Raw genomic sequence first — 71,780 nt, forward strand, 5'->3', positions numbered from 1 at the left:
AAGACCCCTTTGGCATCTGACTAAATTTCCTGCACCCTTTTCACTTTTTATACATAAGTTTCATGTTGTTGTTATTCTGTTAGGTTAGCTTAATTTTTAAAAAATTATAATTAAAATAAGACTCACAAAGGAACCAAAAGTAAATAGTCTGCAATTATTACAAGTTATTTATTTATTGCAACCATTAAACTGTGTATCAAAGTCTAGGTAGGTATTATCATTAGAACACTATGGAAAATGCAGTCATAAATCATACTATTACAACTAAGAAATCAGAGGAATTAGTATAAAATATGAAAAAGTAAAACTATGGTTAAAACTTATTTAAATTGAAAACAAACTTTAAAAAAGTACTGTGTTACTCAATGTGATGGGTGGACTTGCTTTTGTGAACAAAGTTTTGACACATTTGGTGCAATAGTTGAAAATTCCAGCTAAGATCTTGCTCTACATCCATTTTGTGTCTATATTTTGATTTTAGTGAGACAAGTGCCAAGAAACCGCTTCCACACAGTTTGTGTGACACAAATAGGTAGTGGCGAATGGGATTAAAAATGGCACAGGTCGGATAGTCTGACTTCAGTTGCAGCCAAAACTGGATCAATGAATGCTTTTTAAAGTCCATCTTTGAATCTCCATTACACAACCGTTCAATAAGTTCCTCCTGTTCTTCAACACTCAAATCCTTTGATGGTTTCACTTCTTTGACAAAAGGATATCAAATCCAAATGTTGGTGTCAGTCTTCACAGGAAAGTATTCTCAAAAACTGTCCTTGAGGTTTACCCAATGCTGATGAACGTTATCTTTTATATTTCCACTGAGAGTCAAATCATTTTCACAAAAAAAATTAATCTACAACAGGAAAATAATTGAAATTGTCATTTGTCACACAATGGCACCACAATTGCAGATTTTTTTTTAAAATCACAGCTTTGATTTTGTCTTGCACATCAGACATGGTTACTGATATTCTCTGGAGACCTAAATTTGGTGAATTTAACCAAGAAGATACACTCTGCCAAGTAGGCCATCTGTGATAGCCAAATATCATCTTTAAGACAGTTCAAAAGAAAACAGTTTCAATGGATAACATCATCTGTGGCTGAAATTGGCCATTTTCTTCAAACACCTTCACCCGGGATCACCAATGGACTTGTGTGTGTAGAAGTAATGTTGAGTGTTCACTTTCCATATCACTGCAATGAGTGTTAAATATGCTAGAAGATTAGCCACGCCAGCAACATCTGTCAATTTGTCAATTTGCAAGGCAAGATACAGACTCAGCTGCAAGCGTGACACCAGTTGTTTTTTCACATTATCACTCATGTCATGTATTCTACTAGATACCATATTGTTTGGCAGGGAAATAATATCTAATTGCTTTCCTTGCTTTTCTCCTAACATTGTTTACCATGTCCTTTACTGCTATAAGTATTAATTCTTCAGCAATCGCATGTAGTTTTCCAGCCTTAGCAATTCTATAGCTAACTTTAGACGAAGCCTTGAGAGCTTTACTATTGACATGGGTTGTGTTTATAACACACTGTGTTCCAGCCTTCAATGCACTTAATTTTCATTTGAAAATTTATACAGGCTTGTTTTTATACAGAACCTGCTTTGTGACTAAATGATGGCTGAGTTTGCCTGGTTTTAAACACTCATTAGAAATCACTTAGGGTACGTCTACACTTCCTGCTGGATCGGTGGGTAGCAATCGATCTATCGGGGATCGATTTATCATGTCTAGTGTAGATGCAATAAATTGATCCCCGATCACTCTCTTGTCGACTGCTGAACTCCAGCTCGGTGAGAGGCTGAAGCAAAGTCGATGGGGGAGCCGCAGTGCGCCGCAAGGATGCAAAGTAATTAATTTTAATTCGATCTATGATATGTCTACTTCAGCTACACTATTCTTGTAGCTGAAGTTGCGTATCTTAGATCGACCCCTCCTCCCCCAATGTAGACCAGGACTTAGTAACATAACACACACTGTGGCAACTGTATATCTTCTTATATGGCACAGGTAAAGCCAAATTTAACATAAATCTCATCATACTTCCTCTTCTTATTTGTGCTTTCATTAAGTTTGTCACCTTCAGTATTTTTATATCTTTCACCTCAGTGACAATTATTGATCAAGGATTTCCAATCATTAACTACACTTTTTTGTTGTTACTTTGATCCTTGTTGGCCCAAATTTCACATTCTTTTTCAACAATAGAGATATTTTTATTTTTAAGGCTTTAATTTTGTAACCACTGATCCATTTTTGTCACATCACCCTTATTTTCACTCACTAAAATTATTTTCAGTAATCTTAGCTATGGAGCTGTTGTGATACCTCCAAAAATACACACATACACAGTTTAGTGGTCTCAGGATTTCCTGGACTCAGTTCCCAAAAGTCCTGGAATACAATTCTGGCATGTTATGGCCCTGACTTAAGGGATAGATCCAATATAACACAGGGTGGGAGACCCCACTTTGGGAACCACTGTCTTAGAGTATGGACTGAATTGACCAATGTTGGGTGTTCATCTTCAAGCAAAGGAGACTGCACCATGACTGCATAGTCCTCAAAATATTTTCCTCTGCCCACTGGCATCACCTCTGTCTTGCTCGGGTTCAGCTTCAGACAGTTGTTCTTCATTCATGACTTGATCTCATCCAAGCATTGGGTCATCTTGGTGGTAGTTGTGTGGTCGTATATGATGAAGGATAAGTAGAGCTATGTGTCATCTGCAAATTGCTTGCCCTTGAATCCATGTCATCTCACCAGGTCACCTAGGGCTTGCATGTAAATGCTGAAAAGGACTGGAGAGAGAATCAATCCTTGGGATAGCCACACAAGTGAGGGATCTAATGGCAGAGATGCAGTTTCCCCTGACTAATATTTTGGTACATCCCTCTAGAAAGGGCTCAAACCATTTTAGTGCATTCTTCTGGGCCCATGGTACCTCCCTGGGGTGAGACAGCAGTCATGGTTGACTGTCAAATGCTGCATGGAGATCCAGAAGGATGAGAATTGATGTCTGTCCACTATCCTCTATTTTTAAAAGACTATCCCACAGTAAGATATGTCACTGGAACAGGGAGTTTTGCTTGATATTCAGCCTACATTTTTTTTTAATTTAATCCCTTTGTAATTTGATTTGGACCCCAACCAAACGCCCACCCTCCAACACCCCTGAATGTAGAAAAGGAAGTTTGCAGTTGGATCCTGATTTTGAAGCTCCGTTGGGGACAGAACTCAACTACAGCAACAGACTTCAGAAAATGCTGGAAAGTAACAGTGGTTCTAGTAAACTCTAGGCTCTGGATTGTCATTAAAAATGGATTTTAACATGGTTTTGAATAAATGATGATCGAGGCCCAAATTCAGCCTTCCAGATATGTACATACAACTCCCATAAAAGGCAATGAAAGTTTTGTGCATCAATCCAAGGATGGAATTTGGAAGACTTCACTGATATGAATGAACTATGACTAAAATGAAAACATAGACAAAGTGCCAGAAAAACTCTCTCTACAGTAAGGGCTATAAGACCGTGGAGCTGTCTCTCCAGGAAAGTAGCGACATGGTGGTGGAAACCTCATGGTTTAGGACAATTAAAACAAAACACTAAGAATTATGTTGTAGAGAACATATTCTGCACTAGGTGATACCAGCTCAAGAGCTGCACTGCAGATTCACATAAGAGAATAATAGAATTTAGAGAAAGAAAAGATCTGTGACTATCCAACAGATTACAGTAGCCAACACTAATTAGTAATTCTATTAATACCCAGTTCTAGATGCTTTTGGTTTCTATGGCTTCCAAACAAGGTATTGTAGCCAGGGAGAGTCATTATTGAGAGAGAGAAATTAAGCAGTAAAATGACAATCTGGTAAACCAGAAGGTGAGAAAAAAAATAACTTTCCTCCAATAGCACTGAAAAGCTTTAGGTCTAATGTTCATAGGATCTGACAAAACTAACAAACTCTGTGCTCATACAGGATGAGGGATCACACTGCATTAGCAGGCAGGCAGAAATAAGTCAGTTTAATTTCCCCTTAAAGGATGATAGGCATCGCATTCACACCAGAATGTAAATGCAATATCAGAGACAGGGATCTCTTCTGAAACAACCTCTCCTCAGGAGATATTTAATTAAAATGAAGGATTTATAAGTCAAGAAAAACACAGCCTAGGTATATTTAGAGGTTGTTCCTCCTATTAGTGCTGCATTTACTGCTAGAATATAGATATTCAGGCCTGCCTGCAAAGACCTGTACTTTAAGAACTTAGGTGTATTTTTATCACTTAGCTAGTTACAGGGGTATAAAAACAAAGAATCAAAATCACAGTCCACCTGTGTCTGGGCCTTCTGTCACTAGGATAGTCTGAGGCCTTATTCTTAGGCTAAGGCCTTTGACTAAGTAGCAGGGGCAGCCATAAGCTGGGAAGTGAACGGTCACATCCTCACATCCCAAACCCGTCACACTGAAATCAGACGGTATTGGGCTGTTAGTAAGACAATCCTGTCCTGATAGTGTCCATCACCGCCAGATCAATAAACAACTCTTAAGATGCTAAAAGACAACTTAGTTTGAGAGCATCCTGTCTGGCAAGAAATCGCTTATCAATGGTTTTATCTTTACGGCCCCCACTTTTCTATTGTTAATCTGTCTGGTTTTCTAATTGTTTCTGTCTGCTGCATAATTAATTTTGTTAGGTGTAAGTTAATCGGGGTAGTGGGATTGTAGCGGGTTCGTTACCCGCTCCTGCCCTGAAGGGTTTAAAAAGCGGCCTGGGAGGGCTTGAAAGCTGCAGCTCTAAAAGCTGGGCTGATTGGGGAAGCGGCCGCAGCTGGGCCACAGCCCAGTCAGGCCACAGCTGGCCTGTATAAAGAGGCAGTGAGCCAGGAGCCCAAACAGTCTCTCTCTAGCTGTAGAGTGAGAAGGGCCTGGCTGCTTAGAAGCTAGAGACAAGGTACCTAGAGTGGAGCAGGGCTGGGGAAAGGCAGAGGAGCTGGGGAGCTCCAGCCGGGAAAGCCCCAGGCTGTGGCCTAGCATAAGGCCAAGAGGTACTGGGGGTTGCAGGGGGCAGCCCAGGGGTAGGCAAAGGCAGCAGGTCCAAACCCCTTTGCTGATGATGAGTGGTGAATACTGCAGTCTCCCCAGTGAACAGGGGCTAGATGGAGACTGGGCAGTAGCCAATACTGAGGCAAAGTGGGGATAGTGGGGTGGGGGTTCCCCTGGGAGGGGGAGACCCAGTTAAAATGGCACTGGGGTCCAGAGAGGGACACGGGGGCCAGAAGACAGGCAGATCACCGGCCTGTAGAGGGCACTCCTGGCTGGAAGTGAGCTAATTCCCGAGGACAACCAGCAGGAGGCGCCGCAGGGGTGAGTCTGGCCTGTCTACAGGGATATAATTGGTTAGAGAATTAGGTTACAATATGTTAGGATTGGTTAGTTAAATTTCAGTAAAATGATTGGTTAAGGTACAGCTGAGAATATTACTATATAAACTGGGGTCAAACAGGAAGTGGGGGGGAAGGGAAATTGGAATCATGTTTGCTAAGGTGGGATAAACGGGAACAGGGACACGGGGTAAACGCTCTGCGGCGTCAGAGCTGGGAAGGGGAACATGGGAACAGACTATCAGCATATAGAGATAAGCCCGACTGGTGTGAAAGGCTTCGAAATATGCTTGCTCGGAAACTAGCCCCAATAAACATCGCATTGTCTGCACTTCGGATTTCAGGTCTTCTGCTTTCTGTCTGTGTGACTGGAACCAGGGGAGAGGGTGACGGGAAAGCCCTCGAACATTTATCTCAATTATTTTATTTCTAGCGAGTGCTCTGTGAACTAGTGCGCCTCTTTTTTTTAAATTTAATTCCTGTGATTATTCCCGGTCTCATGAACTTCTGCAGTGTGACAACAGGCCTCAGCTCTGTAAGTACGTTGTTTGGAGTCAGTGGGTGAGGATGGCTGTTGCTCAGTGTGTGGTTAAGATCAGTCTGGTATTTCAACACCCGATAGAGGATCTTTGCCTAAGTTGCAAAGGAGGGATATTTATCCCCAGAGCCAGCTCCAGGCACCAGCTCAGCAAGCAGGTGCTTGGGGCGACCAAGAGGGAGGGGCGGCACATCGGGCTCTTCGGCGGCGGGTCCCTCGGAGGGAAGGACCCGCCGCCGAAGTACCACCGAAGAAGAAAGCGGCGCAGTGGAGCTGCTGCCGATGGATTGCGGTGGCTTTTATTTTTTTGCCGCGTGTCGTAAGCTTGCAGCTGCAGCTTTGCTTGCTTGCACTTTATAGTGCATGGATGCTTGTGATCTATACAGGGATTGGGTCACAAAATTAGTAAGTGAATCATAAAGCATATGATGCAATGTACATATGTTTAGTTGGGCTTAACTATGTATAAACTGATTTATAATTATGTACTTTGGAGCTGTGGTGCATCCTAATCCCCCCCTTCCCCCAACATCTGAGCCTGAACTGGAGCTTTATTAAAGGCCAATAAAGAAACCTGAGTGATAAGTCCAGATTCAAACTGAGTTTTTGGAACCCAGAGAACTGGATGAAGCGTTCTGGATAAGCCGAGTGGAAAAGGTCTCGGAGGGCATCCCAACATTTTGGTGCCAAAACCTGGGGATCCACTCGTCTGAAGCTGGTATTAGTAATCTAATCTCAGTGACAACCCCGAGTAAACCTGGGATCCATTCCTCCGGAGCAGGTAACACACCCATTAGTAAAAAGTGACAGAGTCCTGTGGCACCTTATAAACTGACAGACATATTGGAGCATGAGCTTTCGTGGGTGAATACCCACTTCGTCGGATGCAAGCAGTGGAAATTTCCAGGGGCAGGTGTGTATATATAAGCAAGCAAGAAGCAAGCTAGAGATAACGAGGTTAGATCAATCAGGGAGGATGGGGCCCTGTTCCAGCAGCTGAGGTGTGAAAACCAAGGGAGGAGAAACTGGTTCTGTAATTGGCAAGCCATTCACAGTCTTTGTTTAATCCTGAGCTGATGGGGTCAAATTTGCAAATGAACTGAAGCTCAGCAGTTTCTCTTTGAAGTCTGGTCCTGAAGTTTTTTTGCTGCAGGATGGCTACCTTTAAATCTGCTATTGTGTGTCCAGGGAGATTGAAGTGTTCTCCTACAGGTTTTTGTATATTGCCATTCCTAATATCTGATGTGTGTCCATTTATCCTTTTATGTAGGGACTGTCCAGTTTGGCCAATGTACATAGCAGAGGAGCATTGCTGGCATATATTACATTGATGGATGTGCAGGTGAATGAACCGGTGATGGTGTGGCTGATCTGGTTAGGTCCTGTGATGGTGTCGCTGGTGTAGATATGTGGGCAGAGTTGGCATCGAGGTTCATTGCATGGATTGGTTCCTGAGTTAGTTATTATGGTGCGGTGTGTAGTTGCTGGTGAGAATATGCTTCAGGTTGTCTGTGGGCGAGGAGTGGCCTGCCACCCAAGGCCTGTGAAAGTGAGGGATCATTGTCCAGGATGGGTTGTAGATCCCTGATGATCCGTTGGAGAGGTTTTAGCTGGGGACTGTAGGTGATGGCCAGTGGAGTTCTTTTGGTTTCTTTCTTGGGCTTGTTTTGCAGCAGGAGGCTTCTGGGTACACTTCTGGCTCTGTTTTGTTGTTTCCTTATTTCCTTGTGTGGGTACTGTAGTTTTGAGAATGCTTGGTGAAGATTTTGTAGGTGTTGGTCTCTGTCTGAGGAGTTGGAGCAGATGCGGTTGTACCTCAGCGCTTGGCTGCAGACGATGGATCGTGTGGTGTGTCCGGGATGGAAGCTGGAGGCATGAAGGTAGGCACAGCAGTCGGTGGGTTTCGGTATAGGGTGGTATTAACGTGACCGTCACTTATTTGTACCGTGGTGTCTAGGAAGTGGACCTCCCATGTAGATTGGTCCAGGCTGAGGTTGATGATGGGGTGGAAGCTGTTAAAATCATAGTGGAATTCTTCTAGAGTCTCCTTCCCAGGGGTCCAGATGATGAGCCATTAGTGTGAGGGTCACTACCTAGCAGTAAGGGAAATGGCACTGAAAGGGTTTAAGTATGAGGAAGCCAGTACCATGCTAGAGAGTTGGGTTAAATCCAAGGATGGACCCTATGGACACCTCAGAAAAGTGGTAGGGGGAGACTGAGACCAGAAGAACTCCAGTAAGTGCTATTAGATTAAAATATAAATAAAAGAAATGTGTGTGTTTGTCGGGGGGGGGGGGCAAAATTAAAAGGGGGAAGGGGAATTATTGTTCTCTCCTAAAGAAAAATTCAGTAGCATAAGAGAAAGAGAGGGTGGTACTTTGGACACCTGTGTCAAAGAATTACTGGCAGAGCACAGCAAAGGTCTGTTGAATGCCACAGGAGCTTTAAAGAACAAGACTCTGGGACAACCTTGGAGAGAACAGTAATCCGGGCTAAAGGAGTGCTGAGAAACACAAAGATAAGCTCACAGCTGCCAAGAAAAATTGGCTGAGAAACATGTCACCTTGGGAGATAAGTGATTGAAGGAGAAGGCATGTGCAGATAAAAGAGCTCTCAAGCAAATTAACACTGCAGCGCTCAGAGGGAACTAAACAGTCGGGGGTTGCGGAAGTGTTAAAGTGGAAGCAGACATGTGTATGAGGATGGCAAAGTGTTAAAAGCTTGATTTCCTCTGAAACATGGTTCTGGCAGTACAACTCGGTACAGTGACACCCAGTGGAACCCCGATAGTCAAACAAATTATTAGGGCTGTTGAACGATTAAATAAAAATCACAATTGCGAGATTAAAAAAATAGTTGTGATCAATCAGTTTTAATTGCACTGTTAAACAATAGCAGAATACCAATTTCAATTTATTATAAATTTTGGATGTTTTTCTATTTTCAATATATTTATTTCAATTAAAACACAGAATACACAATGCACAGTGCTCACTTTATATTTTTTATTGCAAAAATTTTCACAGTAAAAAACAAACAAAAAATAGTATTTTTCAGTTCACCTCATAAAATACTTAAGTGCAATCTCTTTATTGTGAGAGGACAACTTACACATTTTTACATTTGTATCTATCTATATATAACTGCATTCAAAAACAAAACAATGTACAACTTTATAGCCTACAGGTCGCTGCATGAAAGGGCATATGAATGGTTAGTATAACTGGCACATAAATACCTTGAAACGCCAGCTACAACAGTGCCATGTGAATGCCTGCTCTCACTTTCAGGTGACATTGTAAATAAGAAGAGGGCAGCAGTATCTTCTGTAAATGTGAACAAACTTGTTTGTCTTAGCAATTGGCTGAACAAGAAGTAGGACTGAGCAGACTTGTATGAGATGAATTGAAAAATACTATTTTCTTATTTTTTTACAGTGAAAATTATTTGTAATAAAAATCATCATGTAGAGTGAGCACTGTACACTTTGTATTCTGTGTTGTAACTGAAATCAATATATCTGAAAATGTAGAAACACATCCAAAAATAATTGAATACCAATTTTAATTTAACAGTGGAATTAAAACTGCAATTAATCACAACTATTTTTAATCTAGTTAATTTGTTTTGTGTTAATCGCATGCATTAACTGCAATTAATTGACAGCCCTACAAATTATACAAGGAGGTCAGGTGGGGACTACTGCCACCACTGTGTCCCCCCCCCTCCCCCAGGAGCCTTTGTAGTTATTCTGAAGGAAAATGACCCCTTTCCAAAAAGAAACGATCAGTAAATAATCAATTGCAAATGGCTGCTGCAGGCAGAGACATAATATCATTTGACTCAGGAGGATTTATTTAAAATCACTAAGAAGGAAATAGGGATTTCAGGATGGCTTGACTGCTTCCGAATGTACTAGTGGGGATGTAATGTGGGTACAGTTGTGCTGAAAAATAAGTAAGAGCATCACAAGGGGTGCTGATAAGCACAAGTAACAGATTGTAAGAAAACAAGGGGGGGGGGAACATCTAGTAGTTTAAAAAAGAACAACTGCCTGTCAGAAAAAGAAAATAAAAAGTGTAACCAAGACTCAGAAGGAAAATAAGGGAGTAAAAACGAGCTGTCAAACAAAATGTTGATAGGATACAGCAATTCTCAGAGCCCGGGCCGCTCACCTGTGAAAAACGTCTTCAAAGCTTAAACAGAAAAATAAAATTGCAGTTTAGAAATGTGTTCAAGACTATTATAACTTCACTTTGCACAAGTGTAAATGATAATAAAAGAGCAAGGGAAGCAGCAGATCAGGTTTCAAGTATTACTTTCATTGTGCAGGTGTCATAGTTTAACAGCCTTCGGAGTGCGAGCGGTCTCTTTATAAATGAGTTTTTTACCTGTAAGTGAACCACAAATGCACCAGTCAGCAACCTTTGGCTCAGTCACTCAGGTCTCAAGACTGGATGCAGAAGGTCCAATTAGACTGAGTAAATGATTCAGTGCCAGTAACTGTCAACTCAATCAGGATGATTTCCCTGGATTCCCCAGGATTCCCCAAATGATGCTTCCACAGTGCTCAGAGAGGAAAGTTACATGGAAAGTTTGGATAAAAATGGGTGAATCTAAAAGGCAATGAGCCCACCTACATTATAGTAGCATTAATATTATTAACAACCATAGACAAAAATACTGGTTCCAAAACAAATTTTCAGGCAGAAAATTCTACATTCTGTAATCTGATCGAAACAGACTATGGGCTCAATGGGATGGCCAGGGGTGCTGAAACAATTTTATAGTGGGGGTGCTGAGAGCTATTGAACCAACCTGCAAACCCTGTATATAATGTAAACTGCTTTAAGACAGGGGGTGCGACAGCCCCCCAGCACAGCTAGTTCCAGCACCTATGGGGATGGTAAATGCATCCGATGGAAGTCACCGCGAGTGGAAGAAACAGCTGTGAAACCTATCAAATTTGGTGGAAGACACTAGCCCTAATTATGAGCCAAGTCCCATGCACTGGGTGACTTTCAGGGCTGGTCTACATTAACTCTGTAAGTTGATCTAAGTTATGCTACTTCAGTCAACTTACAGCAGTGCCTTCACCGCACTGTGCTGGTGGGAGACTCTCTCCCATCGACTGACCTTCTGCCTCTCGGGGAGGTGGATACAGACGTCGATGGGAAAGCGCTCTTCCTTCGACTTAGTGTGTCTTCACCAGACCCGCTAAATTAGCACTGCTGCATCAATCGCAGCAGTGCCAATGTAGCCGGGAGTGTAGCCTTTGACTGCCAGAAACTGGGACAGGACAACAGGGGATGGATCCCTCGATAATTACCCTGTTCTGTTCATTCCCTCTGCAGCACCTGGCATTGGCCACTGCTGGAAGATAGGATGCTGGGCTTGATGGACATTGGTTTGGCTCAGTATGGCCGTTCTTATGTTCTCATGTCTCTTCTGGCCTTGGAGTCTGTATCTATGAAGGGAGGGGTGGACCCAAGCTTTCCAGGATGGTGTACAACTAGGCCTCTGTGTCTGTCACGGAGGTCACAAGTCACAGACTGTGACTTTCTGTGACCTCCGTGACTTCTGCATGGGCCAGTGTGGCTGATCCGAGGGCCACCCAAGCATCTGGCTCCAGGGCCAGCTGCTCAGGTGACCCCGGGTACAGCCACACCAGCTGCTGCTCTGGCAGCCCCGGTCACGATCTCTGAGTGGCCTGCCGCAGCCGCAGTCCACGGCCCTGGGCAGCAGTCCACAGCCAGCCCAGGTCCACTGGCGTGGGCAGCAGTCCACAGCTCCTGGCAGCTGGTGCAGATGAGCCTGGGCACCCCCCAGAACCTCCCCACACATGGCCCCCAACGCCCCTCCCCCCATGATTTAATCACAAGTATTTTTTGTACAAGTCATAGCCAGGTTATGGGCTGTGAATTTTTGTTTATTGCCCGTGACCTGCCATGACTTTTACTAAAAATACCCATGATGAACAAACCGTAACATACAGGTTCTGTTGGCTCCAAGTCGCTTGTTTGTGCGTGTGGAAGTTCGAATTAAAGTACGTTTTCTGCCTGCACAAGGGAGAGGCAAATAGCGTTTGATATGGATTCCAGATGGTTTTGCAGCCTTCTGGCCGAATACCTGACTTGAAGTGCAGTTAGAACCTGAAGAAGCACCTTACTGTTGCATTTCAACATGGTTGCCACTTCCTCTCCTCTTCCCTCTAACAACTAAAGCTTCCCCTCATCTTCAAAGCTTTGTGTAACTCAGCCCCTCCCTACACCTCTGGCTCAATCGCCTTCTGTCTCCTTTTCCACTCCCTGCTCCTCACCCACGCGTCTTTCATGATCTTGCCCTAGGTCTCCTCTGCCTGCTCCCTAATTAGTGCCTTCTTTCATGCTGCCCATTGTACCTTTAGATTGCTGGATACCACAAGCTCTTCCTTGCCTCTCAAAAGGCCTTCTTGGGACACACCTGTGTGCTAGGAACAACTCCAGCTGTAATAACCCCCCGTCCTTGCTTTGTACCACATTGTACCCACTGGAGCCTTTAGACTGCAAGAGCTTCAGGGCAGGGATCCATTTGTTTAGCACGCTTTATCTATTAGGCAGCTCCAAGTAAGCTGACAACTCTAGTACAACGTGGAGTCCGGTGGCATCTTAAAGACTAACGTTTATTTGGGCATAAGCTTTCATGGGTAAAAACCCACTTCTTCAGATGCATGGAGTGAAAATTACAGATACAGGCATAAATATACTGACACATGAAGAGAAGGGAGTTACCTTAAAAGTGGAGAACCAGTGCTGACAGGGCCAATTCAGTCAGGGTGGATGTGGTCCACTCCCAATAATTGATGAGGAGGTGTCGATACCAAGAGAGGGAAAGTTGCTTTTGTAATGAGCCAGCCACTCCCAGTCCCTATTCAAGCCCAGATTAATGGTGTTAAATTTGCAAATCAATTTTAGTTGTGTAGTTTCTCTTTGAAGTCTGTTTTTGAAGTTTTTGTTGTTGTTGCAGGATGGCTACTTTTAAATCGGTTATTGAAGGTCCAGGGAGATTGAAGTGTTCTCTTAGTGGCTTTTGTATGTTACCATTCCTGATGTCAGATTTGGGTCCATTTATTCTTTTGCGTAGAGACTGTCCAGTTTGGCTAATGTACATGGCAGAGGGGGCATTGCTGGCACATATCACATTAGTAGATGTGCAGGTGAATGAGGCCCGGTGGTGTGGCTGGGTCCTCTGATGGTGTCGCTAGAGTAGATATGGGGACAGAGTAGGCAACGAGGTTTGTTACAGAGATTGGTTCCTGGTCTTAGTCTTTAAGGTGCCATCGGACTCCTCATTGTTTTTGTGGATATAGACTAACATGGCTACCCCCGATACAAATAATAATGGAGCTGTCAAGTGTTACACGAGTGCCTAGAGGCGGCACCCATATGGAGAGTCCCATTGCGCGGTACAAAGAAAGTGTGAGAGAGTCCCTGCCTCAAAGAGTTCACAGTCTAACTAGGCAGGACACACCCAAAGGGTGGGAGAATAGGAAAGTATCTGTGCTTACCTGAGAATGTCTGTTCTTGGAGTAACGCAGTCCACAGATCTGGTCCACTCTGGAGACAGCCTGCCAGGTTTGGTCCTGCCCTCAAGCTGCAATCAGGCTGAAGTACCAACTGGAACTGATCTGTGTTTGCTCACCGCTTGATGAAGAATCAACGTATCATTCCCATTCTAACGATGGGGAATCGAGGCACATGGAGGTTAAGTGACTTGCCCAATATCACTCAGGAAGTTGGTGGCAGAACCAGGAATTGAATTCAGATCTCTTGGTCCTAGCCCTATACCTTAATGACAAGGCCATTCCTTCCCATCTCAGAGCCCACTGCAAGTTCAGGGCCTCCGATCACAGATCATTCACAAATACACATGAGTTTAGACGTACAAACGCCCTTTAAAAATGCAATTTTTGAAAGTGAGAACCACATTCCCAGCTTGGGGTCCAATCCTGCAAACACCGACTCACTCAAGCAAGTCTTTACTCATGCAAGGAGCTTTGTTAAACTCAGTGGGACCACTTGGATGAATAAGGGATTGCAGAATCAGCCCCTTAGAGTTTAAGCTCTTCAAGGCAAGGACTGTGCCTTATTTGTACTAAATACGAGGGCAAACCTACAGGACTAAACAAGCAAGAATCCTTTAATTACCAAGAAGTACATCAAAGCTGCTATTTTCCTCCTGCAATGACTTAAAAAGCAGCTAATATAGTACAGAGAACACAGAATCCTGACTGTTTTAGGTTGCAAAGGAAAGAAAAACTCCTAAGCCAAGGAGGAGCTTTTCATTTAATCTTGAAAAGGAGGGGGGAGGGGGAGATCACCTATTTAAGGACATTTGTAAACTGCAGGTGTTATTTTAAACTGTTTTGACCTCAAGCACTCACATTAAGTTTGGTGCACGAGCGTGTATACTAAGCAGTCAAAAAAAAAATCAACCCTTTATACGCCACACACACCACTCAAAGTGGAAGCTGCAAAACAGATAGAATTATCCACACACAAATGGGAGGGGTTCATTTTACTGTTGACTTTCTCTGTTAATCGGTTTCATTTCAGCAGTGCCCTTCTGAAACGTCTCCCCATTCATGCCGTAAAGGAAACTTTCTTGGAAAGAAAATTTCAGTTTCACACTCCCAAGAAATGAGCAGCCAGGGAAAAGTGCTTAAAGTTAGAAAATATGCCTGGGGGAGGACCTGTGATGTGTTCCCCACCCTACCAGCACATCAGAAATTCTTTTTCTGTCCCTGAGTGGAGTCCTTGTTCGAGCACATCAGACACACTCAGTAGTTACTGCACATCTAAATTAACCACTTGTAAATAAATAATTACAGCAGAATATTTCCCCCTATAATAGGATTAGCCATTACACCCTTCCATTTTGGAGCTGTTCCTTTCAACGGAGTGTCTTATTATGTGTATGTAACATGCCTAGCACAACAGCCCCCAATTCTATAACACAAACAGTAACTGATGAAAACACACCATCCCTGTCTTTTAAAACCCTCCTTCGAGCCTGTTACTTTGCAGAAGCTTTTGATTTCTTGACCCTGTGTATGTGAGGATCTGTCCCAGGATCACTTGCCTGACTTAGGACATCAGCTTCTGGAAGCAGGGATCACGTCTCAGCTTTGAGAAACACGAACTTAACAAAGCATGTTGCTCAGCTAAGGGCTCCTATGTCAATATCAGTTTGGGGGAAAATAGCATCTGCTAGGGAGCCATGAAATTAGGCATTGTGAGTGTCTCCCCTCTTCACCCAGACTAGTAAATACAATGAATTATTCCACACTCAGATAGGGCAAGGGAGAAAAGACGGCAGATGTTTGGCGAGAGATGCAAAGCGAGATGAGAAAATACAAATTGCACTACCTAGAGTTCAGAAAAGTTACTGTATAAGCTGGCACCAATATGCTGCTATCAGACTAAAAGGCCTGGGAGCTTAAATGCACAACAATCTGTAACCTGCCCCCTCTCCTTTGCCCTATAACTCCAGAGGGGTCACTTGCCCACTTCTTTTTGAATGGTTTCTTGCAACATGTGCTACTTCCTTATTAGCCTGGGAGCACGTGTGATTCTGTGGGAAAGTTAATGTTAAAAAGGGAAGGGAGGTGCCCTTTGATTAGTAAACATCTACAGTCTCATAATTGCAGTGGTGTCATGCTCTGTGGTGTGGGCATGGGAAACACGCTGCCCCTCGGGATCTTCGTTCCAGGTCCTCCGATTGGTGGACATTTGGTAACACATCAGTGGAAGTGGGTCAGGTGGGCTATCCTTCAAAAGCCTTTCTCCCATAAGCACAAATGTACCAAAACACAAGAAGCCTAGAAATGACACTTTACCAGGAGCTTGTCAAATCCGCAGCCCTCACAAAGGTCAGCTGAGGCTCTCAACTGGCAGTACTGTGTTATCAGTTCATGCTCAGAACATGATACGTTTCAGAGTAGCAGCCGTGTTAGTCTGTATCCGCAAAAAGAACAGGAGTACTTGTGGCACCTTAGAAACTAACACATTTATTTCAGCATGAGCTTTCGTGAGCTACAGCTCACTTCTTCGGATGCATAGAATGGAACACACAGACAGGAAATATTTATACATACAGAGAACGTGAAAAGGTGGAAGTACCCATACCAACTGGAAGAGTCTAATCAAGTGAGATGAGCTATCATCTCCTGCTGACAATAGCTCATCTCACTTGATTAGACTCTTCCAGTTGGTATGGGTACTTCCACCTTTTCACGTTCTCTGTATGTATAAATATCTCCTGTCTGTGTGTTCCATTCTATGCATCCGAAGAAGTGAGCAGTAGCCCACGAAAGCTCATGCTGAAATAAATGTGTTAGTTTCTAAGGTGCCACAAGTACTCCTGTTCTTTTTGCAAAATATGATACCTGATTCATTCTTTTTAATGCTACAGATCCCTATAAATGGAAGGAGGTTCCAAGCTGATTTGCTATCAACAGAAAAAAAATGGGGGGGTTCCAGTGGTACTGATTATCAGCTTTATTATGCCAAAAGTAATAGAGGCCCAGGTTAAGAGGTCAGCACGTAGCCAGAAATGACTGGAATCCATCTGCAAACAGTATGCACAGAGTTGCACAACATACATTATATACCGTCTTTAATTACAATCCCCAAGTCATTTATTGCAAAATCCATGTTTTTTTACTTAAAGCTTGATCATTTTTAGGCATCAGTGGGGAGAGAGTGCCAACTAGTGGCTGAATCTCTGGAGAATGCCACCACATAGGACCTAGTTAAACAATGCTCAAAGGCACCTTACGTGCTGTAAGAAGTGCATCCATAAAATGAATTTGGCAAGGTTCACGAGGAAGTACATCGAGCATCAGGAAAAAGTTGAAGATGTCGGGACAAGTGCCAACGGTGAGTGAGAATCGCCTTATGCTTGGTTCCATGGCATATGTTTCAAGAACACTTCTCTCTTCTGCTGGAAGCCTGCAGCCATTCAAAAAGCAGTTTCAACACGTGAGACAGGTGAGAAACTGTATGAAGCAGTCCCTCTTAACTTTACTTTCCATGCAGTGTTCTTGCTAAGTGAGTGCACTGATCCAAAAGACACCCACACATATGATGTTGCATAACACATTGCGTGCTACACCAAGAAAGTACATGTGTTGCACAAAAAGGTGAAAGCAACAGAGGTGTAGAAAAGTTGGACCCTGATATATGGGAGGAATTTTGAAAAGGGAAATGTGTTCCCTTCTGTGCACTTGGTTCAGACAAAGCCCTGGAACACGCAGCCCTTTGCATTATTCAGTCAAGAGTCTTTCCAGGTGATGTTCAGCATTTTGTGTTCTCTCACTGTTTTGCTTCATTCCTTTGGGAAACCGACAAGGCTTTGGGGAACTTGACAGGACAAGGCAGAGAGCTCCACAATGGCACTAAATTGGACTATATACATTTTAACTGAACAATGCATAAGGTAGCCATTACCCTCTCTGCATCAGTTTCCCTCAAAACCCACCCGTGCTTGATACTTTAAAAACGGAGCCAACTAATGATTTTTGGGTTGTGGGACCATCGGGGGTAGCTGGTATTTAGAAAGCAAAAATACTAAAATGACTGAACCATCAAGTTGTGCATGCAGCTAACCGGAGTTACCATGTGCTCTTACTGTGGTTACTCATCTTTCTTCCTTCTATTTGTGGTTTCAACAAGTTAACTGGCATCTTAACATTAAGATTGCATGCTCTTTGAGCAAGGATTGTTTGCATATTTGTACAAAGCTGAATGGAATCCCAATCCTGACTAGGACTTCTGGGTGCAACCTCACAACAGGGTAATGAAAACCAGCTGTATGTCCACTGGAGGAACCAGAAGTATCTAAACAGACTTTGTTTTTAAATGGTACATTGCTAGGCAAACCGAGAAACGTGATCTCCTCCCACCCCTCGCTCAATGATTTTAAAAAGTTAAATCAGTCCTAATTTTCTTCTAGGAATGTTAATCGAAGTATCACACTTGGATCATTTGATTAGAAAAGCTAATTCATTGAATTTTGTAGATTTGCTCAGAAGGACAAGCATGAACCAGTCACGCCATTCAGGGGGATTTATATGACTATGTTAATTAGACAATAGACCTGATTCTCCATTACACCTAGACCTTGTGCAGTCATTTACACCAGTAAGGTATAAAATGCTACCACATCTGAATAGCCGCATTCTCCATCCATTTTTTTCTGGTATAAATGACAGCACAAGGTGAAAGGACACAGAATCAAACCTAACATCCCCATCAATATACATTTTTGGATACCCAACAGGATCCATTTTACAATCGTTGCAACACCACATTAAATTACCCCCGTCTCAAAATACCAACAGGTTTAATCAACCTTGCCACATGGAGAGAGACACACTAGTTGTCCAATAAGCCAGCAAGCAAACTCATCAGCCAGGGGAGGTAGAATATAGCTCCCAACCCCCATTCAGTTTGTGTCCCTTTCCTTGAGGGCTGGTTTTATTGTGAAGACACACAACCCCACCCCAAAATACAGGGTAACAAAGGCCCTTCCTCCCACTTTCCACCAGCTAGGAAGGGAGAGGGACAGCTTTTCTGGTTATTCCATAAGACTCTTGCCACATCTCTGGGAGGAATTTCCCTCAAGGTCTTTTAGCTCAATCCTCACCTTTCCCTGACTGAGCTAGGAGCTTTCCTTTATGTAGTCTCCAGCTGGCAGACATGATAATCAGCTGACCCTTTATCCATCTGTGGAGACTACAACTCCCAGCATCCTTTACTAGAAGGTCAAGCCTTGGAATAGGGCACTGGAATGTGAGGACATGCCCCAAGGCCAGCAACCTGTTACATGCCTCAGACAGCTTAACTCTATTTTTTGTGCAGCCCTGCAATATGGAACTACCTTATCCGAACCCCCAACCCCACACTGCACCAAACAGTTTAACAACATGCGCTCAGACTGGAATGTTAGAGACCATGTTATGGTACTGGCGCGTGCACACACACACACACACACACACACACGATTTATGACGACAATGCTGACAAGAAAAGACCCAAGCTTTGTAATTCGAGGATTTCTTTTCAAGTTTTGAAGATTTTAATTCAGACAATTTACACTATGTTCTCAACAAGCCTAAAGCAAAAATTTACAGCCGTTTTGTATCTTAGTTTTTCAAAGAGCTGAACAGAATTTCAACCAATCTATTTTCCTCAAATTCATTAGCCTTTTGTGATTATATTCGACGTAGTGGTGGCTGGGATTCTGTTCACAAACAGCAGACATCTAACATAATAGCACACAATTCCTGTTACACAGTTCATTTTAAATTAAGTTTGATGCAGCAGCCAACTCTGATTAGAGATTCCAGATTTTCGGACAGAACGTACTTACTACTTAGCTCATACTAGTTAACGGATGTATCATGTATAGTACGTAACAAACAGTGCTGCTATTCAATATCACACAGTTACAAAAAAGGTAGAATTTCTAATATATAGACATTTTCTGCTGTACAGGAACCTGTACATGATAGCACTTCCCAAGGCTTTAACAAAAGCATACGTTACGGATGTTGATATGCTATGCAGTGCAAATTATATTGTATGCAACATGGACAATAGTGCACTTTAACAGATTGCCACATTCAAACGTTAGATCAATAATACAATCAAAATATCTATCGAAAGTACATATTCCCTTTGTGTTCACTAGGCTGTGCAAGTTCATTCTGTTTTTGGTAAACAGCAACGTGTCCCCATTAAGTTTCTATACTTCCTTGGGGTTCAGGAGCACTAGGTCCAGCTTGTTAATTACATTTATAACTCTCTCTCTCTCTAGACATACATGTAATGTACAAAAGAAAATTGAAGCAGGTGTCTTGGCAACAGCACAAGGCACTGCCAGGCTGAAGAACCAAGTTTGGTTCTTACCACACAACGCTTCCAGCTCAGGTCCAACCTGAAGGCAAGTGATTACCTGCACCAAACAGCACTTCAGGTCTCTCATGGGGCAACACACGTATATGTAAGTGGGCACACCGAAAAGGAAGAGTGCTACGTTGGTCTGTGGTCACCCCACTCCAAAACCTGGAAGGTGACAGAGAGGCGAAGAGGACTACTAGAGGGGAATTTTACATAGGGGATATTCTAAGAACACATATGCTGTTGGGGTTTGATCGTGCAAGGTACGGAGAACTCTGGGCCCTGATCTAGCAATCCTGCAAGGTGCTGAGCACGATCGCGCCCAATTCCTCAATTTAAAGGGAATGGGGAAGGTGTCCATTTGGAAGAAAAAATAAATTATCCACCTCCTCTGATTTTTTTTTCCTGCTGTGAACAAAATTGAAATATAAAAGGCTGAAACAGTGGGAATAATGAAAGCAATCAGTGCTATCAACAGTATTATGGTTGTGATCCAAACTAATGCTAAATCGAGGGGGAACACTCATGTCATTTGGGGTGAATGCAGTTTAGTAGCACAAGGTCAGGATGAAACGCCAGCCTCATGAGAAATTTCTCTGCCTTTTGTTAGCTGTCACAGCTGGCTACCCAAAAGACGCATGCAGTTTGCATGGGAGACTGGAACCATCATGCATTGAGGCCAAAAAGTCTCTTTGCTGCTGTCTTATAGATCATTGCTACATTTGGAAGTTACAAAACCTTTAAAAATGTGTTTTATGGATAGTCTATTACGCAGCCGAATAATCTCTTCTGAGCCATTCCAATATGGCTGGTAATTACATATTTCAGACTCATGGTATCCATAGTAACAAAATTCTGAAAATATTTGTTAAAAGGAATGTAACTGGGCAGGTACAGCAAACTTAACCAGGATTTTAAAGAGGTAGCTAGTGATTTGGGGGGTCTATTTGATACATGTGAAAGGGTCTGGACTTTTGAGGGCTGTCTCAGAACTTCTGAAAACCCTTCTACATGGCACCAACGGGCACTCGAGCTCACTAGTCACTACAGGAAAAACCTGGGCCCTGCATGGCTTAAGTTTTAGGGTCCAAGGTGCCCTCCCACTCCACCCCCTCAAAAACATTTTAAAAATGTTTAACATGAGAATCTGAACATACGTCCCCCTGGGTAAACCGTTTTAATTAAACAAGCACCTTTAAACAAATTGTATGTATTTTTATCTTTCACTACCCTGTTAGATAAAAAGCAGCCAAGCTAGTGTTTGCAATAAAATGAGATCATTTTGGGACTAAATTTAGATCAGCCCAGGGCAGAATATTTTAGAAAAAGGATTTTTATAATAAAAGGCAGCACAGGGGTATTTAGAGGTCACTCACTGTCAAGTAATATAGAAAATATTTTAAATCCTTGATTAGGAACATATTTAGAAACCAGGATTTTCTGCAGATTACATTCTTAAAGTAGTTTAGTCTTCATCATTCAAATATGCCTATTATGCAAGGGATTTCTTTTTTAATACAAGCCAATTCACTTTAAGAATAAAAATACTGTAAAATATTGAGTTACACACAAAGCGGGCACCCTAGAATGTGCCACACTGGTCTGATTCTACACCTGTTTTCACTGGGAACAAAATTAGGCCAATGTGGAACACTAAGAAAAACCAAAACCACCCAGCCTCATTGTCCTATTAAATTCAAATCTCCTACACCTTTGCCTTGGCCAGCAGTTGTGTTTGGTTTATTTCTTGTAATGACCATTTATGGACTTGTTAGTTTTGAAGTTTATAAGCTTTTTTTTTTAAAAAAACCAATCATTTTAAGCCTCCATTTGGAACAGCCTCCAGTACCAGCTCCAAAGGGAACACATTATACCTTAGTGGGAAAATTTTTCCATTGGTACATCTCAACGGTAGTGATGAGGTAATTGTGGCTTAAAGTCACAAAACAAAACAAAAATTGGAAGTGATACGTTCACTTTCAGGGCTTGTTTTCCAGCTAAGACTAATGTGACTGGTCGCTGTCCACTCAAAATGTTATTAAGGCTTAATTATGAAGGGACGTGTCTAGCTGCCTCATTTGATAGCACTTGCTTTAAACAGTCCAGCCTGGGAGTTTCGGGGATGAATGCAGCAAAAAAAAGCAGGGAATAATTCAACTATTTTTGCTATAGCTCTCAGTTAAGGAAGCCACCTTAAAGCCAGATTTATGTCAAGTTGTGCTATAAGCAAACTGGCAAATGCATACCACTGTCATCCCCGTGGCCAATCTGACAGAAAATAGCTTTCCTTGCGGCTGATGCTCAGATGCTCCTGGGTTCTGCAGCGAGCAATGCATATTACTTCCTGTAGTAAAGGCTACGACATGGTGCATAAAGCAGCCTGCAGCTGCTCCTTTGCTAGAGGCTGGATCTGAGATCCACCCCTTCTGATCACCATATACAATAGTGTCTCCTGGGAATGACTTGAGGGAATTCTAGGAGCATCCTCAGCTAGTCTCCTACATCCCAACAAGAATGTGTTCAGTCAGCAGAGCCCACGTACCAGGCTCTACTCCCTTCTAGAGGTGCTAAGCCAGGGAGAGGATCCTTGTGGGTTGAAGAGACAGCCCTCCACTTCCCTTAAGGGAAAACAATTGTTCTACAGACAAACACCAAACCACTTGATTCCAAGTGGAACTGTCTAGACAAGTTAAATAATGCACAAGGCCAAGCCTCGACCATCCCTTTAAAAAGGTGGGAAAAGTGAAAAATGTTGATGAAAGCACAAACCACAGAAATGCAGAAAGTAGCCACGGAAAATCAAACATTTTTAACATGGAGAATCGGACACTGCAAGCAGTTTTTAGCAGCTATACATTTTAATCGATAACACATTTCTAAGACGTTGCTGGATCACATTCAATTCCAACTTTTGCCAAAGCAGATAAAAGGCCTAGCAGAAGAATGCAAGACAAAAATACATCTGCAGCAAAAGTGGGTGTTTTTAAAAGGACCCATGGGGATTTTTGCACTTTAGCATCACAATGAATCAGTTAAAACCTTTAAAAAAGGCCAGTGCAATCAGAGCTCCCAAAAAGGGCAGTGTGTGCTGGTTACTAGTTTAATCACTAACAAATGAATGCCTCTGCTAGCTATTTGCCCTGTGTGTTGGGATACGAAGAGTTTACTTGTTCATGACACACAGAGACAATGCAACTGAAAGTCAAGGCAGAGAGCCTGGCATAACAATCCTTACAAGTTCTATACTGCATACAAACTTCTCACCTGGCTTCTGTTTCAAGTAGCCCCACCAAGCCAATTCCAGTTCCTTAATTCAAACACCACATGCTTATTTGTCAAGTGTACAGGAGGTTTCGTGTAACTGCCAGAAACCGGAGGCAGTTTAAACCACTTTTGCATCCTCACTGCCTTTCTGGATAAAAGGAACACAGAATGTATGAAACCCAACATCAGAACCAACCAAAAATAAGCATCACTGAAAACAACACTGCTTTAACTAATCTCAAAAAAGGCACCTTAGACAAAAATGCCTTCACCAAGCACTCAGAAAAATATTTAATACTCTTACAAATAAAATGTTTAGAGGTCAAAAAATGGTCCCCAACTTAAACTTAACACATCCATCTCCTGACCCATCCTGGTCTGTACAAACTTTGATAGAGGCAAGAGACAAAGCTTATGCTGAAACTGTACACAATTTATTAAAGACAGCAATGGTCAAGAGAGAACACTATGCTGAACAGTGCACTTCCCCTGTAAACAAAAAACAAGAGACTCATCCCAAACGGAAGAGATGTAGATAGTGTAAAGTGAGGGTTTCAGCAGTGAAGGGTTGAGGAGCAATTGCACCAGAGGGTTCTGCCACACATGCACATTCTCTGTTTAGTCTTAGTGTAAAGGTGAGTTGAAAGGAAAGACCTGGTGTCCAAAGCCTTGCAAGATCTCAGGAGCTTTCCTGCATCCCGTCATCTGTTTCCAGTTCTGCTAACTGCCTCCTCAGTGCATTGACTTTTGCCTGAAGCTCCTTGTTGTACTCTATGATGTTGTTCATTTCTTCGTAGGCTTCGTCCAAAAACTTGGAGGACCTATTCCAACGGAGAAAGACACCTACGGCCCCAAACAGAGGGGGAAAGTCAGAATGGACTAATGTCACCAGGAGGAAAACTGCTACTTAGTGAAGATTCATACAGTGCTTTACAAATGCAGAGTGCTACGGACTGACATCAGAATTCTTAAGGATTTACCTAAACAATGCTTTGAAATATAGACAAATGACCAAAATGGGTTCACTACTCCTCTTTTTTTTTTTTTTTTTTTTTTTAAGTCAGTGGTTAGAGAGATCTAGACTTTGGCTTTCCATGTAGCCTAGTCTGACAGGTCAATATTCAGTCTCCACCTTGGCCTGATTCCACCCCCTCACTTGAGTTTAGTGCTAACATAAATCTTCGATGGGATCAGAGATTCACATTCAGAAGTTTGTATGGATAGAGGACTGAATCATGACTCTGTAGCCTTGGGAATGCTTGGGTGGATGGGAAGGATAAAAGGAACGGAGAGGGAGCATGCTCCTTAGAAATATGTAAGTAAGGAACAACTTAGGTTGCACTAACTGTCCAAAAAGGCTCAGTCTGATGCCCTTGGGTAAGAACTTTCATAGCACCTGTAGTGCCTAAGAAGTGGTAGGAGGCAGCACCATGTCTCCTGGGCGCTGGGTGTTAGAAGTCATTTGTAATAATTGATGTCAATGGGAGTTGGATCATGCCCTTAGATGTCCAGTTGTAGGCATGAAGGTAGGATGAGTGGACAATTAGGAGAATTTCTGTTATCTCAAAAATACACAATACAAAAGAAGCCTGATTTACCTTCCCAAAGCTGCAGGCTCTGTGGCGCGACAGAAGGCCAGATGACAAGACTGTTGGCCTCAAAGAGAGGATTCTTGAATTTGCTCGGTTCTTGATGCCGATTCACCCAAGACCATAAGGACATAGTCTTCTGTGACAGCTTCAGTTTACACCTGGGACAGACCAATATTATTACTGAATTGTCTTGTCTTCAAAACTGCACATTCTCGTTTGCGTTAATCAGGTAGCTCCCTGGGAACTAAAATATCTGCAAGTCTTCCACATGCTGTGAATGCCGAGGGACTGTGATAACTCAGATTGTTAATAAAGAGGGATCCAAGACAGTGAAATGATACTGAAAGGTCATATTTGTACGCCAAGTTATTTCATTCTGCAGGGACAATTTCATGTCATTCACAACAAGAGGGCAGAGACGAGAGCTCATTTAGCAGTGGGGGTAGAAATCAGCCATCTTCACTTATGAACAACCTGACCCCTTGAAAGAGTTTGACAACCATATCTGCTCTCTTTGCTGTTTGCTACCAAAATGGAGGGGAGGGTCGGTGGGTGGGTCTGCGGATTCTGCCTCATAGTGCAATTCTTGGTGTAAGTGAAAGTGAGGTTACTACTAGAACTGTGTATAGGGTCCCTCTTGTGGCAGGACGCACCACAGCACATGCTATCTGACAGAGGCCGTTCAACAAGCAAGTTTTCACAGTTTACTGTCAAACAGACACAGGGAATCCAAACCTACACAGTGCGTGACCCTATCCTGGGTGATGAGATGTGTCTCTGTACCAGGACTTAGCGTAGTAAAGGGGCTTGGGACAGTTTGCATGCCAGAGGCTATATAAATTAAAGCTACTGACTACATCCTCCACTTCGCAGACTGAGGAGATGGTCCAGTGGTTCGGGCACTAGCCGAGACTTGGGAGAGCTGGGCTCAGCTACCTGCTCCATTACAGGCTGCCTGTCAAGTCACTTAGGCCTGGATGCACAGGAGTTGCCAGGCGCTGTGATTCTCAGTGTCACAGCACCCAACTTTCAGGCACCTGTACAATCACTGGGATTCACAAAGCCAGAGTTAGGTGCCTGGCTCCTATACACTGAGTGGGGCTAGATAGGCACCTTTGACTGCAATCCACAAAAGCCAGCACTCTGGGTGATTTTTCACTGGAGCAGGGCGACTGGATCCTGGATGAGTGCTGTAACCACCAGGCTACAGAGTTGTTCTCATGCTTGTTCTTCTCTCCCAAGGAGTCCCGGGGGGGGAGTGGGAGGAGGAGAAGGGGAGAAGGGCAAGACAGCACACGTAAGCATGAGAATGACTCTACACCCTGGGCTTAGAGCACTCCTGTGGGAGACCCAGGATCCAGTCCCTCTGCTCCAGTGACTATTTATCCACAGCGCAACAGCTTCAAAAGGGAGACTTGAGCGGGCCCCACATCAGAATTTCCTATAGCCCAATGCTTCCAGCGCTGACGTGGGAGGCAGCACATCCTTATTCAAATCCCTCCTCTCCATCAAAGAGAGGGAGGACTTGAACCAGGCGTTTCCTGCCACTGCCCAGGTGAGTATCCAAACCACTGGGCTAAAAGTTATGAGGGAAGTCCTGTTCTCCCCACCCCCACACTTGAGGGGCCAGTCCAGTAGGCAGCCTCTGAGCACATTGACCGGCTGAAGCCCTGCACGTGACTGAAGCTGAGTGCCTGTCTTCCCCTGCTTGGGGAATTGCTCTGGGGCTTAGACAGGAAACAGGCATTTGGACTTCTAGAGCGAGGCATTAGTGCACACGCCCAGAGGCCGATACAAAGACACCAAGGGAACTTTTAGTGCAAAAACATAGGTGCTGAGTAAGTTTAGGGGCCTAACATATTCAGGGGGAGTTTTGTGCTTTGCAGCGGAGTCTAAACCAGACACAGGTGCCCAACTCCTTTTGTGTATGCAGGCCTTAGCCTCTCCATGTGTAAATGGGGATAACAGCCCTAGCCTACCTCAGGGTGTTGTGAGGAAAAATCTATTAAAGATTGTGTGGTGCTCACATACCACAGTAATAGGGGCCAGATAAGTATCTCAGACAGAACTTCCGTTTATTTTAAGGGAAGACTGAAAGATCCTGGATGTTTTAAAAACAGCCAGGTCTTTCAAAACTAGGAGACAGCTACCGGCCACACACTCTTTCAAACCAACAGAACATCTGTAACGAGGCGTGGCCTGATTTCCAGGAGCACCGAACAAGTCTCTTCACCAACCTTTCACTTTCGTTGTTGCCCAGAAACGTGCCAAACTCCGAGGCGTAGGCGTGTTCGAAGAGCATGATGAGGAAGTGTTCATTGAATTCAAAAGAGCAAGGGAACTGACGGAGGATCTGCCACACGCAGTCCAAGAAAAGGAAAAACACGGGGGACTCCCATTTCTGCTTGCTGTTGGAGTAGGCGGACTGAGCACAGCGCAGCTGAAATGGGTGACCAGCCTATAAGCAAGAAACAAAGAACAATAGATTACATACAAAGCAAGAGGAGGGGTATGCTATAGGAAGATAAGCAAAAGATTTCTGCAAAACTATTTCTATCTGTGATACCGTGTCCCACTGCATCATGTTAACATCACGTAACAAGTGCAATTAGGCTTCAAGCTAACGATAGTGAATTGCCAGTGACAAAGCCACTGCACTTTTCAGTGACACTAGGGTTATGCAAGTAATGTCACATTTCATCAAATTACAAGAATATGCACTGAAGACAATTTAGCAGATTACGAAATTACTGACCATGCCTGGCTGAGAACACCGGCTGCCATGAACTACGAAGAGCAGAATTATTTGTTAAATTTACAACAGCAACAGTATCCTTGACATGGGAGAGGGGCTCGGAAATCCTCACATTGAGAGAGCCCTCTCAGAGCCAACGGGGAAGGACAGCTAGTGCATAATACTCCATTGACAGAAAGCCAATGGGAGACAGCTACACTGGTGCCCCAGGTATCAAGACGTGCAACAACAGCGTCCAGAACAATAGGGTCCAACATGTTTGAGCCCTGAGGCTCGATCACAATATACACATTGAACAACAACTCGTGAGTGCCTCCATCTAGTGACATCTTAACTCTAACTAAACAGCATCTCTCACCTGCAGCCACTCTCTCTCAACAAGAGCCTCAAAGCCACGTATTGTCCTGCACCTTGGATCCAAGATGATCTGAGCCAGTGAAGTTATCTGGAGTGTAGAATCAGTTCCTTCAGTCCCGTGAACTAACACTGATGCTCCTTCCCTGAGAGAAAATTGAAGAGGGCAAGAATAGGAACACAAATATGCAAGATGCAGGTAAATCCAGTCTCTCAGTACACATCAGCACAGCTGCCATGGACTTAGACAACATAAGGTGGCTAACCAACCATCAACCATTCCTTCTCTCCCACACCCTCACAGGGGTGAGTTTGAGAGGAAAAAAATATTGATACTCTTTCCAGCCCCAGAGCACAGCGTCATCTATGCTTCACATCATTTAAGGATTCAGGAGAATTTCTGGCTATGTGCTTTGGGAATCCAGAATATGTGTCACACACACAGAAGAGGTCTTTCTGGATCCATCAACTTAGAATCCACCCTATTAAATAGACAGTATCCAAAGACTGATCCCAACTCAACTAGAAAAGGGATCAGGAGGCTGAGAAGCTCAGTTAGGCATCTAGGACTCTCCTGGGAAGAACAGGCTACTTGGAAACCTCTTCAGAATCTTAACGGGGGACCATGTCTTCTTGGGTGTTTGTAGAGCATTGAACACTCCTGATGCTCCTTATTAGGGTATTTAGAAGCTACAGCAATACAAAGTAGAACTACAAATGGACAGAGGTAATATGTAACAGAGGGCTTGCCCTACAAAGGCACAAGAAATATTCTGGTTGATTGCTTAGCTCTGCCTCAGAACCAAGCGTAATGACTACCACACACCTCTCTGTATAGATGAATCAGAAGCCCACAAAGCAAGTGAAAAATCTAAGGAAATTATAGTGAAAGTGGAGTAATGGTTTACATCAGTGGTCCCCAAAGTGTGGGGCTCAGCCCCCTAAGGGTGGCGCAGAAAAACTTTCGGAGGGGGGCCCCCCACACAGCGAGGCCCAGACCAGACCCCACATGGGGCTAGGAGGGAGCATCACCCAGCCCCGCTCTGCCCCCAGCCGCAGCTCCATTTTGCCTCCACCCAAGCTCCAGCCCCAACCCAGTTCCGGCTCAGACCTCACCTCTACTCCAGCTACAGCTCCACTCCACCCCCTGCTCTGCCTCTAGCCCAGCTCTTCCCTCATTCCCTCTCTGGCCACTGGCCAGCTCTGTCTCTAGCCCCAGCTCCTCCTGCATCCCCAGCTCTGCCTTCAGCCCAAGCTCTTCTGCTGAGCCAACAGGAGGGGGACGCGGACAGACTCCATTACTGGTAAGGAGAGGAGGGCCGACGACAGGAAAAGTTTGGGCATCACTGCTTTACATACAGCTAAGATTCAATATGCTCTTCCCCCCCAGCTCCCACTGACTTTTCAGAACAGCCAATCCCCCTGCATTGTTATGTTTATGTTCTGATACCACACCCGGCTAAGTGCCCCTAAATATCACACCAAGCTCCTCCTTCAAATTTCCTGTGGCATTATTTACAATTGTCTTATTGCATCTCCCCCTCCTGAAACACGACAAGATTGCACAGTGAGCCAAATACCCTTTTAGCTTTTTAAAAAACAAAAACAAAAAAACACTAAATGGTCGGTTGTATTTGTTCATGTGCAGAGGCCTAAATTGAGCTATAAACTGTTAGTAAATAAGAGCAATCCATCAAGCAAGCGCCAGTGCTGACGCCAATTAATTGCTCTGCTGCTATTACTACTTGTTTTGAAGTAGAAAGCAGAGGCATAAAGATGTAGTCCATGGTAATGCTTTCATCTAGAATTAGCATAGTGTATCCAAAAGGAACTTGGGTGATATAGCTATGAATAAATTAATTCTTATGTATATATTTTTTCAGTTTGCTTTCCAGTAGTTCCAGACTGAGAGCAACTTCATACCATTCTCTTCCCCCCTCTCCCAGTAAATGCAAAAATGAACAAACATGTCCATGTGCTTCCTGTAGAATGACAAACAAAGACAATATTGTTCTGATCTTGCATCTTTCTTGTCACAGGGATGCAAGAGAACATAAGAATGGCCATGCTGGGTCAGACCAGTGGTCCATCCAGCCCGCTATCCAGTCCATCCAGCCCTCTGGGGCACCTAACAGGTAATGATCAAGTGATCTCTCTCCTACCGTCCATCACCACCCTCTGACAAACAGAGGCTAGGGACACCATTCCTTACCCATCCTGTCTAATAGCCATTAATGGACTAAACCTCCATGAATTTATCTAGTTCTCTTTTAAACCCTGTTATAGTTCTAGCCTTCACAACCTCCTCAGGCAAGGAGTTCCACAAGTTGACTGTGCCCTGTGTGAAGAACTTCCTTTTATTTGTTTTAAACCTGCTGCCCATTAATTTCATTTGGTGACCCCTAATTCTTCTATTATGAGAACAAGTAAACAACTTTCCTTATTCACTTTCTCCACACCACTCATGATTTTATATACCTCTATCATATCCCTCCTTAGTCTCCTCTTTTCCAAGCTGAAAAATCCTAGTCCCAGGATGTAGATCCATCTCCCACCATTCCATTGAAGGGGATTACACAACTTCAGTGCGTTGTCTACTCAAAAGTAGTAACTAGCTTCCGAATGGGGTTGAGAGCACAGAAATTCCAGGTTGTCCCATGCCAGCTCCATATAAACTCAATTTGCTTCTTTCATCTGCTAGGAGTTATAAATGCTCCATTGTACTCAATGTAAAGGAGAAATAATTGGCCTTCACCATAATAAAGTTGGAAGCAAGTAATTGCCATGGTTTGATGGTTTTAGTACAATCCTTGTGTTTCATTGTCCAAGGCTCATAGACTCAGACCTTAAGGCCAGAAGGGACCATCATGATCATCTAGTCAGGCCTCCTGCACATCAGAGGCCACAGAACCTCACCCACCCACTCCTGTAACAGACCCATAACCTCTGGCTGAGTTACTGAAGTTCTCAGATCTTGATTTAAAGACTTCCAAGTTACAGAGAATCCCCCATTTATTCTAGTTCAAACCAGCAAGTGAACTGTGCCCCATGCTGCAGAAAGTGATGAAAATCCTCAAGGGTCTCTGCCAATCTGACCTGGGGGAAAATTCCTTCCCAACCCCAAATATGGCCATCAGTTAGACCATGTGGGCAGGCTGTTGCATCTTGCCACCTGGGAAAGAATTCTCTGTAGTAATTCAGAGCCCTCCCCATCCAGTGCCCTTTCTCCGGCCACTGGAGATATCTGCTAATAGCAATCCTGGATGGGTCATCTGCCATTGTAGGCAACCTCATCATATCATCTTCTCAATAAACTTATCCAGCTCAGTCTTGAAACAAGTTAGGTTTTTCGCCCCTGCTAATCCCCTTGGAAGTCTGGTCCATAGCTTCACTCCTCTGATAATTAGAAGCCTTCATCTAATTAAAAGCCTAAACTTGTTGATGACCAGTTTATATCCATTCGTTCTTTACCAACATTGGCCTGTAACTTTAAAAAAAAACGTGCCCCCTCCCTGGTGTTTATCCCTCTGATATATTTAGAGAGAGCAACCATGTCTCCCCTCAGTCTCTCTTTTACTAGGCTAAACAAGCCAAGTTCCTTAAGTCTCCTCTTGTAAGGACGGCTCTTCATTACTCTGATCATTCCAATAGCCCTTCTCTGAACCTGTTCCAGTTTGAATTCCTTGCCGGTATATTTACTAAACCTAGCACCATCAGGTCTCAATGCCACATCTCGATGGTTGGCTGCCATTTTCTTAACCAAACCGAATTACATTTCAGACCACAGATTTGCAAAAAGCATATTTTTCCTGTTTGCAAAGAGGAGATGTAGATCCTCTGAGATGGGAGGAAATAGGCCCCTTCCCCTACAGCTGCCACCAGGCCACAGCTAGACTGCTACATTCACGTCTGCTCACCTAGATAAATACACCAGAGGAAATTTTGATAAAAGGAAAAAACTGATTAAGGGGGTGAAAAATGACTCTATATATACACATGTAGCTTGGTTAAGTGACAGGTTAGAGGAGTCATGATCCTTTAAAAGAAAGGAGAAAAATTGCTTAGACTGATAGAAAGGAGTATGAAGTAAATTTGGCTTGATTATCAAAAAAGCAGAGATATGTTAAACTGTGGGAAAGCCTGCAAAGGAAATGATGGAAGCCCCATTGCTTTAGTCATTTAAAATTAGACTGAGTACTGGACTAGCTCAATGGAAAGGATGTTCACAGAGTAAAGAACGTGCACATGCATGGTCAAAACAGGATCAAGTTTACCTGTCCTTAATATGTTGTCACAACAGTAGTTCAGTTGTGTAAACTCTAGTTTTATTGGCGATACAGGTTAGACTGGGCAAAACATTAGATGACACAGGAAGCAATTGTGACTAGTTGACCTATTGTCCATCCCTAATTGTTATGATTCCTCACTCATGCTTGTACTAGTAAAATCTAGATCTGGCCTAAACTGCTCCTTCATGGTGGTGATAAACTGGTGTCTTACATGGAAATAAGCAAGAAAGCGTACTGTAGTAAAATACCGTAGCTGCCTCCGAAAGGAATATTTCACAAGCAGCATCACAGAGTGTAACCAAGAACTGAGAGAGGATTTACCTGTCGATGCACTGAGCAGCCAGACAAGCCGCAGTTAGTATCTCTTTAATGTGAGTCAGCCAGTTGGAGGCTTCCAGTTTACTAAGCCAGCGGTCCATGTTGTGCGATTGATCATTGCAAGCTTCCACAAGTTTGATGAGACTTTCCTGCAGAATATTATACCTTTGGGGAAAGCAAATATTACTGACGCTATTCGACCATGCAGATTTAAACACTAATGCTTCAAGGGAAGTTATGGTAAGAAGCATGACTTTAATAAAGTGATATTTTCTTGTTCAACAAATCTGTTCTTATTGTGAATGTGTCACAATTTAGTATCGTGGGAAAATACCAGTGCTTAAACTGGAGCAATTCCACTCCTTAAAAGGTATGTTCTGCTCTGAAGTGTCCCGATATATGGGGGGGAGGGGGAGGAAGAGGGGCACAGCACCATCTTTCTGAATTTACCTGCACCCTGTGTGTTTTCTGTTATAGCCACTGACTAAATAAGTTTTTGCTACTTTTTATTCCAGATAACATGGCTGAATCAATACCGGGAAGAAAAAAGCTGGATTCCAGTCTGGCACACACTGCAACACACTTGCTACCCAAGTTCCAACTGCAAAATCTTTACTATGGGTGCTGCAGAAGCCAGAGTAGTAAGAAAACAAGTCTTTGCTTGTAAATTGAGAAGTTGTGATCTGAGGTCATTGAGACAAATATAGAACCCCACCATCCCATTTTTACGGAGTCACTTTCAGACTACAACCACCACACTAAGGGTATGTCTACACTACCCACCCGGGTCGGCGAGTAGCGTTCGACTTCTTGGAGTTCGACATATCGCGTCTCATCTAGACGCAATAGTCGAACTCCGAACGCGCTCCCGTCGACTCCGGAACTTCACCACCGCGAACGGCAGTGGCGGAGTCGACGGGGGAGCCGCGGACTTCGATCCCGCGGCGTCTGGACGGGTGAGTACTTCGAACTAAGGTAGTTCGAGTTCAGCTACGCTATTCGCATAGCTGAACTTGCGTACCTTAGTTCGACCCCCCCCCCCCCCTTAGTGTAGACCAGGCCTAAGACAGACAGACTATGTACACACAAAGATAAACTGAAAAAATGTTATACTTTATATTTACAGGATCTTATGTCTTTCATTTGCAAGACTTAGCAAGCTGCAGTGCTCAGCGTGCTTTAGGTTGAACTAAATGTTTCTCTTTGATCCTCTTCCTGCCATGATATCTTAAGGCACATTTAAAGTTACAGATCTACTGATCATTGGACATTTAAATGTTACATGCCTTAATACCTATGGGGGGAAGGGGAGAGGGAGAGAGAGAATGAATATGAAATGTGGTGGTGGAAAGTAAGAGGATGGAGGCGTGTGGTGAAGAAGAGGGCATATTACGATTTGATATAAAAAGATTTGGTTCCAAGAAATTAATAAGCAGAGAGAGCAAAATGAACCTGAACCTTTTAATTTTTGTTTAGAAAGGGGCATATAAAGTAAAATGCACCAACACTCATGCCTGCCTGTAAAATTAACATCAAGTTCAACTGCTCACAAGAGCAGTTCACAAAGGTTCTCTTCACTCCCTTAGCTCTCCAAGGTCATGCCTGCCCTGGGGTTTTGGTTTTTTGCTCTAATGTAGCTACGATAATGGAGATGCATTAATGCAGCGTCAAGGTTCTAAGCCAAGATTCTTAAGAGATCAGCCCTTTGCACTGTGCAGTTGGCACAAAAGGACTGGACTATGGCCAAAACTGGCCAGCAAGGAATCTCCCTGCCACAGGGCAACTCCCTGCTTGTGTAAAGCTACTGCAGCCAGTTCCCGTATCAGCTATCTCTGTACGCCCGACGTAAGCTGGGGGAGGGGGTGCTGCTCTGTTATGCCTATCCTCCATTGGTGCAGGGTACTGGTGTGACTCACAGCAGCTGAGAGGTCTTAAGTCTCACTGACCTTGTGAATAAGGGAACCATAATTAGCTCCCTGATGACTGCCCACCTACCTCCCAACTGCTGCAGGAAGCAGAGCGCAGGCACAGGTGAGAATCTGGCCCCTGGTGTTTCCAATCAGGGAAGCCGACACTTAACACCAGCACAGCACATCTACACTGGGGGTTAGCAGAGAGGCAGCTTCACTGGTTCAAGAAAACCCAGTAAGCGGCTATGGGATTCCCTGACGGCCATCTTATTTCACCTACCTCTCAACAGATTTGTGAATTCGCCTCCACTGAGGATACTGCACTTCCTGCTCAAAGCCACCTCCTTTGGCTCTGGCCTGCTGAGCAACATTCAGGGAACGAGTATCAATGATGTAGCCACGCTTTCCTGCCCTCAAGGTGGCATTAATAAGTGCTGAATCTTCCTTACACCGTCTCCCATTAGTACCTGTGAGAGGCTGGCTGCTCCGCATCATTACCTAGGAGAAGAAACAAAGCATCAGCTGTTAGCGACAAGGAGATCCATTAGATTGTCTAGTCTGGGCCCATCAATGGCATATTGTAGAGACAGCAGAGAGTCCTGTGGCACCTTATAGACTAACAGACGTATTGGAGCATGAGCTTTCATGGGTGAAAACCCACTTCGTCGGATGCACGTCGTGGAAATTTTCAGAGGCAGGTATATATATGCAAGCAAGAATCAGGCTGGAGATAATGAGGTTAGTTCAATCAGGGAGGATGAGGCCCTCTTCTAGCAGTTGAGGTGTGAACACCAAGAGAGGAGAAACTGCTTTTGTAGTTGACTAGCCATTCACAGTCTTTGTTTAATCCTGAGCTGATGGGGTCAAATTTGCAGATGAACTGAAGCTCAGCAGTTTCTCTTTGAAGTCTGGTCCTGAAGATTTTTTTTGCTGCAGGATGGCCACCTTAAGGTCTGCTATTGTGTGTCCAGGGAGATTGAAGTGTTCTCCTACAGGTTTTTGTATATTGCCAGTCCTAATATCTGATTTGTGTCCATTTATCCTTTTACATAGGGACTGTCCAGTTTGGCCGATGTACATAGCAGAGGGGCACTGCTGGCATATATTACATTGGTGGATGTGCAGGTGAATGAACTGGTGATGTGTGGCTGATCTGGTTAGGTCCTGTGATGGTGTCGCTGGTGTAGATATGTGGGCAGAGTTGGCATCGAGATTTGTTGCACGGATTGGTTCCTGAGTTAGAGTTACTATGGTGTGGTATGCAGTTACTGGTGAGAATATGCTTTAGGTTGGCGGGTTGTCTGTGGGTGAGGACTGGCCTGCCACCTAAGGTCTGTGAAAGTGAGAGATCATTGTCCAGAATGGGTTGTAGATCCCTGATGATGCGTTGGAGGGGTTTTAGCTGGGGACTGTATGTGATGGCCAGCGGAGTCCTGTTGGTTTCTTTCCTGGGCTTGTCTTGCAGTAGGAGGCTTCTGGGTATACGTCTGGCTCTGTTGATCTGTTTCCTTATTTTCTTGTGTGGGTATCGTAGTTTTGAGAGAGTAGAAAGTAATCCATCTGCTAGTGCTTCAGCCAGCTTAGTTCTACACATTGTTAAAGGAAAGCGGAAACCCTATTGGTTAACAGTCCCGTCCCTGTAGTGAAGTTAACTGCTCACCTCGGCCTTCAAACGCCTCTTCCAGCAACTTCAGGATCCAAGTCAAAATTACCCCTTCAGTTCCTCCATGGACTTGCACTAGCCAAGCTCAGACTTCTCTTCTCACTGTCCTTCCCACTCTCTTATCCTCTTGGCATTTACCTGGATAGTCCGGCTGTTGAAGTGGCCAAAGAGCTGTCTTTGGTAGAGTCTGCTATTTGAAAAAAACCTGCCCATCTCTCCCTACCTTTCTTCCCATTTCAACTGCAAACCCTTGTTTTCCTCTTGCATGTATCTGCACTCTTCAGTTCTTTCCCATCTTTTTCATTGTCCTTATGTCTGAACACTAGATTAAATGATTTCTAGCTTCTTAAAAAAATTATTATTCTGCAGGCCACTTTGCAGGAGAAAGATCCTTACACAGCCTCCTCAGCTTTCAGCTTATGATTCCCTGCCCACCACCTTCACAACCTCTGACTCCAGATTCCTGCTGAAATGTCTTTAATGGACAAACATTTGAAGGAGGGTTTTATTTTTAACCTATAGCCAATACTGTTTTAAAAAACATTTTAGTCAACTATGTAATACAAACATGTTCCTTTAGTAGTATTTTTATTTGGTGGTTCTGGAAAGACCCATAAACCAGCGCTCCACACTTGTTTAAGATAAGGTTTCATGGAAGAAAGATTTCAGAGATGATAAAGCTATACCATAACTCTAGTACAAGAGACAACTGAAAGCATGAGGATGATGAGTCAAACATATCTACTGACGCCCACAGACTAGAGCAGGGTGTAGCAATGCATGACAGAAGGCATTACCATCAGAAGTTCAAGCATCGCAACTTGAATGCTTGAAACATACAAGTATTAAGAGCAAAAATCTCAAGAAATCTCTCTCCCCCCGCCCAAGCAGGGAAGAGAATGGAAGCTCCACAGTGACAGGGAACAACTTGAGCTACCTAACTCCTTCAAAAAGAACAGGAGTACTTGTGGCACTTCAGAGACTAACAAATTTATCTTCCTTTCCAAATGCAAACAGATGGACATCATACCAAAAGGACTGAAGGTAAAAAACCCATTACAATCTACACACCACACAGACTATGCTGACAGACTGTGCCAAAGACACTCTCAAAGAAACTGCGGAACCACCTGATCAACATCTTGTTAGAGTGTGTATGGTAACACCCATTGATTCATGTTCTCTGTGTATATATCTTCCTACTGTATTTTCAACTGCATGTATCTGATGAAGTGGGCTGTAGCTCACGAAAGCTTCTGCTCAAATAAATGTGTTAGTCTCTAAAGTGCCACAAGTCCTCCTGCTCTTTTTGCGGATACAGACTAACACGGCTGCTACTCTGAAACCTAACTCCTTCACTGGTTTAGGATTGATTTGTCAACGTGTAACTAGTTGATGATTTAACTCTAAGCCTGGGTCAAAGGAGAAATACAGGAAGTAACAGACCAGTGTTCATCTAATCCAATGCCTTGCCTCCAACAGCACACAGTACTAGATGCAAGGAATCACATCATAACCCACCTTCTGGGTACATTTCTTTGTAATCACAAGCAGTTAGTGGCTGGGTCAGAGAGGTGCCAGAGTCTCAGATTTTGACTACTTAAAAGTGGAGGGGGTCGGGGAGTGAGTGAGAAAATTCACGGCTCGTTAAAGGTGCCACATGGACAGGCCGGGAGAACAGAGTCCTCTGCTCGTTCACAGAACAGGTGCAGTGCAAGCAGAGGCAGTGCTAGCTTCACTCACACTGTGCCTCAGTCACGACTCAGATGGACCACGTCTCAGGGTGAAAGGTCATGCAGTCTCTGTGGGCCGTTCAGTCCATAGCCAATTGGCACAGGCAGCCAAGAAGTGCTCGCAACCTCCACAACTGGCATGAGGTGGACATCTCTCTGCTAAGAGATGACTTATTTCCTATCCACTACTGAGCAGATGTTAGATAACCTTTCAGTCACTACCAGTCTAGATGGTGTATTTATCTAGAGTTGCCCAGGCTCCCTTGTTTAAATATAAATGGCTATGAAAAGACGGTCTCAGAATAAGCTGGGTAGTGATTGTGAGTTAACATCTTATGAGCTGCACTGAAAGCCTTCAGGAGATGTTATTTTTCAATAAACAGGGCAAAAGAGTTCTGAAGAGACCTTTATATTTTTGTCCAGCCCAAGAAAACCCACTCCTCTTAAGTGCCTAAAGCACTCAAACAAGACTTACCATCCCATTCTTCTTATGGTAATAGCTTAGAACAGGGAAGCGGCCACCGTGGCGAAAGGTTGCAACTCTCCGAAGGGCCTCATCATCAATTGATTTCGGGACAATGACAGCTGGTGGGTAGGAGGGGCAAACGGAGAACTCCTTATTGACATAGCTCAGCCGCCATTCATTCGTCTGGAAAAAAGGTACAAGAGAACGTTTTGTTGTACTAGCAAATGAATGCTGCATTGTTAGAAAGAAATGTGCGAAAGCCAAGACATTCTAAGTTAAAAGTTAAAAAATACCATCTGAAAATCTACAGATAAGGTCACTTAGATTTTTGGTTTGTCACTTGTGCCTCACCCAAAACCAGGAGACAATTCCCCCCTCCCTCCCACAAACTATGCATCTGCACTAACGAGCGCACTTTAACAAGGAAGCCAGTGCTGCCAAAAATTGATGTTTGCTATTTTTTTTTAAATCAGTGTTATTAGCTTCTTCGTAGCGAGCGTAGCAGTAGAATTACCTACAGATGCAGTCATCTTTAATCCCATATAAAGGGGATTCCAGCATTTATCAGACACGTGAACTCTCTGGGACAAGGACTTTTATTACAAGTCTGCAAAGAGCCCTTGATCTAGGCCTCTAGATAATACTGAAACACAAACAGCATCAACTAGTGCCTCTACCACTACCACCAGCAATAGCAACTGTGGGAAGATTTAGCAATTTCCCCAATATAGACCAAGCCAAAGGGACTGAAGGTCCATCTATGCTCGAAGACTGAACTGTTTGAGATTAAATACAGTAGTTAAACATTTCTAACACTGTTTTCTCCTTCAAAGGTTTGCTATGTGCGCAAGCTCACGTAAACCAGCATGCCGACTCCACACACAGCACTCCCTGCAACCACTGCTGTACCTGGGCACTGTGGGTCTCTCAAAGTACCTAGCCCATAGTTTTGCACAGCTCCCTGAAACTGAGATTGGTGATAGAACCTGCTAAGTACTGAGAAGATACCGAATTCAGCCTGGAGTGAGGCAGCTCTCTGCTCAGCAAGAACTGGCAATGCAGAAACTGCTGGATACCTGGGGTCAGACACAGCAGCTGAGAATACAGTCGGCAGAGAATAAAGGCCTCTAAGTGTACCTCACTGATTAGAGTGCTGAGTTACTGAAGTCTATGCTAGAACCACTGGCTGCTCAGGAGCTAGGGGGGCTCACATTGCATCTTCATACAAGCCCAGCTCAGGTGCCTGTTGGCTGTGGACCTTTATCACTTTGAACGCCATGTTTGGACCAAGAGCAGATCCAGTACTTGGTGGATCAGGGGCATGCTGGAGGCCTGGGATAAGAACCAGTGGCCACAGAACTTTCAGATGAGCAAGACCTCTCTCTCTGGGAGCCTGCCCTGACAGTGGAATGCCAGGCCACCCCGACCAGACTTAGTCTATGGAAATGAGGGTGGAGGACTATGGAAATGAGGGTGGAGGATGCTCTACTGAAGCTGGTAACCCCAAACGATAAATACTCCGATGGAGTTGGGAAACCTATACTGGGGGCTGCTGTGAATGTCTTCCACTATGAAAAGTTTGGCTAGGGAGGTGCAATTAAAAGTGCCCCTAAACGCAGTAAGTTTTTTTGTTTTGTTTTTAAAAACACACACACACACTGCAGTGGCAAAACAGACAGCATGTATCGCGTCCACCCAACCCAGCAGAGTATCTCAATCAAAAAGGCAACTACTGTGTATTGACATAAGCCCTCGTGGATCACTGGAGTCCACCACGGGGATATTTACATACATTGACTTGGCATTTGCTTTGACTACAACGAACGCCAAGTTTATTTTCAAAAGTAGCAGACTGGCAGCCAGATATGCCTTTGGAAGGATCCTGACAAGAAGAGGTGTCTCCTGCCTTAAAAACCTCTAAGGATGGAGATTCCACCACCTCCCTAGGTAACCCAGTCCAGTGCTTCACCACCCTCCTCGCGAAATAGTTTTTCCTAATATCCAACCTAGACCTCCCCCACTGCAACTTGAGACCATTGCTCCTTGTTTTGTAATCTGCCACCACTGAGAACAGACAAGCTCCATTCTCTTTGGAACCCCCCTTCAGGTAGCTGACGGCTGCTATCAAATCCCTCTTCACTTTTCTCTTCTGCAAACTAAACAATCTCAGTTCCCTCAGCCTCTCCTCATAAATCACAAGCCCCACCCTAATAATTTTCTTTGCCCTCCGCTGGACACTCTCCAATTTGTCCACATCCTTTCTGTAGTGGGGGGCCCAAAACTGGACACGGTACTCCAGATGTGGCTACACCAGCGCTTAATAGAGGGAAATAATCATCATGCGTGATCTGCTGGCAGTGCTCCTACTAATGCAGCCCATTATGCATTAGCCTTCTTGGCAACAAGGACACTGCTGACTCATATCCAGCTTTTCATCCACTGTAATCCCCAGGTCCCTTTCTGCAGAACTGCTGCCTAGCCACTCGGTCCCCAGCCTGTAGCACTGCATGGGATTCTTCCATCCTAAGTGCAGGTCTCTGGACTTGTCCTTGTTGAACCTCATCAGATTTCTTTTGGCCCAATCCTCTAATTTGTCTAGAACACTCTGGACCTTATCCCTACCATCCAGCATATCTACCTCCCCCCAGTTTAGTGTCATCTGTGAACTTGCTAAGGGTGCAATTCATCCCATCATCCAGATCATTAATAAAGATGCTGAACAAAACATGCCCCAGGACCGACCCCTGGGGTATTCCGCTTGATACCGGCTGCCAACTAGACACGAGGTTATTTAATTTATTGTAATGAGGTTGCTTGTTTGCATGTTCCTCTCTCTGTAAACATGTTTGTCTCTGCATGTTTCAAGTTCTCTTTCAATACAAAACATTCGGGTCTTCAGCCAGTGGAAAGTGTTGTTTGTTTCCCATAATGAAATATACAGCTGATGTCTTTGTGTGAACACTGACTTAAACCTCGTCTACACCTAAAAATTAGACCGACCTAGCTACATCACTCCCTGTGCACCGCAGTTAGGTTGCCCTAACCCCACCTCCAACCTCCCTGTGGACAAAATTCTTCCATTGACCTAGCTACCACCTATCAAACAGGTGGATTAACTACACAATAGAAAACCCCCTTATGCCAATGCAGGAAGCATCTACACTGCGGTGTTACTGCTATGCCACAGTAGCACAGACATACCCTTAGTTCCATCATTTAGGGGTAGAATTTGCTGTTGTGAGGATTTATTAGAACAGTCATGCACGGCAGACACTTGGCAAGAGTGCTGCTTCCCTGTACATCACCAGCCCAAGACAGGATCATTAGTACGTGTACACACACACACACACACAAAATGGCAGGGATTGGCAACCTTTGGCATGCGGCCCGTCAAGGAAATCCGCTGGCAGGCCAGGACCATTTCTTTACCTGCAACGTCCACCGGTTCGGCCAATTGCAACTCCCACTGGCTGTGGTTCGCCATCCCCGGCCAATGGGGGCTGCGGGAAGCAGCACAGGCCGAAGGACGTACTGGCCGCCGGTTCCCACAGCCCCCATTGGCCGGGAACAGTGAACCGACCCGGACAGTGGGAGCTGTGATGGGCTGAACCTGAGGACGCTGCAGGTAAACAACCCGTCCCGGCCTGCCAGATTTCCCTGACGGGCTGCGTGCCAAAGGCTGCCAATCCTGGTCTATGGTACAGTATCAGCAAATGACAGCAGATTGCAACTTGCAAATTTGCTTGAAAGAGGATGGAGCAATTTACATTAAATATTCTTGCCACACTATCCAAGAAGACTCAAAACAAGAATATGTTGCAATTTAGCATGACTAAGCAACACTTAAGCTAAATTTCTGGAGTGCTGTACTTGAAGTGTAGTGTGAAATTTTGTCATCCTGCATTTGTAATATTCTGTCAAACAGTTTTACATGAATACAGTTACACATGGGGTACACATTCCAGGGGCTCTACAGAATCTATGCGACAACTGAAAAAGTTGAAGCCGAACAACTTTTTTGTAGTTTCACCTCAGTATTGTAAAACTCTAATGTTCTCATACACAACTGAGTAAAATGTAAAATTACTACAATGCTCAGAGATATACTCTGTTTGAATTAGAGAGTTCCTGAAAAACAGTGATAATTAGGGACCTACCAAATTCATGATCCATTTTGGTCAATTTCATGGTCTTAGGATATTAAAAAGTGTAAATTTCATGATTTCAGCTATTTAAATCTGAAATGTTATGATCTTGTAACTGTAGGGGTCCTGACCCAAAAGAGGATTGTGTGGCGGTCGCTAGGTTATCACAGGGGAGGTCGTGGTATTGCTACCCTTACTTCTGCACTACTGCCTTCAGAGCTGGACCCTTGGCCAGCAGCTGCTGCTCTCTGGCCACCCAGCTCTGAAGGCAGGACAGAAGTAAGGGTGGCAATACTGAGACCCGCCCCAATAATAAGCTTGTGACCCTGCCCCGCATCCCCATTTTGGGTTGAGACCCCCAATTTGAGAAACGCTGGTCTCCCCCGTGAAATCTACATAGTATAGGGTAAATGTACACAAAAGACTAGATTTCACAGTCCCCGACACATTTTCTACAGCCGAGAATTTGGTAGGGCCCTAGTTATACTTAACTAGGGATAAAGGCAGAACAGTTCTAGCTTGTTAATGCAACTAGAAATAGGAAGATGCCTCCTTTGATCTGAAACTCATTCAGCCCTGGGACTAAAATGTTAAAGCAGCTATTAGCTTGCTCCCTCCTGCTGACTGAAAAAGTTGAATGAATAAGAAATATTTAGCCAACAGTCATTTCAACTGCTGTTCTTGAAAAGTACAGAAGAATGGCCACACTGGGTCAGACCAAAGATCCATCCAGCCCAGCAGTGAATTGGAAAGTGCACAGAAAGCCAAGGGAGCCACTAATGATAAGTTATCTACACCCAACGGCAGCGTGCAGAGAACAGACACCGCATGTCTAACTAGCACGGGTAAAACAGCAGTGTAAACAGTGAGGCATGGTGTACGTGGGAAGAGCAGATTGCCCTACATGCCTGAACTCCCAGGCAGGGCTAAGCAACCTATGATCAGCACACAAGCTGATTTTCAGTGGCACTCACACTGCCTGGGTCCTGGCCACTGGTCTGGGGGCTCTGCATTTTATTTAATTTTAAATGAAGCTTCTTAAACATTTTAAAAACCTTATTTACTTTACGTACAACAATAGTTTAGTTATACATTATAGACTTATAGAAAGAGACCTTCTAAAAATGATAAAATGTATTACGGGCACACGAAACTTTAAATTAGAGTGAATAAATGAAGACTCGGCACAGCACTTCTGAAAGGTTGCCGACCCCTGCTATATACCCTACGCAGCTCTCTACACACTTAAGCTGTGCCGCCCACATCCATACTAGCATCCTGCTGCCTCTCCCTGCCACAGTGACTCTGGATTGGCTCTTGAACTTCTGAAAACTGTTGTATGTAGCTCAAAGGGTCAGTACGTTTGGCCACCCCTGGTTTAGAACGTTGTGTTTATTCCCACCCATTTCACTCAAATTCCTGAACTGTGGCAGGAGAAAGATCTTTAGAGACTAACATTCCAGTCCCTTCAATTAAGAGCTGAAAAACCTCTTACATTTCAGTTTCTCCAAACCCAGGAGAACTTGATTCAATTTATTCCCAAGGTCAAACAAGCAATTTTTTAAAAAAGTCATCCTGGCTTCCTATATATTAAAAAAAAAAAAGAAAAAGAAAAAAGGGAAACTCCTCCTCCCACTCCCCATGTAACTTTGCAGGTCACCTTTAAGCAGATACTTAAAAACCCATTTGCACATGGTAAAGAATGGGTGCCAAACAGCCAGCCCAATAGCACACAGGTTAGTTTTGGCCCATGAACAGTTTTCATTTTCCATCCACATGGGGTATAGCTGGTTTCACTAATGGCTCTGTCCTACAGTGTTGCATGAAACAGCTCAGACTACATGCACAAATACATTCGGCAGGATCAAGTCCCAAGCGATTGTTTGACCTTCTCTGTATGGCTACAAAAATTCCTGATATCCAACTTACTACTGAACTGAGAAGTTCAAACTCTCGCTCAGGCAGGAAGGAGTGCCAGCCATCTTCGACAACTTCAAACATGGGCCGGTAAAAGAAGGGATACATTAGAGTGACAGAATCCAGGGTGGACAGTGCCTGTGGAAAAAAAATGAAGCGTCAGTTTGTTCGCTCAGGTGGATGACCTTTCATGGCAAAAATGTCTGTATGATGTTCCCGTCTTTTAGTTTTGACAATACAATTTGATTCCAAGTTTGTGCAGAACATCTGGATCTAGACACACGTCTTTTATTTATCCTTACACAAGGGTCATGGTATTTTACAGTAGCTAGTCCAAAACTCTATAACTATTATTGTAGTATTTTTTTTTTAATAAGGGTTTCTGCAGAACAGGCATAGCAGCGCAAGGTTCTCTAACATAGGCCACCACCAATGTATCTCCAGCCTCATCACAGCATATTATCTCTGAGGCTAAGGAGACAATTATCTTACCAGGGAAGCAAAAGATTGAACGGACAAGGAAGTAAATTGTGGGATGGATATAGACCTCTGTATGGAGTGGCCTGAGATCATCAGCTGATTTCACAAGGCACTGAACAGCCAGATGGTAACAATAATTGTCCAATACCAGGCCGGACTAACTAGTGTCCTAGTGATGAAAGGTTCCATATCCTATTACCAATTCGGAACCACCTACTAAACCGCCATGGTTCCCATCTTTATTTTATAGGGCAGTACAATAAAATGAGCAAAAATAAAGTAGGATTTGCTGAGGCCTTTTAAACACAAAAAGTGCAAAAAATTTATGAGGATTTTTTAAAACAACTAACAAAATCATCCAAAGCACAGGACTTGGTGGTCAACTACATGGACATCTGTTGGGAATATAATACAGCAGGGCACACATTATCCAACAAGTTCTTGGAATGCTCTGGAGACAGCTTTTTATTACAGAAAGTGGAGAGGCTATTCTAGATTTGACTCTGACTAAAAGGGAGGAGCTGGGTTGAGAATTTGAAGACAGATGGCAGCTTGGGTGAAAGTGATCATGAAATAATGAGTTCATGATTATAAGGAATGGTAGGAGGGTAAAGAGCACACTAAAGACAATGGACTTGAAGCTAACTCAGAATTGGTAGCAGCAAATCTAAGAGGAAAAAGAATTCAGGAGAGTTGGCAGTTTTTTAAAGGGACACTATTAACGGTGCAAGAGCAATCTATCCCAATGCATAGGAATGATAGGAAGTACAAGAGACCACCCTAGCTTAACCAGGAGATCAAAAAAGCATCACACAAAAAGTGGAAACTAGATCAAATTACAATGGATGAATAAAAACAAAACAAAAAAAACCTACCACAAGAATGTAGAGACAAAATAAGAAAGGCCAAGGCAAAAAAAGATTAAATTAGCTATGGACATGACGAGTAACAAGAAAACATTTTACAATTACATGAGAAGCAAGACGAAGACCAACGATAGGGTAGGTCTATTAGTCAATGAAGAGGGAAAGACAACAACAGCAATGGCTGAAGTGTTAAATGCCTTTTTTGTTTCAGTTCTCACCAAAAAATGTTAGTGGTGATTGGACAACTAACATAGTGAACATCTGTGTAAATGGGGTAAGATCAGAGGCTAAAATAGGGAACGAACAAGTTAAGAATTACTTATACAAGGTAGATGTCTTGAAGTTGGCAGGGCCTGATGAAATACGAACTGGCTGGAGAGATCTCCGAGCTATTAGTGATTATCTTTGAGAACTAGTCACTGCAGAGTTGCCAGGTGACTGGAAAAGGGCAAATATTGTACCTATCTATAAAGAGGAGAATAAAGACAACGCAGGGAATTACAGACCAGTCAGCTTAACTTCAGTACTTCAAAAGATAATGGGAAAAAAAAAAAACAAATCAATCAATCTGTAAGCACCAAGAAGAAAATAAGATAAGAAAGACTCAACACGGAGTTGTCAAGAACAAATTATGTCAAAGCAACCTAATACCCTTCTTTGACAGTGTAATAAGCTTTCTGGATGGGGAAAGAAGGACATGGGATATCTCTCTACTTTAATAAGGCTTCTAATGTGGTCTCATAAGACCCTCTGAAACAAACTAGAGAAATATAACCTAGACACACCACAAACTCGGTGCACAACTGGTTGGAAAGGTATATTCAGAGAGTAGTTATCAATGGTTCACAATTAAGCTGGAAGGGCATATTGAGTGGGGTCATGCAGGGGGATGATGACCTGTCCGGTTCCAGTTCTATTCACCATCTTCATAAATTATTTGGATAATGGCTCAAAGAGGACACTTATAGTCTGAAGATAATACCAAGCTGGAGGGGTTGCAAGTGCTTTGGGGAAAAGGATTAGAATTCAGAATGATATTGGCAAACGAGAAACGGTCTGAAATAAGCAGGATGAAATTCAATAAGGACAAATGCCAAGCAATACACTTAGGAAGGAATAATCAATTGCACAAATACAAAATGGGGAATGACTGAGTAGGAAGGAGTACAGCAGAAAAGGATCTGGAAGTTATAGTGGATCACAAACTAGTATGAGTCAAAAATGTAACACCATTGCAAAAAAAGCAAACATCATTCTGGGATGTATTAGCATGAGCGTTATAAGCAAGACACGAGTAGTAATTCTTCTGCTCTACTCAGGATTGACAAGCCTTAACTGGAGTATTGTGTCCAGTTCTGAGCACCACACTCTTGGAAAGAAGTGGACAAACTGGAGAAAGTCCAGAGAAGAGCAACAAAAATGATTAAAGGTCGAGAAAACATGATCTATGAGGAAAGACTGAAAGAACTGGGTTTGTTTAGTATGGAGAAGAGAAGATTGAGGAGGATGACATCATAGACTTCAGGTAAGTAAAAGGATGTTACAAAGAACAGGGTGATTAACTGTTTTCCTTAACCATGGAGGACAGGATAAGAAGTAATGGGCTTAAATTGCAGCACGGGAGATTTAGATTTGGAAGTTTTTCCTAATGTCTAATTGTAAGGGTAGTTAAGCACCGAAACAAAATACAGAGGGAGGTTGTGGAATCTCCATCACTGGATGTTTTTAAAAACAGGTTAGAGGGACATCTTTCCCGCACCCCTACTGGCCGGGAACGGCAAACCATGGCCACTGGGATCTGCGGCTGGGGGGCATGCCTGTGGACAGTCAAAGTAAACAAAATGTCTCACGTCCCGCCAGCGGATTACCCTGATGGACTGTGTGCTGAAGGTTGGCAACCCCTGGTCTAGATAATACTTAGTCTAGCCTCAATGCAGGGGACTGGACTAGATGGCCTACAGGTGTCCCTTCCAGTCCTACATTTCTATAATTCTCTGGTTCATTTGATACTGTTCCGCAGAGCCAGTTACTGGAACTAGAAGACAAGGCATAGCTTGAGAATATCAACTAAATGTATATAATTAGCCCTGAAAATACACTGTATGTCAAGTTAATTGCTATAATTTAAGCACAGTGTAATTTAACGGCAGTATAGTTTACCTAACACAAAGTTAGTGGGACACACAAAAGCAATCCAAGACAGATGTATCTAGAACACTTGTGATGCTTCCTTGCTTTCTGTGGGTATTTCCCATGCAATGTTACTCCTAAGGGTTACATTTGCAAAATGGCACAACAGAAGTGTGGAAACAAGAGACTCATTAAACAGGAACACAGTCAAGGGAACTCATTTTAAATAACATTCACCCATCTTAGTAAAAGCATTTAGTTATGCTACTTATTCTTTGCCTGTTATTTAGCTTAGACACAAAAAAAAAACAACAAAAACAAAACCTAGAATAGTCAGCTTCACTTTCTTATTTTCATGTATGAGCACAGTTCTGTTATGTTTGGGAAAACCAAACGCTGTGGTCAGAGGTTTAATTAAAAAGGGGGAACTATATTTTTGCTAGTAATGTGCAAAACCCCAAACATACTTCACACAATGATCCATTACTCTTCAAAGTGCTTTTACACTCTTTGTTTGCCTCCTAAAACAGTCTGAAGCCTGGTCTACATGTGTGGGGGAGGGAGGGAAATCAATCTAAGATATGCAACTTCAGCTATGACAATAGTGTAGCTGAAGTCGACGTATCTTAGATTGACTTAGAATCACTTACTTTGCATCCTTGCGGCGCAGGATTGATGGACGCCGCTCCCCTGTCAACTTTGCTTCTGCCTCTCACGGAGCTGGAGTTCAGCAGTCGACAGGAGAGTGACCGGGGATCGATTTATTGCATCTACACTACACACGATAAATCGATCCCCGATAGATCGATCGCTACCCGCCGATCTGGCAGGTAGTGTGGATGTACCCTTACTGGCAATAAGGATTTACTGTATTACTATAACGTCCACTGGGTTCAGTTATGTGATTGATTTGGGGGCCATACAAGTTCCCTAATAAGAACTCCCTCCCCTGGGGTGCTTCAATCATCTGACAAACATGACTATCAGGATCTTTCTCAGTAACCTAAAATTAAAGCTTAGTTTTTACCCTACTATAAACCTACATTCTGCTAGCCCCTTCTTCAATTACTCTGAATAGCTGTTCATAGTTAAGGTCTGAACAATGCTTTGAAAAATATAAGTGCTATGGAAGTGTCATGTATTACTATGAGTAAATATTAAAAGCTCTTACCTCAATAGAGCTAGCAATGTTCAAACACTCCTCCATTCCAGGTATATCCAGTTGAATAATCCGCAGATCTTTGCATTTTATAATGATGGTGCCTAACGAGCCAACAAACCTGCAGTGAAAGATACAATACGTTGAACTATGAAGAGAAATAGCCTCTATGGAAGTCCAAATTCCTAGATAAATATACATGTGTATTCCAGCAGCGCATACGTGCAAAATAAATTACTACTTGTTGGAGCTTTATCTGCTATGCATTCTTTTAGAAAATACGTGCTATTCAAATCTTTCAGCAAGATATGTTCTTATGTAACTGTTACTTGCTAATGCTTTAGGGTAGGAATCTCTTCCCAGTTCACCTCTATAAAAGAGAAAGTAAATTTTTAAAGATGGCCTGGAAAAAAAAATGGGTGTGCTTTTTTTTTTTTTTGCTTCTGGTGGTGCGGGGGTATGTATGTGTTGAGAGGGACAGAGGTTTAAAGGCTTTCTTCCTGTTTTCTAATGTTTAGAAAACAAACAACCCCCACACCTCAGGTATTTCAAGTATGATATTTCCAGATGTTGCTACAGGGTGCTGACTGGGTGCTCTCTGCTCTACAATCCACTAATTGAATGCACAAAAGTGTTGAATCAAACAGATTTTTAATACATTAACGTTAACTAAAAAGACAAAAATGTTTCAGTCTGACTAAAAACCTACTCCCCTCCCTCAATTAAACAGGTTTCACTTTCTTGACATCTACGAAGTCATAACTGTACTAGGTTCTCCAGTCCTCAAAGTCTTCCAGAAATAAGATGTACACAAGCCCTTAATATTTAATGTAAAAACATGCGATAAAGGTACCTATTAAAAATGCCTCAGGTGTTCCTTATGCAGCAGAAAGAAGCGTATGTTTTGAATAAATAAAGGGTTTGTTTCCTTCATGTTAACTAGCCAAAAAAAAACAAACCGCAAAACCACCTGTTGCTGTTAAAAATACAAAGGATGGAAGGAAGTGAGTAGGAAAATAAGGGCAAGGAGATAAATATTTAAATATCTCAGAGCACGAGGGTATTAGCAGAAGCTGAAAGGGTTTAGCTAGACAGACAAGGAGTTCAGTTGTGGCCATGTTTAGACTGAACTGGGGTTGTACCATATCAGAGTAGAGAGAGTTATATACGTGGGACTCAACAGAAGCGGTCTGGGTAGATTTGGTAGTATGGCTTAGTGAGAGACTGGGAATCACAACTCTGGGGGCTCTACTACTAGTTCTACCCAGCTAGGTGTGGCTTTGACCACCTCACTTCACTTCTATTCCTCAATTTCATCTGTAAAATGGGCATATAGCGGGTATCTTCCTCAGAGATTGCTTATGGAATGCTTCCCAAGCTATGTTTACAAAGATGATTGATTTTTAGAAGAAACGTGGTAAGAAATATGAACTATAATACAGTCAGACATATTCAAACCAGGTTAGTTCTGGTTTGGCATTCCTTTATGTTTTATCCTCACAGTTCACGGTGGGTGCAATTTGTTGACAGCACAAAGCAGTCCTTGATGAAATGCAGGCCATGGTAAGCAGCACAGGCAGTATAGCTGTAATTGCCTGGATACAGCACAGCTGTCTGCGTGGGATGAGTAATAGTTTTTTGGCCAACATCACGTCACTATATAAAACCTGAATTGTAACCACACAAGACAAAATTCAGTGGGCCTGTAATTTGGTTTCAAAATTATTTCTGCTAAACCACTATTTCAGCTAAAAAAAATATTTTGTTCACTGAGTAGTCACGACTTTCTCCAGCACTGAAGAACTGCAAGCATTGGGATAAATGGATGGAACCGCTGTCCAGTTTCAGTGATGACCCAATACATGTATCTATCTATATGCCTTCCTGCACTGCTATTTCATAACTTCCTGTAGTAACAGTTAATACACTAGTAGGGCTGTTTTTCCTCTCTCTGAATTTCCTGAAGCATATGGACATCACCAGCGTCATTAACTACGTCTCTTCTCCACAATGAGACCAATAGGCCGTATACTTAAAGAGAGTTGCTCAAGAATGGCACAAAGCCAACACACACACACACAAAAGCAGCAGCGCTGGAGCTCATAACACAAAATGATTATGAAAAACTACCAGCCCAAGTACAAACATCCACTCACCCATCCTTATCATGAAACAAAATACTGTATTTTACTTGCTCATCAAAGAGAGATTCACATCAGCAAGGTGGGAGGATAGAATTTTGTAAGCCTGCTCTAATGCCACATTGGTTTGTCTTAGGGTCATCACTACATGTGAACTAAAGCAGTGCATGGCTGGGGCTATTTACCAAGCCCTACAGAAGGGCATATGTTGTAATCCCTTTTTTTCTGCCCTCTCCAGCAGGGAACAAGGATATTTGAGAGGTAATCTCTAAATGGATCAGGTGGAATGGGATGGAATGGCTCAGTGATGGAGTCTATACTGAAATACAGTAGCCAACATTCCTCAACTTTATCAAGCCACATGATCAGGGAGCGGGAGGTATAGTACCATTGCACTGGTCCATATATGGCAGCGTGGCCTCATGCAGAGAGTACTGCACAGGGTCTCCAAAGATATGGGTTCTATTCCTGGCTCTGCCATTGGCCTTGCTGTGCACCCGGGGCAAATCATTTCCCCTAATACTTACAGCCTTTCTAAAGTGCTTTGAAATCCACAGATGGAAAGCACTGTACAAAAGCTAAATACTATTAAGCTGTAGCCCCTTCCATTCATGCAGTTTGCAAATGTCAGTCATCCCAGGAAGGTAGGCAATTATCACCCTCATTCTACAGAAGAGGGAAACCAAGACAAAAGTGAAGTAATTCAACCAATGTCCCAAATAGGACTAGAAACCCGCTATCCTGATGCTCAGTCCTCTATTTTAATCATTGGACTGCACCCTCCTTCAGACCTAGAGCTAAACCCTGAGATTCCCACCGCCTAATTCTTCACAGTGCTCCTTCCCATCCCTTACAAAGGGGAGGAATTGGATGGGGCAAAGAAGGGGAAAAAATACCTTTTTTCAATGGAGTCAATGTTTGAGTGCAGCAGCCATAGCTCCTCAGCATTGTCCTGGCGCCTAGATGAGAGGATGAGGTGGTGGCCAGTCAAGCATAGTGTCCCTTCCACTGCTGGGTAGAAGGGACGGTGCAGGACGACATTATCTGCTCGTGGTGTCTTGATTAGCTCTGCAAACTCCATGTTTCTCTGGGGTTGGTACAGGCCTGGGAATGACCCTGTCAACTAACCAGCTGGGGGGGAAGCAAGTCCAACTCTCAGCAGCACCAGTACCTCCTGTTGGGGCCAAAAAGGGGGATCCACACAATCCCAGGGATCTTCCACAATGGTTGGTGCTAGCAGGGAGTCAAAGGGTTGGGGAGGGTCATAACTGTGAGGGTGATTCCCAGCTCCCACCTTAGGAGTGAGGGAGTCACGTGCCTCACTCCCGAGGGGGGTCTCCAGGGAGGAGGTGGGGGGAGGGGTTGGAGGTGTCACAATCCCACCTCTCTGTGGAGGGAGGGGGAACAGGAGCCAGGGGTGTGTGTGTGGGGGGGGTGAGGGTGTCACAATGTGCTACGGTCCCAGCTCCCAGGGCAGCCCGGGGGTGGGGGGAGGGGCAAGCACGACCCCTGCTCCCGGGCGGAGGGGGGGGACCCCAGTCCCTAACACGCTAGGGGGAGGGGAGACACAATCCCTGCTCCCGGGGGTGGGGGGCGACCCCCAGTTCCTAACACGCTAGGGGGAGGGGAGACACAATCCCGGCTCCGCGGGGCGGGGGGGGACCCCAGTCCCTAACACGCTAGGGGGAGGGGAGTCACAATCCCCGCTCCCGGGGGGGGGGACCCCAGTCCCTAACACGCTAGGGGGAGGGGAGTCACAATCCCAGCTCCGCGGGGCGGGGGAGCTGCAATCACAGCTCCCAGTAGGCGAGGCCCCCTGCGGGACGCTCCAGCCCCGCCCTGGGAACGGGGAGCCTGGCCTGGCCGCGGCCCCTCAGCCCCTTCCCGACCGGCCGGCTCCGCAGCAGTAACAGCAGCAGCAGGCAGGAAGCCCCGTCCGCTTGGCCCATTCCCCGGATGGTGGGACACAGAGTGGGAGGGGCACGTGGCCTCGCAGGACCAATCCCCGGCCACCTCCCACTCGTGAGGGCGGAAGAGATTCAGACACCCGCGCGGCCGAGCCTCTGCCCCCACCGGAAGTAGTTCCCTACCGGAAAGGCTGCGGCGCGCCCCGCTCACCCCAGCACATCCGTTCCGCATCCGAACCGGCCCTGCCGCATTTCAGTGCGCGGGGGATGCTGTAAACCCACGGGAGAAGCGGCGGGACCGGGAGTCCGTGCGGGCGGGGTGCAGGGCAACGGAGGGAGAGAGGGGCTGGGGGAACGAGGGCGGGACTGGGAAAGAGCAGGCACTTGGGGAGGGGGGGCTGAGGAGCGAGGGAGGAGCTGAAGGGGTGGAGCTCAGGGTTGGGATTGGCTGAAGGGGAGGGGGCGGGGCTGAAGAGGGAGAAAGTCATTGGAGGGGCCAAAGAGGGAGAGCTCATGGGGGAGGGGACAAGGGGCGGGGCTGAGGGGGATGGAGGGCGGGGCTGAAGGGGTGGAGCTCAGCAGTGGGATTGGCTGAAGGGGCGGGGGCGGGGCCGAAGGTGGAGGAACTCATGGGAGGGGCCAAAGGGGAGGGGCTCATGGGGAGGGGCTGAAGGATGAGGAGCTCAGGGAGGAGGAGCTGGGGGGGAGGGGCTGAAGGGGAAAGAGGGAGGAGCTGAAGGGGAGAAGTTCATGGGGAGGAGCCAAGGGGAGCTGAAGGGAAGGGGAGGGGCCGAAGGTGGAGGAACTCATGGGAGGGGCCAAAGGGGGAGGGGCTCATGGGAGGGACCAAGGGAGGAGGAATTGGGGGGGGGGCTGAAGGGGAAGGAGGGAGGAGCTCAGGGGTCAGATTGACTGAAGGGGGAGGAGCTCATGGGGGAGGGGCCAAGGGGGAGCTGAAGGGAAGGGGGAGGGGCTGAAGAGGATGAGCTGGGGGTGAGTCTGGCACTAACTCTGTGTGAGGTGGGGCAAGACCCTTCCCTTCCTTGTGCCAATGCGGAAATGGGGATTATTATCATCTCTGTAGAGGGGTAAAAGATGTCTTGATGCAGACTTAAATCTCTGCTATAGGACACCAGTCTCCTAAAGACGACTGGAAGAAGCAGAATGGATAAAGGCCTCACATCTTATGGAGCAGAGAGGCAGAACTTCCCATTAAGCAAACAAACAACAGCACTGGTTCCTGTTGACCCCCAGTCTTCTCATATTGTTCCTTCCACCCTCACTCGGGTGAGAGAGGCTGACAGCATCTCACCAGCCTATTCTTGCAAGAGCCAACTTCCCTTTCAGCACTGTCATCCCGTCCTGGGGGTTCCCACCGTTGTTTATTTTTGAGCAAAATGAAGGAAGACAGAAATGATGATTATAGTCCGTGCATAGAAGCATACATGTGCTATTGTTCACCCATCAGCTCATCTACAGTCAGGGCTGGCCCTGGACCAAATAGTGTCCCACGCAAGAAGCATCTTCAGTGCACCCCTCCTCCCTTTGGTAAATGTTTAAATACCTTATTTTTATTGCATTTGTAGCCCATTTCATGACTTTGATGCACAGTTTGCATGCATGATTTATCCCTATTGTATAAAATCATACATTTGAATGCTAGTGTAACGCTGACAGAGCCCAGTCGGCAGAGGACAACCTCTGGAGCTTAGTGCATGAGCCTTTACCCTATGAGCTAGAAGCCAACTGGCTGTTAGTTAACGCTGTGGAGTAGACTCAAGTTATCTCTTTGTCTAAGTGGTCTCGGTGCTGCTAGATGGGACACAAACACCACACCCAGAAGGTGTGGGGGTTACACTAGGATCTGTAAATCTGTTTATTCATGCCATATATAAGCAAATAAAAATGCATTTCCTCTTAGCTTATAGAAACGTTTGAATTTTAAGAATAACTGAAATCTAATAACATGAAGAAATTGAACTGTGCACCACCAGTATTAAAATAGTGTAACAATAGGTGACTGCACATATACCTGTGAGGGCATGGCTGACAAGATTCTAGGAGATTCGAGGAAAATGTAATTCTCAGAAAGTCTGGAAGGTTCCATGAGATTCTACAAAGGTCCAGAACTTTCTAGGAGGTTAGTGAAAAATGAATCCACATATGGAATACCTAAAACATTTTACTTCAAACATTCTATTTTCCCTTTTGTTGCTAACAACAAAAACAGCACCCTGAGCCTAACATGCCCCCCCTTCCCAAGCCTGGCACCCCAGGCGGTCGCCTGCCCCTAAAGCCAGCCCTGGCTACAGTGAACAAAATTCTGCTTAGTTACACCAGCATACATCTCTGTTTTCCTTTCCCAACAGGTAAAATACACATAATTACTTGGCAACATTTTCTTAACTTTCACCCCTCCCCTGGAATCTGTCATAAATTCTACAGAGTAGCAATAGTTCTATTTGTACTACACAAAAAAAAATCTCTGAAGTCACACAGAAGGGAATTAAAATTTTTAGACTCCTCATAGAGCAACCATACCTAAATGGCATCCCAGAAGGCATGCACAGGAGAGGCAGGTAGGGAGGCAAGGGGGTTGAATAGTGTGGTTCCAAAGGCTATTGGAGCCAAAGGGTGTCCTTTAGAAAAACGGAAACCCAGTCCAGGGGAAGCTATACAGACAGGAGCATGAATTTTAACCAGTAAAAAGGAAGATGGAAATTCAAAGCACTAGGAGGAAATCTGAAGAGCAAATAGCCAAATATGCAGATCAGAAGCTGATGCCTGCAGAGAATGGGTAGCACCACTGGGCTGCCGGGGTGGAAAGGGACATTTCAGGGAGGATAAAGACATTAAATTGACATTACATTATTACTTTGGCTCAGTTTTGTTCACCGCAGAAGATGTTGGGGAAGTAACTACCTAAGCCTTCTCTCTTCTCATAATAAGATACTGTCAGAGGTTGAGCTGGATAAAAGGGAGGTTTTGAAACAAATCCAATAAGCAGCAACAGGTCTCCAGGCCCAGGTGGATATGTCCAAGATTCCTGAAGGAGGTTAAGAATGAAGTGGCTGAGCTGCCACCACAAATGTGCAATCTCATTCGATTTACCTTCCATTCTGGAGAACTAGGGGGTATGTTGTAGGGAAATTGGAGACTAGTAAACTTTACTTCTGTACCTCCTAAATTGCTTGCAATGATAATTAAAAATAGGATTATGAAACATCAAGTTCCAGGGTTCTCAAACTTCATTGCACTGTGACCTTCTTCTGACAACAAAAATTACTACATGACCCCAGAAAGGAGGGGGTTGAAGCCTGAGCTTGCCTGAGCCCCTCTGCCCCGGGTAGGGAGGCCAAAGCCCTGGGACTTCAGCCCCAGGCAGTGGAGCTCGGGCCTCAGTCCCAGAGCCCAGCAAGTGTAACGCCAGCCCTGGTGACCCCATTAAAATGTGGTTGTGAGCAGAGCCGGCTTCAGCTTTTTTGCCATCCCAAGAGGCAAAGAAAAGAAAAAGAAAAAAAAAGATAAAGCCGCGATCGGCGGCACTTCAGCGGGGACTCTACCGCGCTGCTTCATTCTTCAGCGGCAATTCAGCGGCTGGTCCTTCCCTCCGAAAGGGACTGAAGGACCCGCCGCTGAATCGCCGCTGAAGACCCAGACATGCCGCCCCTTTCCTTTGGCCGCCCCAAGCACCTGCTTCCTGCGCTGGTGCCAGGAGCTGGCCCTGGTTGTGACTCACTTTGGGGTCCTCCTGACCCACTGTTTGAGAACTGCTGACCTAGAAGACTGTGATATACAAGGGTCTAATCAGGACTGCTTTTGCAAAGGAAAATCATGCTCAGTAATTTTAGAATTCTTTGTACAGTGTTAATAAAATAGGGTATAAAGGTGATTAAGCTGGCTATTTTAGCCTTTCAAAAGGCCTTTGACAAAGTCCTTCACAAGAAGCTACTAAAGGAACTAAGGAGTAAGGGTCTGAGAAGCAAAGTATTGTCGTGGCTGATAAATTGGCTAATGCACATAAATGAAAGAGTCGGATGAATTTCATCTTGGCAAAAGATTAACAGCCACGTGCTTCAAGGTTCTATACCAGGGTAGGTGTTTAACATGTTTATTACTGATATGTAGGTGGGGGCTTGGTGGCAACATTTTGAAATTACAGATTTAGGTTAGTCGAGACCAGAGAGGCAGTGAAGAACTTCAGAGAGACCTAACCAAGCTGGATGAATGGGCAACGCAAGAGCAGATGAAGTTTGATGCCTACAATGCAAGGTAATGACCTGTAACACACACTTCCCAGTGGGTTACATGCTTTCTCTGCTCAAAGGAAGCTTGTCCTGCGTGTCTGAGGCCCACAGTGATTCAAAACCCAGACAAGTCCTCATTTATGTGATGTCCACGATGTTGGTTGACACACTGGGGACTGAACAAGGAGCTCCAGAGCAAAAAGCATAAGCTGCTAATGCTCTGTAGCTGGGGACTGTAACAATTTATATCCTCGGTGGATCTTCATATTGATATGGATAATTAAGCTATCCAACATTTACATTAGGTAAGATTTTTTTTTAGAGATTAAAGGGGATATAAACCCTCATGCTCCAGCACAGAAGCAAACTTCGAACTGAGAGGTAAAGAGGAACCTTCCCCTAAGGGAGAGTTATACCACTGGCACCCGCTAGGGTGTAGCTCGCAACGAAGCTGGTGTCAGTAACAGGATACTGAGGAGATGGAGCAGTGGTCTGATCCAGAATAGCAGTTCTTATTAACGGAACCTATCAGAAACCCAGAAATCCTTACTCCCAATCTTATGCTTTTCTTTGGAAAAGATCAAAACACCTAGAACATGTAGGGACCAAAGAGGGTCTTTAAAAAGAGGACTGGCCACTAGATTGAAAAAAAGAGAGAAACGGCTATTTTGATGATCGCAGCCATCTTCTTTGCCTTTCTTCAGCTCTGATTAGGGCAACACAGCATATCCAAACAGCATCTCTTCCCCTCAGAAGTTTCAACAATGAATTCACACCGAGTATGGGCCCATTTACAGTCACTACCAGGATGGCTGCAGTGACGTGTGTATTCAAGGGTGCTCATCTCCTGCACAAAAGAAACAGTTTGAGGTTATTGGTGTAGGCACAAAACCGCAGGCAAACAGGAATTTTCGTAACAGATCAACCCAGAAACATGCACACAAGAGAAGTTGCTTATTCATTGTTGGTACGCAGGGAACAAGGTTTTCAGACCTTGGTCTCTGGTTACATGCTTATCGTAAGGGCAAGTTACCGTGGGTGTAGCTGCACATTCACAATTGTCAGTACTGGCAGAGGAGGTCATTTGTACAACTTGAGTATCAGATTTGCAGGTGCACTGGCCTAGCTGTCTGAGAGCAGCAACAAAACTACAGGTGCACAAATGGAGGCTTGGTTAAAGCTGGGTGCAAATTTGCCCCAGGACATCTACAATAGCCCAGATTTGCTTTTGATGACCGTAAGTATCCCTAGAAAATAAGGACATTGAAGTCAGCTCATTTTTCAACCCAAATATGAATCCCATCTCAATAGGGGAGAAAAAGGCACTTGCCTGCCTGACAAAGAACCTTGCCCACTATGACACTGACCTGCTTTCCTTTGTGAAGGCTGGTAGCTCTACAAGAGGGGAGGTCTTTTATAGCTTTCCAGGGTTACATAAGCAGATCTTCAGCTGGTGTAAGTTATCATAGCTCCATCAAGGTCGATGGAGCTGTGACAATTTACAGCAGGTGAGGATCTATCCCAAGAGGTCTTGGCAGGCTCCATCCACCCGGATCCCTCCATGTCAAAACTTTACTGAAGGTTTCAAGTGAAAGAGCAAGACTCCGATGGGTCTAACCTTCTAAATTTATTCATGGACCGTTAAAACAGCACTCCTCTAACAGAACCTCTGGGCCCTGCACTGTTAGCCTTTTTCTTTATTGAAAGTGGACCATTTATTCCTATGCTCTTTGTTTCCTGTCTCTTAGCCAGTTACTGATACATTTCTTCGCATGCTGTGAATACTTAGTTTGTCTAAATAAACTATAAAAGGCGACAAAGAGTCCTGTGGCACCTTATAGACTAACAGACGTATTGGAGCATGAGCTTTCGTGGGTGAATACCCACTTTGTCAGACTCATGTGAGATGAAGTGGGCATTCACCCACGAAAGCGCATGCTCCAATACATCTGTTAGTCTATAAGGGGCCACAGGACTCTGTCGCTTTTTACAGATTCAGACTAACACAGCTACCCCTCTGATACGAAATAAACTATGTTATCCCATTCTTTTTTGTCCACTATTTTGTAGCTGTTTGTAAATGTGGGGGAAAATTGGGCTGGCCCCAATAGTCCAGGCCAATGCTTACTTGGCCGGGGCTCACCTTGCGGCTGGCAGGCCCGAGCCTAGGCCCGAAGCCTGAACCAAGCTAGGAGTTGTGCTCCATAACCACTGTAATTGGGGGCGTGGGCAAGGGGAAGTAGTAAAAAGCCCCAGCAACAAGAATAATTTGCCATAGGTTCCTGCTGCTTTTGAAATATAATAACCACTTGTGTAACCTATAAGTGTGAAGCAATTATCTAAAATGAGTAACCATGCCTCCCCCCTACCCCATTTGTGTGTGAAGCACACTCATCTCTGTCATTTTTTGGGAATAGAGTAAGACATCCTAAACTCTACTACCCATGATATAGTTCTTATTTTGGTGTTGAATTCAGGCAGTTGTATACTGAGGGAAAGATTGACTAGGAGACAACAGACTTTTGTCTCAAAATCAGAGCCCACGCAGAGCCAACCTATGCAGCGCAGGGTGTCCTGCTTGCTGCTTTAGTAGTTAGCTATCTGAGTGATGGTGTTTGGGGACTTGGTGGGTCTTGCAGAGAAAACAAAGACCCAATACACCATGCTTGGGACTGAATGCAAGACTGTCTTGATTTCCTGTTTACACAGACTCATACCTCCTTGCTCTACATCCCTTAGTGATCGCTCTGATGTTCACAACTCACTTCACAGGTCTCAGAATGTAAAAGTGGGAATCTTCCTTATGCTGGAATCCCATAACCTGAGTGACATTTAATGAACAGTGCTGAAAAGCCCCCTAAATCCAGTCCGGGGATACAAATTCAGCCCCTAATGAGACTGATAATTCTGTTCCTGACACCGCCAGTATCCCTATTTACAGTCCCACCTCTTACCTGGAGTAGCCACGGAGTCTAAGAAGACAACAGCAAAGTGTAGAGGAGCCTCATGGCTGAAGGTTGGCTAGGATCCCAGTGTAGTTGGAGAGCTAAGAAACAGAGTCAGAGTGAGATCATTATGTGATGAAGATAATCAGATTCTGCATTTATACAGGTTTCAGAGGGGTAGCCATGTTGGTCTGTATCAGCAAAAACAACGAGGAGTCCTTGTGGCACCTTAGAGACTAACACATTTATTTGGGCATAAGCTTTCATGGGCTAGAACCCACTTCAGACGGATGGAGTGAAAAATACGGTAAGCAGTATATATATTACAGCACATGAAAAGATGGGAGTTGCCTTACCAAGTGGGGCGTCAGTGCTAACGAGGCCAATTCAGTTAAGATGGAAGTGGCCTATTCTCAACAGCTGACAAGAAGGGGTGAATATCAAGAGAGGGAAAATTACTTTTGTAGTGCTAACTACATTGGCCTCGTTAGCACTCTCTTGAGGACTCCTCCTTGTTTTTGCATTTATACAGCGTTTCCTGAGAGAGCGCAGGATATGGGGAGGAACATACATTAATTGAGCTGTGCACACTGCTTGCTGCTCACACAGCCTTTGTTGTCACTCGGCCCCTGTGCATCTGCTCACGACAATACTCAGCCCTCGTGTACTTCATCACTTTGTGTCACTGGCCCTCCCACTGTATTATTAGCCCTTTCATGTGACATTTGCACAGTTCACCCAGCTCCAGCATGCAGGCGTATGCAGGGAATTCTTCCTTCTTCCTATCCAGCTCAGAAAGAATTTGACAACTTGCAAATTAGTTGCAAACATGAAGATGTCAGCTGTGGGTCTAATGAATTAACAAGAGTGCAAAGTACATATTTGGAGCAGGTCCTGGGTTAGCGAGACCTGAGGTAGTTTTTCAGGGTCTAAGTATCAGTGAGTGACGATTGACAGCCTAAGTAGAGACATCTCTTCTTCTTCTGTCCTCCTGTGTAAGGGAGATGTTATAAGTATGGGCTACTGCCGTGGCCGTTATCAATCCGAGAGACTCCCAATGAATTATGTCCAAGAAACAAAGGGAAGATCTAAACATTAATGCAAAAGTTGGGTCGTCCTCTGGGCTTCTCCCCAGTGAGGCTCAACAGGGCAAAGCGTATCTAAAATTAAATATGCCCATCGTCTCCAGTTCTTTTTATTAGCATAGATACTTTGCTGTGGTTGGATCGCTCAAAAATAGGTGGATGTTCCTATTTAATATTTATGTTATATTAGTGCCCGGAGTGCTCAGTCAAGATTGGGCACCTTTTGTCCTTGGTGCTGTACCAACAAGAACAACATCTCTGCCTTGAAGACCACACACTCCAAGAAGGCAAACAGCGTGTGAAGGGTTGGGGGAGAGGGAGACATTCGAATAAATACTCTGTTCCTAAAGTCAAGACTGAATGCCTTACGTCGCAGCTCAATCAGAGGTTACAGGTTTGATTCACAAATTACTGGGTGATGTTCTCTGGCCTGGGTTATGCAGGAGGACAGATTAGATGATCATAAGGGGCCCTTCTGACCATAGAAGGTAAGCAGAGGTGCATTTTTTTATCTTATTCTTTAGTTGTGTAATGCCAGAAAAGTAGAGCTGATGGGCTCATTGTCAAGTGTTATATTGTCAGTCATGGCCAGGGTTGTCAACGTGCTGGAAGAAATGGGGTTGACTGAAATAGTTATGGATTATGGGCCTCAGAATTGCTGAGAAGCTCCACCCCCGTGGTAGTCAGTAGGAAAGGTGGGTACTAAATACAGGCTGCATCTCCACAACTTTCCCAAGTGATTGCTCTAGGGTATTGCGGGAGAGGGCTGAGTTCTTGAGTGTCCAGCCTGGCACACCTGAAGGGCACCCACTCACTGAAGCACCCCAAATCCATGTCTGCTTAGAACAGACTGTGGCCTCAATACATTGGTGCGGGGCAGGTGGAGTCATTTGAGTCTGCGTGGCGGGACATATGATCCAGGAGGCCATCGTGAAATTTAAACCTAATAAGGGGGATGGCTAAGGGGAAGGCACCTACACGGTGCTGGCAGAGGCAGCAGCCTATGAGTTGGATATTTAAGGCCCCATGAACCTGACATTTTCATATCTGGGACCAGCTCCTCAGCTTGTAAAAATGCCTCACAGCATCATAGATTCATAGATTTTAAGGCCAGCAGGGGCCATTAAGTCATCTGGTCTGACCTCTTGCATAACAAAGGCCATTACATTCCACCCAGTTACCCCTGTATTGAGCCCACTAACTTGTGTCGGGCTAAAGCATAACATCCAGAAAGGCCTCCAGTCCTGATCTGAAGAGTCTCAGACATGGAGAATCCACCACTTCCCTTGGTAGTTTGTTCCAGTTGTTAATCGCCCGCTTGTATCTTAGTTCCAGTTTGAATTTGGCTGTAAACTGCCAACTGCTAGTTCTTGTTCTGCCTTTCTCTGCTAGATTGAAGAGCCCTTTATATCTGGTATCTTCTCCCTGTGAAGGTAGTTATACACTGTCATCCAGTCTCTAAACAGATTGAGCTCTTTACATCTCTCACAGAAAAGCATTTCCTAAAGCCCTTGAATTGTTTCTGTCGCTCTTCTCTACACCTTCTTCAGTTTTTCTGTAACCCTTTTGCCAGGTGCTGTTGCCAGCAACAAGGGCTGGGTTGAATATCTAGGGGTGCCTCTTAACAATACAACACAGAACCAGGTTGGCTCCCCACCCAGTAATCCGGGAAAACTAAACATGTCCCCGGGCACCTCTAAGAGGCAATACTTCCCCTCTCACAAGCACTGAGTCTGGGTATAACAAAAGGAAACGGTTATTAAAAGGGAGATGGAACTCAGCATTAATTTGGAAACACACTGCAACAACGATTCAAAAGCATTTAAAACATAAGTAAACACCCACCCCAGAGTACACTGGGCAGAGTCCTTCAGCTCAGTTTCCCACCTTGTGGCGTGAAAATCCGCAGAACAAATGTCCCTGTAACACACCACTCCCTTCTCCCTCCACCACACCCCACTGCGGCTGCTGGCCGGTCCCCACTATCACTGCCATGCTGGGTTCTGAGGTTCCTCCTCTTAGCCCAGTTCTTAATGATTTCACTGGGTCATGGGGACCCTCACTACAACCCCAGCCTTTGCATGGCTTTCACTACAATACCACCCCCACCACAGATCTAAGGTTTAGCCTCTCGACCTCTACAGCAGCAATTTCAGTTTTTATAACCACTGAACAGAAAAAGGACTCTCAATAGAGCCTAATCAATTCTCTCTTTAAAAAGTAAGGTAAAAAGTTAAATAGCACCTAGGACTCGACTCGACTCGACTCGACTCGACTCGACTCTCCACTCCACTCCACTCCACTCCACTCCACTCAGTAGAAACACTTGCCCCCATCCCTTGTGACAGACAGAGGGATTTGGCATCTGTACCCCTTGGTTAGCAAGTGAGGTTCAGTTTAGGGTGACCCCCCCAATCAGGGCATGCTAAGTACAGTTCTGCTGCCCTTTACTCATAGAAGAAGGCTAACAACATTTCATTCCCCCTGCATTCAATACCAAAGTGAATTATCACCCCAAACCAGCCAAGACTGGTCTCTTTGGCAAAACAGTTGAATACCTAGGCAGAGTAGGTGTGTCAATGCGAATACGGTCTGCTCCTGAAGCCCTTCCCCCTCTTCCTCACTACATGTCAGGGGAGAGTTCATTCAGCCCCTGCTTACATTTAATTCTGGATACCAGAACTGCACGCAGTGTCATCAATGTGGAGGTAACATCACCTGCCTGCTCCTACACGTTACTTCCCCGTGTATACAGCCAAGGACAGCATTACCCTTTGTGCCACAACATTGCAGTGGGAGCTGATGTTGAGCTGTTTGTCTGCCCTGCCCTAAATCCTTTAGGGTCACTGCTTTCCAGGATACGTCCCCTGTTCTGTAGCTGTGGCCTGTGTTGTTTGTTGCTAGATACGTGACTTTGCATGTGGCTGTATTAAAATACATTTTGTTTGGAGGGGCCCAGCTTATCAAGCGAGGGGTGTAGTTCCATTGACATCAATGGAGTTGTGCTGATTTACACCAGCTGAGGAAGTGGGATCTGGATGGGAAGGAAGAGGGGACCTGAAATGAGTGGAAGCCATTATCCTACAGTATCAATCCGTTTCTCTCCCCGTGGGTACAGTGATTTTTCTCAGTGAGGATTTGAACAGACCCTGATCGTGCAAGAAATTACAGGAGATAGAACTCTCCGATGCTCACATTCCTGCATGTACATTGGGAATTACTTTTGGGTTGGTGAGCATTATTGTCCTCCTAAAGGTTACACAGAATCAGATCCTTGACTGATCTATGTTGGCACGGATCCACTGAAGTCAGTGGAGCTACGCCGATTTATACTAGCTGAGGATCTGTCCCACAGCCTCCAATTCTGCTTGATGGACACCAGACGAGGTCCATAACTGAGAGAAACAAGTGCAACCGCCTTACCAGACGCTTAGGTCGGCAGCATTTCTGCCTTCCATTCTTGCAGGTCCCCAGCTCCACCTCATCCCGGCTACCGATCTTCGTGCATTTTGCTTTACAGTAACCATCACGTCTGATGCAAGACTGGGTGTCTGGAAACCGCCGGTGTCCTACCAAAGGGAAAGAGTTTAGGGATGTGGGGCAAAAATTTATCTCGGGGTTGGTTCTGCTTTGAGCAGCAAGTTGGACTAGATGACCTCCTGCCTGAGGTGCCTTCCAACCCTGATATTCTATGTTGAAGAGTATATAATTGCCAAAGCATGGTACAGCACTTAGGGTGCTAACCTGGGCCTCATGAGACCCAAGTGCAAGTCCCTGCACTGCCACATGTTTCCTGGGTGGTCTTGGACAAGTCACTTAGCCTCTCTGTGCTTTAGAAGCCTAGCTGTACAATGGGAGCAACAGCACTTCCCTATTTCCCAGGTGGGGTGGGGGGGTGGACCTAAGACTCAATGAATTAAAGTTTGTGAGGCCCTGTAATGGTGGGAGCCAGCTAAGACATATAAAATGGGTAACAATGATAGATTTAAACACAAAAATCCAGGCGTGCTGGGATTCGATCTAGAGGTGTTTGATACCTATGTATAGCAGGAGCATAACAGCAGGATGGGTTTTCTATTCTTACTCATGCGCCAGGTGCTGCAGAAGGGAATCACCCACCCTCTCCCATTACCAATTACTCATTCTTCTGGCACTTAGCAGGAAGGCAGACTGACTCACCGTGTGAGCCGCTGCTCCCAAGCCATCAGTAACAGACCTTGAGTACAGTAACCGTGGCCCCAAATTTACATTCTCCTTCAAATCCCAATGTCTGGAACCTGATGCTCCAAATTTCCTACCTCATTCCAATACTGGGGACAGGAACTGTACCCCCCAATCAGTGTAGTTTCCTAATACTCACTAGTGTTGTGGTTTACAGTTGTAGTAGTAGGATTTTATGTTTGTATTTTGTATAATTTAAAATAAAAAATAAAGAATAATAAAATAATAATGTACATGAAACTCTGGGTTCGTCTGGCCAAGAATTCCCCGGAGCACCGTGTCGCAACCGACAGAACCCGGCTCCTACCTACCCACAGTCAACCTAGCTGGCCACTAGACCGATCCAGACTCTGGACTGGTAACTGTAACATCGACTGGCGGGACAGTGTGTGTGTGTGTGTGTGTGTGTGTGTGTGTGTGTGTGTGTGTGTGAGAGATTGAATGCATATGCATTTGTTGTATCTTCAATAAATGCGGCATATTGCCTTTTCCCCTGAAAAAGATCCCGTGTGCTTCTTATAAGCATAACATTTTTGGTGCAGAATTGCGAAAGGGGGAAAACATGCACTGTGATTATTAAACATACCACTAAATATTGCTAAAAGGTGTCCCATCCATAGAAAGTGATCGATCACCCTGGTGTGCACACCCCTGGTCGTAGAAGTGAGGGGCAATAGGGGGAGGATTAGAGTCCTCGCTCCGGCCCGTCTGTCGTGGAAAACTATACTGATATAAACTATTTGTACAAATTGTCTAGGTATATACACCCCTGGCAGTAGAAGTGCCGGCCCATAAGGGGGAGGGTTAGATTCCTTGCTCCGACCCGTCTGTCGGGGAAAAATTGCATAGGTGAATATACCCTCGGTCGAAGCAGGATCGAGCCCAGAAGGTAGGGGGCTTAGCGTTCCCCCCTCCTGCTCTGTCAGGCAGTTTTTAGTGGGTATAGACTTTTTGTGGTGTGTAAGTCCCAGCATGAGCATGGGCACGGAAAAGTTGTAAAAATAAAAGAGTCCCCTAAGAACAAAGCTCAAAAACAGCAGAAAAAATTGCCATTGATACAGGAAATTACTCCTTTTAAACAAATCTTGCTCTGTTAAACCAAACTCTGAAGGATATAGGAGTTTGGGCAGTGTAGTATTTTTTGTGAGTGATATTGTGTTGATTTCACAATTAAAAAAAAAAGTTTAAAGAAAAGGACCAGGAGGGGTGGGGGCTAGTTAAGGAGCTCACCCTCCTTGCTAAATTGGTAGTGAAACAAAGCCTGTGCCCATGGGAAGGGGTGGTTCAGCGAGGAAAGCAGGATCAGGCCCAGACAAGCAGGCAGGCAACAAATGGAGAGAACAGAAAACAGGTTGGGAGCCCTGAGGGCATAGTGGCAGGAGGAAGGGAAGCAGTAAGTGCAGGCACGGGGAATTCAGATCCCTGGAACAATACTCGGAGTGGTGATATCTGAACTAATGAAGGTGTCATTTTGGAAAATAAGCAAGTGATTTAAGGAAAGAAAGTGAGACGTTAACTCTGCAGAGGCTGGAGGGAATTAAGCAGTTGAATACTGTAAAAATGTTCCAAAGGAAAAGAGTTATAAAAAGAGAATTCTTGGTTTCTTTGCAGCCATTCTGAAGGGGAAAATGGGCCCTTTTCCCAAAGGAATGTCTGTAAATAATCCAGGCACAAAAAATTCTAATTTAAATAATTTGACTATGGACAATTTAGTCAAATTTGCTAAAAGAACATAAAAGGTGTCTACTGAAAGTTAACTGCCCCCAAATGTATACCCATGTAATCTATGTACAGCTGTGTAAAAATTAAAGCAGTGTAAGGGATGTTAAGCAAAAAAAGTATGTATGTATCTGTGTGTATAAATATATTGTGTAAATATGTGGAGTGTTTAGGACCTAAACCAATACTCCTGGTTTGTAAAACTCTTATTTTGTAGGTTTAAAATAAATTGGTTTGGTTTTGTTTTTAAATAATACCACTAAAATCCATTTGAATCTTTCATTCAAAGTTGCAAAACTGACAGACTTTTTGCCAGACACAGGGAACCAGTGTTGTTTGGCTTTGGGAATTTAGCATTTAACCCTTAAGGTACCTCAATGCTTTATAAAGATCAATATCTTTTTAAAAACCAAAGTTGTGGCTGCAGCAGGGCAGTCAAACCCAGGAGAAAGGAAAGAGAGTCTCAATTTGGTTTTTGGTAACAAAATAGCAAATAAAAGCTGTAGTAAAAAAAAACAAATTAATTAAAAAAAACCCCAGTGTCCCTCTGGAGCAACTGCAGGGGTGAGGTGCACAAAACAAAACAAAAAGAAACATTAGGAACACTGAATCTTAAGGTATCTCTAAGTAATCACTGTCACTTTAATAAGGGTACATAAAAACTCTGTAAGCACAAAAAACCCAGAACAGTTCCACTTTATGTAAAAATTAATATGGCTAATGTTATAGAAGTTAAACTATGAAAAAAATGTGCATTTTCCCCAGAACATGTGCAGCGTATATTGTAGGAGGGGTAAAAGAAGTGCGAAAACATACCATACTCCTTAATTAAAATCCTATTTGGGCTCCAAAGGGACCCACAATAGCTTGTGTTTTCTTTTTCAGATTGCTGTGTGTTTTGAAAGCAAAAATTAAAAGTAAAAAGAAATCGAAACTCTGGTGAAAGTTAATTGTGTCCCTTTTAAGACAGAGTCTCTGAGCTGCTAATGGCTTTGGATCCAAACACAAGCCAGAAAGCATCTGTGTTAATGCAAATTACCTAACTGATAGCGGAAGGAGAAAACTGCCCATAAATGGCAGCACAAAGGACTCAAACCTAAAAAGAAAAGAAGGACAGGTTAACCTTAAGTAGAAAAAAATATATATACACCGGTACTTTTTTTGTGTGTATATGCAGTGCTAAAATCTGAAGACAGGTACAAAAGGGGTCTCCTTATATGCATGATACCCCTACCTTTTAATTCACCAAAACACTCAAAATATAATTACATTAAAAAGCTTGTGCAAGAATTTCAAGAACATTGAACACATCAGCCTCAAAAACAAATTGTCTAAATAAAAAAACATGGTATAATAAAATGTATAGTGTGTATAATTTTTGGAAAGAACCTTTAAGGTCATATGATGCTTTTCAGCTATTACCTGTGAATAAAACTTAAAGCTTAGGACAGCAAAAAAAACCATTACAAACTTGGTCTGCTGTATAAAAAAACCCTGAGGTACACCACCTCATAAATTTAATAACTGAACCTTGGAATAATTCACCCTAAACCCTTAGAAAGTAGAAGCCATTGAAACCTGGCCTGCCTATAAAACAAAAACATAGGAAAGTATGGGGGTAATTCCTCTGTTTTGCCTGCAATCAGCAAGGGTATTTGTAAAAGAAAGGGATATTTTAAGCGATAATCTGCCACCCCAAAAGAGGTAGAAACATGTTCTTTTCATCTTTCAAAAAATCAGGAAGAGCTGGTACCAGCTGAAAAGCAACCCAAAATGCTATGAATCTACAAAAATTGTGTTTTGTGTTTTATGTTTTGTCTTGTGTTGTTTGTTTCGTTGCTAGCATTGTTGTGTATTGTGTTAAAAATACTGCATTAAGCAAAAAAAATAATAATAAGCATTGAAACTGTATTTACAAAAACCAATATTGCAAAAAGGGCAGAGGTCAAGGAGCTCCAGTCTGTTAGGGAAACATCCTCCGGTAGCAGACACCATATTAGGAGGGATTGGTTTTGAAGCAGGAATTATAAATATTATAGACCTGAAGGTATTTAAAAATAAGTTAAGTTCCTTGTCACAACTGCAAGATAGTCTCATTCACAAGCAGGCAAATACAACTGTGAACTTGGTACAAATAGATCTGGGAAACCTAAAAGCAACATGGAATATGTGGAGGTGGCTAAACACCACCTCCTGGCTGCTATATAAACAACAAATAGAATTAGAGAATAAAACTGCCTTAGCCATAGAATGTACTAAAATGCAAATTCTTAGTTTAGCAGCACTTGAACATGAAATGTTTGGAGTAATATCTGGGAATGTTTGGGTATCAATGCATCTTTTAAAACAAGAGAAGAGGTCCTTGTTCTATACCTAAAAATATAAATAAATGCAGCATGTTTCCAGCATGGTTAAGCCTGATTTGTTATTAGGTAAAATTATTGTTAAAATTGCTCACCAGTCTGTGGAGACAGAAAACTGAAAAGTGATCCTGCTTCCAAAATTGAGCATGGGATCCTTTTGGCAATCCTGGGTTATGGGTCATTGGGCTGGGAAAAAGGAGAAATTACTGGACACCGGATGGTGTACAAAGTGGAGCCCTCAGAAATGGGTGTGCTTGTCCCTACCTGTCACCACAGAGCCATGCAGCAAGGACACATCATTGGGAACATGTATGGGATGAACTAAAAAATGTGACACGTGTTTTGTACAACAAGCAATGTGTATGTGTTATATCCTGGGAAACAGTATTTAAAAAAAATGCAAGTATCAGCCAACCCCCAGTGAATGACTAGAGATGTAATGCCCACGTATTATCTGCTAGCAATCAGACGTACTATTTACCAAAAATTTAAAAAAGCACAAAGCACTATAACCGCCACCCTGGTTAATTTTTCTGTTACCCTTGGCCTGGATTGGCACAATCTAACTGATCACTTGTTGTCAGAAACAAAGGTGACTCAGTTTTTACTACAAACACAAAGGAATATATATGGAACCGTGTCATTCAAATATTACATCTAAATTCAAACATGCTAAAAATTGCTAAATCTAAAAAAAACCTGACAGCCTATCATTGGTACGATGTTTTTACAAGCTGGTCCCGGACCCCTAAAGGCATATTGTCTATTATGTTACACCCATTACTAGTTGTGTTAATATTGTCCTGTGTTTGCTTGATAGAAATGTGTTGTATGTGCTATTGAACAAAAAGAATGTTTGTTAAATTACAACCACAAGCTCAAATTGCCTCTCAGTATATTGCTATAAAACAATTGTATAAAATATGACCCACTCAAGAATTGTTCTTGAGGGGTTAAAAGGGGGACATGTAGGAATAGATTTTATGTTTGTAATTTGTATAATTTAAAAGAAAAAATAAAGAATAATAAAATAATAATGTAGCATGTATTAAATATATTGATGTGTGATTTGACCATATCCTGCCAGCCACCCTTTTTGAGTAGCAGAAAGGATGGCCTAATGTGCCATTGGTAGAGATGCATCAGCCAGAATTTCTTTGGGTCTGGACTGATTTCAAGGCAGTAACAGACCTTTGTGGGTCACCAGTTTGTTGTAGGCTTAGCATTTTAAAATAATTAGAAGAATGCCGTGGTTGTTTCTCTTTTGCATTGCAATTTGATGTTCCTGTTCAAAATGTTCTGTGTAAATCAATTCTGTTTTGTGTGTGAATGAGGAATGTGTGTTAGGAGGGAAGTGTGAAAGCCATCACTGAACCAGATGGTCTAGGGAGAAACCGGAGACAGATGCAAGGGCGCCAGGAGGCTCCAACATGCCCCTCCTGAAATGTCAGAGGTGGGCAGATTGACGACTCTAAAAATGAGACAGGCATCTATGAATGGGGACGAGATAGCTGTGATCAAAACCAGTATGGGGTAACTCCCTGAGAGACTTAATAAAAGAACAAAATATTAAATTTTTTTTTTAAAAACAAGCACTCAACAACAATTAATTACAGCATGATGGTGCAAAACTCAATGAAGGAAAATGACCATATAAACAGGGTGCCTTGCTATGAAACTTTGGGTTTGTCCTGCCGAGACTTCCCCGGAGCATCGTGTTGTGCCCAATGGAACCCAGCTCCTCCCTACCGGTGATCAACCTAGCTGGCCACTAGATTGATCCGGACTATGGACTGGTAACTATAACATTGACTGGCAGGACAGTGTGTGTGTGTGTGTGTTTGAATGCATATGATAATTGTTATATCTTCAGTAAATGCGGTGTATTGCCTTTCCCCCTGAAAAAGATTCTGTGTGCTTCTAATAAGCATAACACAGTCCCCTACGTGTTTCAGTCTTACCTGCAGTCGCCAGGGAGACCAAGAAGAGAACCGCAAACAGAATGTAAAGGATCTCCATGGCCAAAGGTGTGGCTGGCCCGTCAGAGGCACCGAGATAGATTGAGTGTGCAATTGTTTGAATGGCATATGTGAGAAGTCCCTGTATTTATAGAAAGTCCCCTACCAGAGAGCAGAGCACAAGGGGAGGAGCATAAATTAGTCACTCCCCAAATACAGGTTGCTGGCTTCTCAACCCCCTTTCAGGTCACTCTGACCCACTGGATCC

The 71,780-nt window shown here is 44.0% G+C and overlaps 2 protein-coding genes across 4 annotated transcripts; both read right to left on the bottom strand.

Moving 5' to 3' along the window:
• Nucleotides 1-19,802: 19,802 nt before the first annotated feature.
• Nucleotides 19,803-53,338, bottom strand: MTMR9 (myotubularin related protein 9). 3 transcript variants are annotated; one of them, XM_039530605.1, is made up of 11 exons: nt 51,964-52,646; nt 48,939-49,047; nt 44,304-44,429; nt 38,239-38,412; nt 34,648-34,865; nt 32,461-32,622; nt 27,855-27,996; nt 26,979-27,199; nt 24,748-24,899; nt 23,804-23,992; nt 19,803-23,293 (listed from the first exon to the last, which is right to left on the bottom strand). In XM_039530605.1, exons 1-10 carry the CDS (start codon nt 52,146-52,148, stop codon nt 23,829-23,831), a joined length of 1,653 nt encoding a protein of 550 aa, XP_039386539.1. In that variant the 5' UTR covers nt 52,149-52,646; the 3' UTR covers nt 19,803-23,293; nt 23,804-23,828. The 3 variants fall into 3 exon arrangements, with proteins under 3 accessions (XP_039386539.1, XP_039386537.1, XP_039386536.1); XM_039530603.1 differs by having other exon boundaries at nt 19,803-23,297; XM_039530602.1 differs by lacking the exon at nt 19,803-23,293 and adding an exon at nt 53,186-53,338 and having other exon boundaries at nt 23,562-23,992; nt 51,964-52,241.
• Nucleotides 53,339-57,400: 4,062 nt separating this feature from the next.
• Nucleotides 57,401-71,573, bottom strand: LOC120400175 (gallinacin-13-like). Its single transcript, XM_039528579.1, has 4 exons — nt 71,516-71,573; nt 64,675-64,820; nt 60,176-60,267; nt 57,401-58,068 (listed from the first exon to the last, which is right to left on the bottom strand). The coding sequence occupies exons 1-3, from the start codon at nt 71,571-71,573 to the stop codon at nt 60,226-60,228; spliced, it is 246 nt and encodes an 81-aa protein (XP_039384513.1). The 3' UTR covers nt 57,401-58,068; nt 60,176-60,225.
• Between the last annotated feature and the right edge of the window lie 207 nt (nt 71,574-71,780).

Source organism: Mauremys reevesii, linkage group 3 (genome assembly GCF_016161935.1).
Source record: "Mauremys reevesii isolate NIE-2019 linkage group 3, ASM1616193v1, whole genome shotgun sequence".
NCBI lineage: Eukaryota > Metazoa > Chordata > Testudines > Geoemydidae > Mauremys > Mauremys reevesii.

What these genes read in the sequence shown, in the direction of transcription:
- MTMR9 (XM_039530605.1), bottom strand. Translation starts at nt 52,148, where the DNA reads ATGGAGTTTGCAGAGCTAATCAAGACACCACGAGCAGATAATGTCGTC. An exon ending in GGCAACAACGAAAGTGAAAG is followed by an intron (nt 24,900 to 26,978) that starts GTTGGTGAAGAG and finishes GGTCTGTCCCAG; the next exon opens with GTGTAAACTGAAGCTGTCAC. An exon ending in GAGCCTGCAGCTTTGGGAAG is followed by an intron (nt 23,993 to 24,747) that starts GTAAATCAGGCT and finishes TTGGGGCCGTAG; the next exon opens with GTGTCTTTCTCCGTTGGAAT.
- LOC120400175 (XM_039528579.1), bottom strand. Translation starts at nt 71,573, where the DNA reads ATGGAGATCCTTTACATTCTGTTTGCGGTTCTCTTCTTGGTCTCCCTG. An exon ending in GGTCTCCCTGGCGACTGCAG is followed by an intron (nt 64,821 to 71,515) that starts GTAAGACTGAAA and finishes TCCCTTTGGTAG; the next exon opens with GACACCGGCGGTTTCCAGAC. An exon ending in GCTGCCGACCTAAGCGTCTG is followed by an intron (nt 60,268 to 64,674) that starts GTAAGGCGGTTG and finishes TCTGTTTCTTAG; the next exon opens with CTCTCCAACTACACTGGGAT.